Source organism: Miscanthus floridulus, chromosome 9 (genome assembly GCF_019320115.1).
Source record: "Miscanthus floridulus cultivar M001 chromosome 9, ASM1932011v1, whole genome shotgun sequence".
NCBI classification, from domain to species: domain Eukaryota; kingdom Viridiplantae; phylum Streptophyta; class Magnoliopsida; order Poales; family Poaceae; genus Miscanthus; species Miscanthus floridulus.
In genome coordinates this window covers 38,370,625-38,442,713 of record NC_089588.1, presented here as the reverse complement: position 1 = coordinate 38,442,713, position 72,089 = coordinate 38,370,625, and the positions used below count along the sequence as shown (strand labels likewise).

General features: G+C 43.6%; 2 protein-coding genes and 2 long non-coding RNA genes across 4 annotated transcripts in view; 2 read left to right on the top strand and 2 right to left on the bottom strand.

Annotated features, from left to right (window-relative positions):
* Nucleotides 1-30,720: 30,720 nt before the first annotated feature.
* Nucleotides 30,721-44,586, top strand: LOC136479680 (protein SAWADEE HOMEODOMAIN HOMOLOG 2-like). Its single transcript, XM_066477458.1, has 7 exons — nt 30,721-30,744; nt 30,863-31,040; nt 31,883-31,943; nt 39,318-39,369; nt 41,460-41,603; nt 43,791-43,913; nt 44,494-44,586. Exons 1-7 carry the CDS (start codon nt 30,721-30,723, stop codon nt 44,584-44,586), a joined length of 675 nt encoding a protein of 224 aa, XP_066333555.1.
* On the bottom strand, nt 34,376-34,854 carry LOC136483218 (uncharacterized). Its single transcript, XR_010765355.1, has 3 exons — nt 34,735-34,854; nt 34,472-34,645; nt 34,376-34,397 (listed from the first exon to the last, which is right to left on the bottom strand). It is a non-coding gene; the product is annotated as an uncharacterized lncRNA (long non-coding RNA).
* Nucleotides 44,587-54,920: 10,334 nt separating the features above from the next.
* LOC136483237 (uncharacterized) lies at nt 54,921-55,446 on the top strand. Its single transcript, XR_010765369.1, has 3 exons — nt 54,921-54,965; nt 55,062-55,160; nt 55,263-55,446. It is a non-coding gene; the product is annotated as an uncharacterized lncRNA (long non-coding RNA).
* Nucleotides 55,447-63,889: 8,443 nt separating this feature from the next.
* Nucleotides 63,890-72,089, bottom strand: part of LOC136481766 (acetolactate synthase small subunit 1, chloroplastic-like) — a 10,574-nt gene continuing 2,374 nt past the window's right edge. Inside the window, exons 4-12 of the mRNA XM_066479065.1 lie at nt 66,692-66,760; nt 66,532-66,615; nt 66,301-66,453; nt 65,662-65,748; nt 65,308-65,412; nt 65,094-65,216; nt 64,872-65,024; nt 64,403-64,468; nt 63,890-64,253 (exon numbers count right to left, since the gene is read on the bottom strand). Coding sequence (XP_066335162.1) covers nt 64,170-64,253; nt 64,403-64,468; nt 64,872-65,024; nt 65,094-65,216; nt 65,308-65,412; nt 65,662-65,748; nt 66,301-66,453; nt 66,532-66,615; nt 66,692-66,760 — 924 coding nt within the window. The 3' untranslated portion in view covers nt 63,890-64,169. The remainder of the gene's footprint in view (nt 64,254-64,402; nt 64,469-64,871; nt 65,025-65,093; nt 65,217-65,307; nt 65,413-65,661; nt 65,749-66,300; nt 66,454-66,531; nt 66,616-66,691; nt 66,761-72,089) is intronic.

Genomic DNA, 72,089 nt, shown 5'->3' with positions numbered 1-72,089 from the left:
AATGGCACCCAAGATCTTGGCTTGTATTTTCTGAAGAATCAGGACCTAAGATTGGTTGGCTATGCAGATGCTGGATATTTGTCTGATCCGCACAATGCAAGATCTCAAACTGGTTTCGTATTTCTCTATGGTGGTAGCAATGTCAACAAACCCTCAGAGATTATTGCGCTATATAAAGCCACACGTGATTGTGATTGGCTACGATAGATGACTAACCATTTCCATAAGTCATGTGGTCTTAGTACTGTTGATACCCCCACTATTATCGATGAGGATAATGCAGCATGTGTTGCACAAATGCAAACGGGCTATATTAAGAATAATATGACTAATCATATATCTCCTAAATTTTTCTATACTCACAAACTCTAGAAGTAGGGTGAGGTGAATATCTTGAAAGTCTAGTCATGTGACAATGTAGGAGATTTGCTCACTAAGTCTTTACCAGCTAGTACATTCAGAAAATGTATCCATTATATTGGTATAAGATGACTGAGAGACCTGCAGAGTTCAAGTGGAGAACGCCCTTGAATTACCCATAGTACTGGGTCCAGAAGATCCTGAAATTTATAATCCTAAAGATTATAAAATGTCCTGAAGACAATCGTTGTACTCTTTTTCCCATAAATGAGTTTTCCAGAAGTTTCTCATAATGGTTTTTAACGAGGCAACAAGTGCAATACATCTAGCGGCACTATGTACTCTTTCTCCATATTTTTCTCACTGGGTTTCTGTAACACCTTAGGTGTTAAGATTGCATTTAGCCTTGGCATTGCATGAGCACAAGCATCATTGATCATTCATGAGCATGAGTATTTCAAATATAATCTCTATGTTTGCTTATATTGCATGTGTTGTCACTAAAATGCTTTACATATGCTAGGGTTTACATGTAACCAATGAATAAAATGTGTGTGGAACCTTAGGAATACCTTAAACATGTTTAGAATGTCACTAGGAACAACTTTGGTATTCATGACTAAGGCTAGTTTGGTCTCTAAGTCATAGCTATAGAGTAAATCATCATTTTCAAGTTGTATGTTTGACTGGAGTTGAACATCACTTTAGAAACTTTGCATGGCTGTGTACCCTAAAACAAACTTGTAGAACTCAAGTAGTGTAGCAACTTTTATTTTTGAATCATAGGCTAGTTCAACTCCTAACATGCTTGAATTTGGATTACAAGAATCAACATTGTAATGTTTTTGGAACTTAGAAAATTTTCTAAGTCTAACTGCTTTTACAGTGTTTATGTGTCCTACTTTGTGATGATTTAATTCCCTAACCATTGTGAATTAGGAGATGAGTTCTAAAGCAATTTTGTAGCCTTCATGTAGATCTCCAACTTTTATTAATGTATATTTTGCTAACTCACCACGGTTTTAGAGTTTGGAGGGGAGGGGAAATTGCTCTGTTAGTCGGTTGATGACGGGCCTGATTGCCATTTCAGTCAGGCCATTGTGGCCGACCGGGTGCAGGGTCTGGCCACCACGTGGCCACCGTTGGCCGGCGTCGGGCCCCCGCCGTAGCTAGTTGGCATGCGTTTAAGGAGAAACCACGCTGCTCATTTCATTCACTCCATCGCGCTCTCGCCCTCTCTGCTACTCTCTCTAGAGCTCGCAGTGGAGCTGCTCTCGCCAACGCGCCACCGTGCTGCTCCGCCATCGCCTAGCGCCCACACCACCGTACCATTGTTGTCTCCATCTAGTCAGCAGCTACGCCATCTTCCTCTCTACCTCCAAGACATAGTAGCAGGGCTAGGCAAGCCACGGTGAGGGCGAATTTGCTGTTCTTGCCCTCGCCGAAATTTTGGCTTCCATGGCTACCTTCATGGCGAGCTCACCACTGCTCGACTCCCTTGCGCATTCCTCCTTCTTATTTGCGTTAGAGCTTGGTTAGGGTGTGTCCTAGCTTCTGGCATGACGCTACGGCGAATCGTTGCCTCGACGGCGCGGAACACGATGGCCAGCGCCGCCACGCTCTCGTCGTCGCACCACCACGCATGTGGACAGACCTCATCGGTGTGTCCCACCTAACCTAGGTAGCCTTGGTAGGTTCATGTGGTCACCTAACCATGGCCGGCGACGAGCATGCTCTGGTGTGTCCACGCTGCCACCACCAGTACCAGTCGACACGGATGGTTGAGTAGAACACATAGGTAGGGTCGGTTTCATTGGAAAGCTCACCGTCGGCGAGCTAGCGCCGGTCAACCACCATGCCCTGTTTTGGTTCACTAACATGTGGGGTCCACTGACCCGTGGGCCCCAAGTGTCAGCGAGTACAGTTTAGGGTTTTGTTATTTCTTTTCTAGATTTTTGTACTAACCTTGGAAAATCATATCTAGAGCTAAGAGTGTCCATTTTTTGTGAACCAAATTTTGTTGGGTTCCTCATAAAGTGTAGTATTTTATAAAAATATCAAATGTACTGTTTCTGGTATTTTTAAAGGTGAATAAAATGTAGCTAGATAAGTGCTTTTGGAATGTTTGCAATCTTGTAAAATGTGTAACTTGAGCTAGGAATGTGATAAAATTGTGATTCCAATTTTTTTGGTCTTGTGTTGACATGCTCTGGCTAGGAAAAATAATAAACTTGCACTAGACTTGATTGAAGTAGGGTCTTTCTATTTATTGATTAATAAATGGTGTTTTCTGAGAAAAATTATAGGGATAAAAATAAGTAACATATTTACATGCAAATTTTTGTACAGTATTATGGCACTTGGATGAAGCTAAGAAAAATATAAAGTCTGTTGTTTGACACTTTTCTATAGGGTTAACTATTTTCACTAAAATAAACATTGTTAGTTTGTCATTTTTGTAGAGGATGTTTTACATGTTCAAATGGTATGAAATTTTTACAGTAGTCTATTGGGATCACCTGAAAGCTACTAGAATTTTATGGGAATTTATTGTGCACATTTGGTATATGTTTGTTATTTCACCTAATTATCTAATTAAATAAATAAAGGCATCTAAATAAATAAATTGGGCCTGACCATGATGTTTTCTATGGTACTTGTCCTGCATATGAACTGTTGATGTTAGTAGTAAGGCTTAAAAGCAATTGGTTGTATGCAACTAATTAATTATTGCTTTATAATTCAACTAGATGGCTGCATGCATAGTTTTGGTTGAGTTGATAATTTCATAGTGATAATGGTCTTTTCTATAAAACTTGTTAATAATAAAGTTGTAGATAACTTACTGATCTACCTTGTGTTAAATTTTCATAGTCATAGGTAGTAGGGTTTAAGAGTTTTGGCTGTTAGAAGTTTGCTGTCCAAAATGTTTGCTCTCTGGACAGATTTCAATAACTGAATTGTTTGATCTAGATAACTGTTGAATCACATCAAGGGTATTAAAAGAAAGTTGTAGGCAATTTCATAAGATTTCCATAATGTCCACAACCATATTATTTTGATGTATATAACTCCAGTTATGGTCAAAACAAGTAACGGCTGTCTTTTAGTCTAGAAAATAGATTACAGAAGTGTTTGCTTAAGTAATAGAGAAGAGATATGCACCTACTCAGTAGAATAAGATGCACTTGTTATTACTTTAATACCATGCTATTGAAAACACTTATGGGGTTGCATTCATCACGTCATATCATAGTATACGTGTCATCATATGTGCATTCGTAATATCTTATTCCATGCTCATGCATATAGGATCGTCCGAAGAGATAACGCTGTTGGAGTTCAACAAAGAAGAGGAAGGGGATCAGCTAGAGATGCCCAAGCCACAGCTCTAGGAGAAGAGGTGCAGACTCCTGAAGATCTCCCTGAGTGCCCGGATCACTGGCCAACCTCTTTCCTTAAAGGCAAGCCCCGGAGCATTCTAAGTCTCCCATATTTTACAAAATACTATTTGAGTCCTTTATGTTTGATGCATTAGGTTATGAGAGTAGATTGGAAACACTTGATGCATGGAACTACCTTGTCCAGATACATATACCTTTAACCCTGTGTAGGTCTAGGATCGAATATATGCTTAGTCATGCTTAGACCGGTAGAAGTCAAGTGATTTCCTGTCACCTGCGAGATATAGGTGGATACCGAAGCACGGTTGGCTATATTTGCTATCATGGAAAAGAACCATGGGGTAATGTAAATAGAGGCCAGGCGGAGTCTATGTGTAGGTTGACTCATATGATTCCGTCTGTGTCGATTAAGGACCGTACCATTGTTGGCACTTCTGATAAGATTGAACTCATGCCTATCACTTAGCTGGCCAGCTAACTCGTTCCGACTACGAAGCTAAGTAGCTCAACTTAGGCCAAGCCCCGTTTTGTAAAAGTGCGCACTCTGGATGGCAGTAAGGATGTGCGGGGAGCTAGACGTGAGCCCAAGGGCAGGCTAGGCCTGAACGTCTTGGCAGCTGGTTGTCGCTGATTATGCGACGCTAGGAAAACCCACGAAATATGGACTTGAGTTGTACCAAATGTGACCTAAGGTGACCGTTGATCTAGTCTGCCTTGGTTTGAGTTAGGAATAAATTCTCAGCTGGTTGAAATTGATTCGAATCGTCGTCTCTCCCGGACAGTGAGAAACTTGGCTAGCCCCAACATCGTAGTAATTGTATTATGGAATGTGATGGTTCGGATAAACATGGAATTACTACACCGGCTATGGTTACTATTGTACGCTATCAAATGATATACCACATGTTTGGCATAGGTTAGTTGCTAATCTAGAGATGAATAGCTATAATTAACTTGATGACCAAAGTATAATTGTATAACTGAGTTAATCGCTTTTATGCAAAAGTTGTCAAGCTACCTCCACTTATAAAGCCTTGCATAATCTTTGGAGTCAATTTATTTCTAGTTTATGATGGGTAAGTCTAGCTGAGTACCTTCTCATACTCAGGGTTTTATTCCCACTGTTGCAGATGTTACAGTTTATCACGGCTATTGCAAGCACTGCTTCTGTCCTGCTGTGGATGAGGAGTGAGCCCTGGGCAGGCATCCTTAATAATCCTTCTTATATGCTTTTGTGGATTGTGATCATGAGTTGGCACTATATTTGAACTATGTTGGCAAATGCTAGTTTTGAACTTTAATTTGCTTCCGCTACTATTTACCGAACTTGGTTTGTAATAACCTTATTTTGTACTCTGATGAATGAATTGTATCTGTGAACTTTATGTAACATGTGACATGTATGTTGAATCATGTACGATCTTGGTTGCATGTGGATCATTAATCGAGACCCATCATGGTACTCGACGGACTACCAGGTTTATATGGACTCAAGTATGACAGTGCGACCTCTTGCGGGCTATCATTGTACTTGTGCTCTTATAAATTAGTCGGTTCTGCGACAGCTGGCATCAGAGCAAGATTCAACATTAATTGTCACATGTGTATTTACATTCTGCATATATAATTGTGGGGTTGGGCTGAAATGAAATTCTTGTGCAGGTACACTAACAGCGAAACATGTAGCCCGACTAGCTACGCTATATATGAGAGAACGTATGTATGCCACCATGTATGTCGTTAGAAATAATTTTTCCTAGGTTTGTAAGGACGTACGGAACATGCATGCATAATAATAAATCATTATTCCATACTTGCATTGTTCCTCCCCTTATAAATCTCTTACTCGGTTATGTAACTCTTATCCATTATGACTTTGTCTCATGAGAGTTGCACATGTTGTTGGTACACATGGCAGCGCTGATTGGAAGTGAGAGTTTCCTGTTGATGTTTGGAACTCCTGCCCTGCTTTGGAGAGTCTTGCACTATGCGGGGTATTACAAACCGCCCCTCTATTACTAAAATGAATTCTTTGCACAATTCTTGGGTAGTCAGAGAACTATGGAGGAAACCCTATGCCTCATTGCACAGAACATGGCTCACGCCCGTCAGCAACAACAGGGGCCTGAGCCAAATCAGTATAGCTCTTTCAAGGATTTCCTAGACTCCAAGCCTCCTATCTTCAAGGTGGCCGAAGAACCACTCTAGGCGGATGAATGGCTTAATACCATTGAGCAAAAGTTCCATCTATTGAGGGTCATGGAACATCAGAAGGCAGAATATGCATCCCATCAGCTACAGGGACCAGCCGGGATATGGTGGACCATTTCCTGTCCTCTTTACCTGCCAATGCATAGGTTACATGGGAGCAATTCAAGTTAGCCTTTAGGTGACACCACATTCCCCTAGGGCTAATGCGCATGAAGGCAGCTGAGTTCATGCAACTCACACAAGGGACCAAGACCCTTACTAAGTACATGCATGCTTTCAACAATCTGTCCCATTATGCCCCAGGTTTTGTTGATACAGAAGAAAAGAAGATCGAAAGCTTCAAGAGAGGTCTTAGCACTAAGCTGATGAAAACTATGGCCAACTCAAGGTGCACCACATACAATGAGTTCATTAGTGATGCCTCGACTCAGGAGAACCACAACAATCTACATACGGTAGCAAAGGGCCACAAGAGGGCAGCTAAGGCAGGCGCCTTAAGGTCTTCTCAGTCCAAAGCTCCAGTGGTAGCTAGGCCATAGTTTTGACCGCCAGCGCCCAAGTTTAGGCCTCCTCCACCAAAAGCCCAGGCTAACTGTTAACACTGGATTTTGGTCGATTCTGGAGGATGACAGGTGGACCCGCATGCGGGAAGAAGGGTATTCGGCAAACAAAACAAGCGGTCGGCTAAATGCTTGTGCGGTCGGTTACTCCAGAAGGCGGTGACTCCATTCGGGAAAGCAGAAGATGGCAGGCGAGGCCGATCGAAAAGATGAAAGTTGTAATAATAAAGGACTCTGAGAGTTTAGGGTAAGGAATCGTAAGTTTCCAAGTTTGTTTAAAAGTTCCTTTGTAAATCGTAGTCTTCTAGGACTCGTGTTTTGTCTAGGGTATAAATATTGACCCTCGACCATTGTAATAGGGGTTCACAACCAAATCAATACAACCAGCCCCGTGCCAACTTTCGAGTCCTTTTGTCGTGTCGTCGAGTTCTTCGAGAGGAGTCATCGATCCGTCGACCTCCGTAAGTTCCGACAACCTTGTTATCATGTTTAGTATCATGCGGTGGATTTAGACGTGATGCAAGTAGTCTTGTTTGTTTTCAATGGTCGTGCGGCGGATCTTTGCTTAACAATCAAGAAGTCTTTGCTTATGCTTTGTTTATGAGTAGATACCGTGCGGTAGGCGTTTGCTCAATATGCTTAGTGAAAGCAAGATAGTTATCGACTCTATTAGATATGGCAAATCTAAATAGATTCATTAAGTTATCTAGTGTTGCATGTTTTAAACATTTTATATATTTGTAACACACTTCTGCCCAATCTAGATTGATATTGTTCGACTCTCTATTATGGTTTTATTCGTGCTTCAACGATCATTGCTTTTCATATTACCTTTGCAAATAGATAACATGCTCATAATGGCTGAATTATTTTAATCTAGATTGTCACATGTTGCGGGTTCATGCATGTTAATCACGTTTAAGCTTTAACGAAACTAGGTGTCGTGCGGCGGATGCAGGTTTTAGATTAGTTTAATCGTTTTTATTTGCATGTTCCTTCTTCATGGACCCCAATTCGGCTGGATTGCTGAGCTTGGTTATGCATTAACTCATAATTAATTTCACTTGTTCAAACATGTCTTCCCATGCACATGCATTCGGCAATCAGGTCTTTACGTGCATTCATCTTACGATTAGCTGAATGGTTTATAAACTTGTTGGCAGACAGCTCTTTATAGCCGTATGTCATTGTAAGTGGCTTCAGGGCCGTATATGTGGAACTGTCTGGTCTCACCCGACATGTTCCGGTTTGGCATTTAATTGTTTTATCCCTTGTTAGTTTTCAGGTCAAACTGACTGGCACGCTTCCAGATCACGAAGCACCCGGGAACCCGATTGAAGCCACGCTTTTCGGCTTGCTGTGTGTGAGGCACAGTGCGTCACATTTTGTGTCAACACACTTTTTGGCACGCCCGGTGGGACCATCTGTTAGTTTAAGATGGCGTCTGAGATCAACAATGATCATGTTCTGGATGTGAGCATGGCAGAATTGCCAGATAATTACAGGGATTTAGTGCTACAAGCATGTGAGCAATACCAACGGAAGTGTTTAATGTCTTTTTCCAAAAACAAGAGCAATAAAGTGTTTCAAAAGCAGTCAATGCCAAGGGTTCTTCTTCCGCATCAAACTGATTACACTGAAGAGGAGGATGCTCAGAAGATGGCAGCCCTGGTCTATAAAGCTATAGGAGAAACCATGACAAACCATCACACAGCTTTTCTGAATACCTTTCGGGCAATCATGATCAGTACTTTTGGTCCAATGGTTGATAAATACTTTGAAGAAAATGTTGGACCACTCAGTGGACCGACGCTTTTCAATGTTCCAAAGCATCAAGAGAAACCTGTTGGAAAAGAAGCAGCGTCGCCTTCAAATGTAGGTGGATTGACTCACACTGAGAAGCAATCACATCCCACCTATGGCCAGGTGACATTTGGTACCACAGGAGAAGTGCCACCTTCAGCTTATAGAGTTTCTCCAGCATCAAACAGATTGCAGAAGAATATGTATGGAGATGGGTATCAAGAATTTACTGATTACAGCGCTATCAATGCTGTGCCAAATCCAGGGTATAGGAGTGTTTCAGGATTGCCTTCTGGAGTGCAAGTACAAGGAAATCAGGATTCAGGCATTGATGTTTTGATGCACAGGATGGCTGATATGATGCAGAATCAGTTCAGCTTGAAGCCAAAAAATCAATCTTATTCATACAAGTCTCCTTGTCCAGAGTGGTACAACAGAGTGGCGTTACCTCCAAGGGTGAAGCCTCCAACAGATTTAACCTTGTTTTCTGGTCAAGATGATACTAGTACCATAGAGCACGTCAGTCGGTACTTAATGCATCTTGGAGAAGCTGCTTCAGACGAAGCTTGGAGGATTCGATATTTTCCTTTGTCGCTTACAGGACCAGCTTTCACGTGGTTCACGTCTTTACCAGCTCATTCCATTGGTACGTGGGCAGAGCTGGAGCAGAAGTTTCATTCATATTTCTACACGGGTACTAATGAGAAGAAATTGGTTGATCTCATGAGTCTGAGGATGAGAACAAATGAGACACCATTGGAATATCTTCGCAGATTTAGAGAGACCAAGAATATGTGTTATTCTCTGAATTTACTAGATGATCAACTACCTGGAATAGCTATAGCAGGAATGTTGCCGAATATCAGGGAGAAGTTGTTCGGCATGGAGTTTGATGATCTTGGCCAACTTGCACAGCGTTTAGCAGCTATGAGTAATCAGGCCCAAGGATTCAGGAGAGATAATCGCTTTCAGAAGAACAATGCCACTAATGAGGTGTATCAAGGTTTTCTGGAGGAAGCGACTGAGTATATTGATGAAGATGAGATAGCTGCAGCTGAGTTGAATTGGGCAAAGGAACCTACTCAAGTTAGTCAACGCTGGTTGAAACAACAAAAGGGAACCTATGATTTTGATGTTACTAAGGCAGACAAGCTTTTTGCATTGTTGATAAAGGAAGGACGCATCAAGCTGCCAGAAGGACATCCTATGCTACGTCCTGAAGGAGTGAAAGACAAGAAGTATTGTGGCTTCCATAACACTAATTCTCACTCTATCAATGATTGCCGAGTGTTCAGAATACGAATCCAGAAAGCTATCCAAGAGGGACATTTGAAGTTTGATGGCAAGATGAAAATTGATGATCAGCCTTTTCCACAAAATATGATTTCTTTCTCTGTGAATATGGTCTCTGCCAATGATCTCAAAGGTAAAGGCAAGGTGAAGGTGTTGACTTCTGATAGAGCAAAGGAAAGTGGTGATGTTGACCCGGATCGGCAAGTCACCAGTAGAGAGCTGCAGCAACGAGTTCGGTTTCAGAATAGCCGAACCGAGAAAGGTCAAACTTCCAAACCCAGAGTTACATCATGTATTTTGCTAAACAAGTGGCAGAGAGAGCAAGAGAAGGAATACTATAAGAAGCAATGGTTTATGGAAGAATGCCGAAGGTATGAGGAAGAGGTATACCGAAGGGAGCAAGAAGAATACATGACAGAACAGGAGCAGTCTCATTGGGGTTGTTCATTCTTTAGGCATTGTTGGAATGAAGGCTTGAGGTTGCCTGCTAGAAATAATTGTCCAGAGTGTAGTGCTCAGTATTCCGAGTATAGGCAATCTCGAGTTAACCGCCGTCCTGTCTATGAAAGACTTGGAACGAAGGTTCCTGAAGATGATCGGCGCTTAAAAACAGATGATTTTAAGAATCAGCAAAGGAAAAGATTTGCAGGTCAAGGTTGGATTCATGATAGAGTACATGATGAAGAAGCTGATTCCTATAGATACGTATGGCAAAAAGGACAGTGGTGTCCTCCAGGCCTGAGGAAAAGTCAGAAAAGAAGAGTTCAACGGTTGAGGAATAGGGAGTTGAAACAGGAAGTTACCGAAACAAAGCAAATATGGCGTCCTAAGAAGAAGCCTGACGAATGTGGTCCTTCGGCTGATGCTTGCATGGCTTTCTTCCTCCCATCAGAGTTTATAGCTCCCGAAAGCCAATATGTCCAAGAAGAGGTGTACTCTGATTTTGATGAAAGTGAATGTCAGGATTTGATGGCCCAGCTCGTATTAACACAGCAGGCTGTTTTTGACAAACCAATCAAGAATCATCACTTGAGACCACTCTATTTAAAGGGATATGTCAATGGCAAGCCTTTAACTAAGATGTTTGTTGATGGAGGGGCTGCTATCAATATCATGCCTTATACTACCTTCAGAAAGCTTGGGATGACTAATGAAGAATTGTTGAAAACTGACATGGTGCTTAGGGACTTTGCTGGCAACCCTTCCGATACCCGAGGTGCTATCCATGTCGAGCTGACTATTGGGTCTAAAACTCTGATTACTACCTTTTTTGTCATTGATGGCAAGGGGGCATATAGTCTACTCTTGGGCAGAGATTGGATCCATGCTAATTGCTGCATTCCTTCGACCATGCATCAAATTCTCATTCAATGGATTGGAGATGATGTTGAAGTTGTACATGCTGACGATTCGGTAAGTGTTGCTGCCATAGAATCTACCTACTGGGAATATGAAGGCGTCGATTGTTTCTCTGGAAAACTGTGGAAAGAAGGTCCTGTAAATGTTTTCAGCGAGGGCCAACAGCCGATCCAAGCAGTCGGCTCTCATAGTAATTTTTAATGGGAAATCCTGTCGATGGCAACAAAGGAAAGTTGGGACGTGGTTTTATGTCGGCTGATAAGTTGGAAGAAATTGATGTTGGTGATGGTTCTAAGCCAAGGCCGATGTATATTAGTGCAAATTTAGACCCAGAATATAAATCAAAGTTGATAGATCTGTTGAAAGAGTTTAAAGATTGTTTTGCTTGGGATTACACGGAAATGCCTGGATTGGATCGTTCCATTGTTGAGCATCGATTACCCATTAAACCTGGATTTCGTCCTTATAAACAACCTCCACGAAAGATATACAAAGAGGAGGTATTGGCCGATGTGAAGAAGGAGGTTGAAAGATTAATAGAAGCAAACTTCATTTGGCCCTGCAAGTATGCAGATTGGATTTCAAATATAGTACCGGTATACAAGAAAAATGGAAAAATGAGGGTTTGCATAGATTTCAGAAATCTTAATAAGGCCACTCCCATGGATGGTTACCCAATGCCAGTTGCCGATTTACTAGTAGATGCAGTAGCAGGTTATGAAGTCATTAGTTTTATGGATGGTAATGCTGGCTATAATCAAATTTTTATGGCAATGGAAGATATTTCAAAAACAGCCTTCAGATGTCCTGGTCATATTGGTTTGTTTGAATGGATAGTCATGACGTTTGGGTTAAAGAATGCCGGTGCAACTTATCAAAGAGCTATGAATTATATTTTTCACGAGCTAATCGGCAAGATTGTAGAGATCTACATCGATGATGTAGTAGTCAAGTCTAGGAATCATGAAGGACATTTAGCCGATTTAAGAAAGACTCTGGAGTGCACAAGAAAGCATGGCTTGAAGATGAATCCAAACAAATGTGCCTTTGGAGTTTCGGCTGGAGAGTTTTTGGGATTTTTAGTTCATAAAGGAGGAATTGAAGTTGGGAAAAAGAGCATGGAAGCAATAGACAAAGTTGTGCCGCCAACCAATCTCACAGAATTACAGTCATTGTTAGGCAAAATCAACTTTGTAAGAAGATTCATATCCAATCTATCAGAGAGAGTTTTACCCTTTTCTCCTTTATTAAAGCTCAAGAAGGATCAAAAATTTGTATGGGGTGACATACAACAAAAGGCTTTTGATGAGATCAAGCAATATATGAAGGCACCACCTGTGCTGGTACCTCCACAACTTGACAAGCCTTTTAAGTTGTATGTGGCGGCTGATAGCCTAACGATAGGATCGGCCCTTATGCAAGAATTTGAAGGAAAAGAAAGAGTCATAGCTTATCTTAGCCGAAAACTGCTAGACCCGGAAACAAGGTATTCGGCTACAGAAAAACTTTGCTTGTGTGTGTATTACTCATGTACTAAATTTTGGCACTATTTGTTGAATGCCGAATGCGTGGTAGTTTCTAGTTTTGATGTAATCAAACATATGCTATCAATGCCAATTTTGAATGGAAGGATTGGCAAATGGATTTTAGCATTGTCAGAATTTAATTTAAGGTACGAATCGGCAAAGGCGGTAAAGGGTCAAATTATTGCCGATTTTATTACCCAACATCGGGATCTTTCTGTTGAGGCGATAAGCATTGTGCCTTGGGCCTTGTTCTTTGATGGATCATCTTGTAACAAAGGTGGTGGTGCTGGTATTCTTTTGATTTCCCCACAAGGAAAAACTTTTGAGTATGCGGTTCCTATTGAATTTCATGTTACTAATAATCAGGCAGAGTATGAAGCGTTGCTTAGAGGGCTTCAGCTTCTTATAGAAGTAAAGGCTGTTGCTGTTGAAATCTTTGGGGATTCTGAGTTGGTGATTAATCAACTGAATGGTCAGTATGAATGCAAGAACAATGTATTAAGAGAATATTATGAGGAGTGTAGAGAACTTTTGAAGAATTTTCTGGTAGTAACCTTGCATCATGTCCCTAGAGAGTATAATGAAGAAGCAAATAAGTTAGCTCAAGCTGCTTCTGGATATCGAGAGAGTCGGGAAGTTTTTGCTATAGAAGAAGGTGTTTTAAATACTGATCAAGTAGGTGGTGATTGGAGATACGAAATTGCCAATTATCTGAAAGGTCCATCTCAAAAAGTTTCCCGAAAACTCAGATACAAAGCTCTCAAATTTGTGTTCCTTGATGATCAGTTATATTACAAGTCCATCGATGGAGTATTGCTCAAATGTTTAAGTCAAGAAGAGGCCAAGAAAGTGATGTATGAGGTTCACGAAGGATTGTGTGGTGCACACCAGTCAGCTTATCGTATGAAGTGGATAATTAGGAGAACTGGTTATTTTTGGCTGACTATGTTGGAGGATTGTTTTGAATATTACAAAGGGTGTCACAATTGTCAAAAATTCGGCAATATTCAAAAAGTTCCAGCATCTGCTATGAATCCCATAATCAAGCCTTGGCCATTCAGAGGATGGGGTATAGATTTAATTGGTCAGATCAATCCTCCTTCTAGTAAGGGACACAAATTTGTACTCTTGGCCACGGATTATTTCACCAAGTGGGTTGAAGCTATCCCTTTGAAGAAGGTAACATCAGAGAATATGATCAGTTTTGTTAAGGAACATATAATTCACATATTCGGGATTCCTCAAACTATAACGACTGATCAGGGAACTCAGTTTACTTCTTCAGAATTCTATGACTTTGCCAAAGATATGGGGATTAAGTTGTATAATTCTTCTCCGTATTATGCACAAGCTAATGGTCAGGCAGAAGCATCAAATAAGATTATGATTAAAATCATCCAGAAGAAGATTGATGAAAAACCAAGGAGGTGGCACTTGGTTCTTAATGAAGCATTGTGGGCTTACCGAATGGCTTGTCATGGGTCCACTCAAACATCTCCCTATGAACTGGTTTATGGGCATCATGCTGTATTACCATGGGAATTACGGTCAGGTTCAAGGTGAGTTGTGCTACAGAAAGAATTGGTAGAAGAAGATTATAAGAATCTGATGATAGATGAATTGGAAGATTTACATTTGATTCGTCTCAAGGCATTGGAAAATATTGAGAAAAATAAAATATGCGTTGCCAAGTATTATAACAAAAGGGTTAGGCTGAAGCAGTTCGCAGAAGGAGACTTGGTTTGGAAAACTATATTGCCAGTTGGAACAAAGGATAGGGCGTTCGGCAAATGGTCTCCAAATTGGGAAGGTCCTTTCCGAATAGTAGAATGTGTACCTGGCAATGCATACATATTGAGGACTTTATTTGGAGAGGAGTTTACCAGAGCTATCAATGGAATATTTCTTAAGAAATATTACCCCAGTGTTGAGGTTGGTTCATGAATGTAGATCAGAAAAGCCGATAAAGAGAAAATCGCCTTTAGCCTAAAAATCAGATATAAGACTGAGAATAGCCGATATTGTTCATATCGCCTTTAGCACAAAATAGCCGATGCAGCTTGCATCACCTCTAGCACAAGAATGTTTATGCAAGACCGGGTTGTTTTCAGCATTTTTCTGACAGTCACAGGCAGAATTTTACCGAAAAGAATCAAAAAAATAAGTATTCTTCCAAAAAATGAGATTATTTATAGAAGTCCATCCTAATACAAACTACTCCTCAAATAACTTGTTGAGGACGGACTGGGGGTTTGTGGATTCGGCAAGGGCAGCGGCATGATCATCGTAGGCCTCCAGACGCTCATCGATGTCGTCGATCTCGTCTGGGCGTCCTCCAGCGAAGCCAACTGGCTGGAAGGAGTAGTCCTCGTTGGTTCGGGAGGTCATTGCCGCCAGCCCGAGAGAAGCGCCAAGGTGCACACCTTGGATGACGGCCTAATCAATACGGCCGTCCACAGCATCAAGGCGTGCCTCGGATGTCTCCCCCTGGGCATTCACCTTGTCGGCAATCTTGTTCGCCGCCGCCTTCAGGCGGTCATTCTCCGCAGAAAGAGCTGGGCAGAAAAGAAAAGAAAAAAAAAATGGGTCAGCAGGCAAGGGAAGCCAGAATGATAAAACCAAATGAAGATATCAAACCGGTGATAGCGTCGCAGAGTTGCTTCCGCTGGTCTTCCCATTCGGCTTGATCGATGCCGAATTTCTTGGAGACATCGCCTAGCTCCTCCCGGGCTTCGTCCCTCTCCTGGCGAAACTTGAGCGCCTCCTCGTGAGAATATGGATGGTGTGCATCTGCTGGTTCCACCGGGCCCCAAGGATTGGAATGATAGGAGCTTGAAGAGCTGGAAGAGCCGAATGATGGAGTTCCCAGTTGAGCTGCTGTCGCTGGGGGAAGGAGATGATATTGGCTGGAACTGATGACCCTTACCCTGATGGATGAGGAAGAAAAAATCAAAACTAAGAGGTGAACAAGAAAATTGCAAGGGGGCAAAAAGCCGAATCGTACCCACGACGCCGGCAGCGCGATGCTCTGCTTCCTTCAGCCTCCCCGTCGGTAGGACGCTTGCCACGGTCACCACTATTCGCCATTTGCTTTGGTGGAGGTTAGGGTTTTCTTCTTGAATGAATCGAACGAAGGAAGTGGAGGAGACGGATGTGAGAACGCTAAAGCGGAGATAGCGATGAAGGCTAACGGAAGGGTCTATTTATAAGCCAGAGCGAAGAGTCGTGGCAAATTCTACGAAGTCGTGGAGCAAGAATGCCGAACGGTGGAGTAGGGTTTTTCCCTTTCGGCTGGGCCGCTACTGGGCTGGGCCAGGCATGGGTTAAATCGGACGTCGCTCGACTATCTCCCTGATTTGTTGGAGCCAGCATTGTTCGGCTATACCCTCACAACATTTGAATTAGGATTCGTTCGGCTATTGGAAGAATGGAGACAATCGGCTACATTCTAATCAAGTAATCTAAGGGAAAATGGCCGATTGCTTTTTCGAACGAGTAAAAATATGTAAACATAAAGTTGGTTGATCAAGGGAAAGAGGATATCACATTTAAGTTTATTACAAACCCAATGTCTACTTGTTCAGAAGATGATTGATTGCCTCTATGGCTTCAGTCCTGATTCGGCTAACATTATCTAGCACTTTTTGATCTTCATCTTCAGAACTCTGGATGCTGGATAACTTAGTTTTGATTTGCTGGTCTTCTTTGATGGTCGAAGTTATCTTTAGTGAAGCTACTTCTATGTTCTTCGGCAAATTAGCTATATGGGCCCTGAGAGACTGAATTTTGGCATTCAGTTCGGCTAGTTGAGCTTCTAATCTGCTTTTTTCATCCTCCATGGCTTTCAGTTCAGGCTCCAAGGTTGTCAAGGAATTTCTTGTAGTCTGGATATGAGAGTGAAGATCTTTAATTTCCAGCTTCTTCAAAGATCTATCCATCTGTAGAGCAGCCCTCGAAGATATGTTCTTGGTTGCCCTTCTCACCATAGCAAAGTGGTCATCAAGATGGGCTGCAGATTTTAGGGGGGCCTTGAGAGCAGAGGGGATATCTTGATCAATGAGTTCAAGGAGGTCTTTTATCTGGTCTGCATCCTGAACCAGACTAATGGTGTCCTTGTTCAGCAGAATGATCACCTCTTTTAGCCGAGCCTGATTTTCCAGCGATAAGGGTTGATGAGAAGTAATCTCTTCACCTTTCTCAGTGATGTAGTCCTCAATAGAGAAGGAGTAACTGGTGGTCGATTTAGTGATGTTCTTCTAAAGAAAAGAGAAGAAAGGAGGTGTTAGCCGATTGGGTAATTTTGCTAAAATATAGTGTAAGACAAGGCATTACCTGCTGAGCTGATTGATCATCAGGATGGGTTATACCCTGGCTTGCTGGAGAACTTGGCTAAAGGTTCAGAAGGGACAGGTTTGGAGCTTGATCAGGAGAAGTTTCCCTTGCCAGTTCATCTAAGATTTCATCTATCCTCAATAAAGTAAATGAGCATAAGAGATAGATGTTATTAAGAAAAAAAAGAGAAAGGAGAAAAAGAGAATTAGTTGAACGATGTTACCTATAGTCTCATCAGATTTATGAGCCTTTGAACCTTCAGCTTCATGAGTCTCTGAAGCTTCACTGTCATGAATTTCTTCATTTTCGGTAGAAACTTCAGGAGTTGGTGTTGCAGCTGCTGAGGTGCTGTCTAGTCTGGGAATTTCGACTTGTGGCTGCAATGGAAGTAATGAATATAGAGGTGGTCAGGTTTACTGCTAAGTGGGGTTGTTAACCTGATAGAGAATAAAAGGTTCATACCTCAAGAGATAATTTGGCTTTCTTGGTCCTTGGTTTCTTGGGTAAGAGAAAACTTTCAGGTGTTTTCCTTTTGTTTTTTCCTCTCGAAGATGCAGCAGCCGAAGTAGCATGAGTTCTCATGAGTGCCTTTAAAGGTACTGAATCCAAAGTTGCAGGGATTTTCATGAATTCCTTTAATTTTGGAGCATCAAATCCTAGAGCAGGCTTGGGACTAGCCGAATAGTACTGGATTGCTTTGGCCGGGGGAGTAGACTCAAAATCCTGTGCATAACCAGATGTTAAAATAGGAAGTGAATTCAAAAGCAGGAAATGATGAGCCTAATGAAATTACCTCACTATCAGAAGCAAAATCGGGCTACAAGTTTTTGCATAAAGGATGAACTGATATATTGAAGATATGAGCATGCCATTCTTGCCACCAAGAGACAAAGAAGGGATGAGCAACATCTATTAGCCCAAATGGAGATGGTTCATATGTTGGCAATTCCCATCCTAATTCAAAGATTTTCTTGGCTTCCATTCTTTCTGTTATTACTTCCCTTGGCTTTATGATTGTTGAGAAGAGGAATTTTGGGGGCAGCTGGCCACATCCTAATTGTCTGGCCACCATATTTGGATAGTAGAATTCATAGGTGGACTGCACTAACCTCCCATGATGAAATTCGGCTGGCAGAGTGCAAGGTTTGATAAAGGAGTTGAAGATCTCCGTGGATTCTTGACCTGAACAACCAATTTCATAGCTAAACTTGCAGGGCAAAGTCAAATTTTCATTTTCTCTGTAAGGGAACCAGAGCACATTGCTGAATCCTTTGAAAAATAGCTTGAAGAAATGACCGATGTCTATGTCAATGCTGATAGATGATGCTGCTTCCCCATAAGTCTAACAAGCCTTAACCTTTGCTGTACTACCTTCAGCATAGTTAACTGAAGGAAAACTTAGATTGAAGAGGCTCACAGAGGTTATCTGATGCATATATAGTTGGAGCCACATTTGAATTAGCCACCAAGGACCATTCACACAAGAGATTTCTCCACCTTGGCGCATCTGAAGAGTAATCTGATGCATCATATGATAAACAGACCCTAAGAGATATTTGCCTAGGGGGATCTGAGTGCCTGCAGCTAAGTCTTCAGCCATCACCATGTGATTTAGGGTTGGTTCATTGGATTTTCCACAGAAGATGAATCTGCATAGCCACATATTCATGAAGGCTTTCAACTCTTTGTCAGAGACGGTGCTAGATGCATTCATGTAGTTCTGGATGTGTTTGAGCCATCCACATCCAGAGCTGACGGCTCTTTGATTACTTGTGCTCTTGTACTTATAGGGGTATACTGGTAGTGACACGTTCAAGCCAGTCATCATGAACACGTCGGCTAGAGTGATGGTCATCATACCATGACCAAAGATGAAGGCATTAATGGTGTTAGACCAAAAATGGGAAGCTGCTATCAAAAGGGAATCGTTTCTAGGTGTTTCTAATAAGGGTAATTCCAAACAATGACTGATGTCTTGACTTTCCCAGTGGCTGCTGCTTTTCTCTAGCATTCTCCTATACCAATTCCGCCATCCGGCGATTGGGGGAAATGGCCAATTCTTGAACGTGTTTGGCCATCGGTTTGGCGAGGTGATCCCAGATTTGAAAGGGATTCTTTGGGTTTCCTTCTCGATAATTTCAGAAGGGTCAGGATTTCCCATTGGGCCGAGGAAATAGGAATCGAGGTTGGCAGCATAGGGGATCAAAATCTGGTTCTTGTATTCCTTTAGAAGGTGATTGAAATCAAAAGAGGAATAAGCCAAAAGAGGAACGGGAGGATCAAATGAAAATTGCCGAATATAAGTAAAGTTTACCTCTGGGATTTCATCCTGGGTCGCCATTGAAGATTCGAAGTAGGTCCGAGGTTGCGCTGAAAGCTTGAATTTTTGGGCAGTGGCTGCGGTGTTGAACGGTGCTGACCTAGGAAGAAGAAGGAGCTTGTGGTCAATTTCAGAATAAAACAACTTTTATCCCGAAATTGAGGGGGCATGTGTTAACACTGGATTTTGGTCGATTCTAGAGGATGACAGGTGGACCCGCATGCGGGAAGAAGGGTATTCGGCAAACAAAACAAGCGGTCGGCTAAATGCTTGTGCGGTCGGTTACTCCAGAAGGCGGTGACTCCATTCGGGAAAGCAGAAGATGGCAGGCGAGGCCGATCGAAAAGATGAAAGTTGTAATAATAAAGGACTCTGAGAGTTTAGGGTAAGGAATCGTAAGTTTCCAAGTTTGTTTAAAAGTTCCTTTGTAAATCGTAGTCTTCTAGGACTCGTGTTTTGTCTAGGGTATAAATATTGACCCTCGACCATTGTAATAGGGGTTCACAACCAAATCAATACAACCGGCCCCGTGCCAACTTTCGAGTCCTTTTGTCGTGTCGTCGAGTTCTTCGAGAGGAGTCATCGATCCGTCGACCTCCGTAAGTTCCGACAACCTTGTTATCATGTTTAGTATCATGCGGTGGATTTAGACGTGATGCAAGTAGTCTTGTTTGTTTTCAATGGTCGTGCGGCGGATCTTTGCTTAACAATCAAGAAGTCTTTGCTTATGCTTTGTTTATGAGTAGATACCGTGCGGCAGGCGTTTGCTCAATATGCTTAGTGAAAGCAAGATAGTTATCGGCTCTATTAGATATGGCAAATCTAAATAGATTCATTAAGTTATCCAGTGTTGCATGTTTTAAACATTTTATATATTTGTAACACACTTCTGCCCAATCTAGATTGATATTGTTCGGCTCTCTATTATGGTTTTATTCGTGCTTCAACGATCATTGCTTTTCATATTACCTTTGCAAATAGATAACATGCTCATAATGGCTGAATTATTTTAATCTAGATTGTCACATGTTGCGGGTTCATGCATGTTAATCACGTTTAAGCTTTAACGAAACTAGGTGTCGTGCGGCGGATGCAGGTTTTAGATTAGTTTAATCGTTTTTATTTGCATGTTCCTTCTTCATGGACCCCAATTCGGCTGGATTGCTGAGCTTGGTTATGCATTAACTCATAATTAATTTCACTTGTTCAAACATGTCTTCCCATGCACATGCATTCGGCAATCAGGTCTTTACGTGCATTCATCTTACGATTAGCTGAATGGTTTATAAACTTGTTGGCAGACAGCTCTTTATAGCCGTATGTCGTTGTAAGTGGCTTCAGGGCCGTATATGTGGAACTGTCTGGTCTCACCCGACATGTTCCGGTTTGGCATTTAATTGTTTTATCCCTTGTTAGTTTTCAGGTCAAACTGACTGGCACGCTTCCGGATCACGAAGCACCCGGGAACTCGATTGAAGCCACGCTTTTCAGCTTGCTGTGTGTGAGGCACAGTGCGTCACATTTTGTGTCAACACTAACTGACCTCAGAAGGTGTTTCGTAAGGTGTTCACCATTGCCTTACCCAAGGGGAATGGAGGGCAAGGAAGCTCAGCAGGGCCTAGGAGCAATCAACCATGCTTCAAATGTAATCAAGTGGGTCATTGGGCCAAGGAATGCCCCATCCTAAGAAGAACAACAATCAAAACCAGAGCAATCAGAGATAGGCAAATCCTAAAGCATGTCCAGGATACGTGCATTACACCGCTGTTGAAGAGGTTCCTACGGGAGAGGTTGTCATCGCTGGTATGTTTCTTGGTAACAAACATCCCATCATTGTTTTATTTGATTCTAGAGCTTCTCATTCATTTATGAGCCAAGCATTTGCATCTAGGAATGATCAGAAAGTAATTGAGGTAAGCAAGGGTGGTTATAGTATAAGTTCAGCTAGGGCTACTATCTCTACAAATAAGATAGTCAGAGATGTGCTCATCTCTATACATGAGAGGGAGTACATGATGGATCTGATAGTATTGCCCGGATTATCTATAGATGTGATCTTAGGCATGAAATGGATGAGTGATCATGGAGTTCTCATTGACACTAGTACTCGTAGAATTATGTTGAGAGAACCAAAGGGAAGTAATGCTTTTCTAGTACCACTTTCCTGAAGTTTTGAACTCCAAAACTTGTCTTATGCTATCCAAACCACTACCCTTTGTGATATTCTAGTGGTTTGTGAGTTTCTGATGTATTCCCAAATGAGTTACCAGGTTTACCACCTGATAGGGATGTTGAATTTAAGATTGAGTTAGTGCCAGGTACGGCACCTATCTCAAGAAGATCCTATAGGATGCCACAAAATGAGTTAGCTAAACTTAAAATTCAGTTACAAGAACTGTTAGACAAAGGTCTCATTCAACCTAGTTCATCTCCACGGGGGTGTCTAGCTTTGTTTGTAAAGAAGAAGGACAAGTCTTTGAGAATGTGTGTGGATTATAGGCCACTTAATGCTGTGACCATCAAAAACAAGTATCCTTTGCCTCGTATCGATATCTTGTTTGATCAGTTGGCAAAAGCAAAGGTATTCTCCAAGATTGACTTGAGGTCAGGCTATCATCAGATAAAGATCAGGCTAGAGAATATACCTAAAATAGCTTTCTCCACTAGGTACGGCTTGTATGAGTATTTGGTCATGTCTTTTGGACTAGCAAATGCTCCTGCCTACTTCATGTACTTCATGAATTCGGTATTCATGCCCGAGCTCGACAAGTTCATGGTTGTGTTTATCAATGATATCTTAATTTATTCGGAGAATGAAGCAGATCATGCAGAGCATCTGAGAATTGTTCTGTCCAAATTAAGGGAACATAAGTTATATGCCAAGTTTAGCAAGTGTGAATTCTGGTTGAGCAAAGTACCTTTCTTGGGTCACATCTTATTTAGAGATGGAATATCTATAGACCCGTCTAAAGTACAAGAGGTCATGGATTGGAAGGCCCCAACTTCGGTTCATGAAGTTCGAAGTTTTCTAGGGTTAGCAGGTTACTATCGTCGTTTCATTCTGGATTTCTCCAAGATAGCTAAGCCCATGACCAGACTACTTCAGAAAGATGAAAAGTTTAGTTGGACACCAGAGTGTGAAGCAGCTTTTCACACCCTAAGGACCCTGTTAACTACAGCTCCTGTTTTAGCACAACCCGACATTGAAAAGCCTTTCGATGTGTTCTATGATGCATCAGGTATAGGTTTGGGGTGTCTGCTCATGCAAGAAGGAAGAGTTATTGCCTATGCTTCTCAGTAGTTGAGGAAGCATGAAGTCAGTTACCCTATGCATGATTTAGAGCTTGCAGTAGTTGTTCATGAATTGAAGGTATGAAGACATTACTTGTTGGGCAACGTATGTCACATATATACTGACCACAAAAGTCTCAAATATATCTTCACTCAACCTGAGTTGAACATGAGACAGTGAAGATGGTTAGAGGTGATCAAGGACTATAATTTGGAAGTGCACTACCATCCGGGAAAAGCCAATGTTGTGGTAGATGCACTTAGTAGGAAATTTCATTGCAACACTGTGGAAGCATTGTTGGAAGATGGATTTAATTTGTTACATCCTGTTGTGTTGCACAACATCACTATCAGTTGTTCACTTGAGAGCAAAATCATAGACTGCAAAAGACAGATGTAGGTATATTGCACATAAAGAGAAAGATGAAAGAACAAGAAACCAAGCATTTCAGATTAGATGAAAAAGGTGTGCTATGGTTTGAGGACCGACTTGTGGTACTGAAAGACCGTGAGCTTAGAAATTAGATTTTTTATGAAGCTCATTCGTCCAAGTTGTCTATCCACCCTAGTAGTAGTAAAATGTATCAAGATTTGAAAGGCCATTTTTGGTGGACCAAGATGAAGAAAAAGATCACCGCCTATGTAGCTAGGTGTGATAATTATAGTGGAGTAAAGGTTGTTCATTTGAAATGTGTTGGATTACTTCAGCCCTTGCCTATTCCAGGCTAGAAATGAGAAGAAATAAGTATGGATGTTATTATAGGCCTTTAGATGACACAGCAAGGTCATGATTCCATATGGGTCATTGTAGATCGTCTCACCAAGTCAGCACATTTTATACCAGTGAACACAAGGTATCACATGGGGAAGTACACTGAGTTGTACATTTCTCAGATCGTGAGACTACACGGAGTACCCAGGACCATAATCTCAGATTAGGGACCATAGTTTATAGCTCATTTCTAGGAACACTTGCACCATGCTATGGGGACTAAACTATTCAGAAGTTCAGCATACCATCCACAAACTTCTAGATAGACCGAGCGAGTGAACCAGATCTTGGACAACTTGTTGAGAGCTTATGTTATATCTTCCAAGGGTTCATGGGAGAAATGGCTACCTTTAGCCAAGTTCTACTACAACAACAGTTATCAAGCAAGCATCAAGATGGCTCCTTTTGAAGCCTTGTATGGTCAGAAATATAGAACTCCTTTAAATTGGATTGAGCCCAGCGAAAGAAGATACTTTGGCATTGACTTTGTCACTGAAGCTGAAGAGCAGGTGCGCATTATCCAATAGCATATGAAAGCAGCTCAGTTAAGACAAAAGAGTTATGCTGATAAAAGAAGAAGACCACTAACTTTTGAAGTGGGAGACTATGTGAACTTAAAAGTGTCACCTATGAAAGGAGTACAGAGATTTGGAGTGAAAAGAAAGCTTGCGCCTAGATATGTAGGGCCATACAAGATTACTAAACGAAAAGGAAACGCCACTTACAAGTTACAACTTCCTCCAGAGATGAGTGCTATATTCGATGTCTTCCATGTTTATCAGTTGAAGAGATGTCTTCGCATAGCTGAGGAAGCCATTGCACCCACCAACATTGAGCTCCAATTGGATTTGACGTATGAAGAGAAACCAATCCGAGTGTTAGAAGAGATGGAAAGAGTAACACAGAGCAAGGTCATTAAGTTCTACAAGGTGGTGTGGAATAACCACAATGAATGAGATGCCACGTCGGAACGGGAGGATTACTTACGTGAGGTTTATCCCGCCTTTTTCAAAGAATGGTAGGTCTTGCAAATCTCGGGATGAGATTTCTATAAGGGGGAGGGGCTGTAACACCCTAGGTGTTAAGCTTGCATTTAGCCTTGGCATTGCATGAGCATAAGCATCATTGATCATTCATGAGCATGAGTATTTCAAATATAATCTCTATGTTTGCTTATATTGCATGTGTTGTCACTAAAATGATTTACATATGCTAGGGTTTACATGTAACCAATGTATAAAATGTGTGTGGAACCTTAGGAATACCTTAAACATGTTTAGAATGTCACTAGGAACAACTTTAGTATTCATGACTAAGGCTAGTTTGGCCTCTAAGTCATAGCTATAGAGTAAATCATCATTTTCAAGTTGTATGTTTGACTGGAGTTGAAAATCACTTTAGAGACTTTGTATGGCTATCCACCCTAAAACAAAGTTGTAGAACTCAAGTAGTGTAACAACTTTTATTTTTGGGTCATAGGCTAGTTCCGCTTCTAACATTCTTGAATTTGGATCACAAGAATAAACATTGTACTATTTTTGGAACTTGGAAATTTTTCTAAGTCTAACTGCTTTTACAGTGTTGATGTGTCCTACTTTGTGATGATTTAATTCCCTAACCATTACAAATTAGAAGATGAGTTCCAAAGCAATTTTGTAGCCTTCATGTAGATCTCCAACTTTTATTAATGTATATTTTGCTAAATCGCCACGGTTTAGAGTTTGGAGGGGGAGAAATTGCTCTATCAGTCAGTTGATGATGGGCCTGATGGCCATTTCAGTCAGGCCATCGTGGCCGACCAGGTGCAGGGCCTAGCCGCCATGTGGCCACCGTTGGCTAGCGTCGGGCCCCTGCCACAGCTGGTTCGCATGCGTTTAAGCCTTTAAGGAGAAACCGTGCTGCTCATTTCATTCACTCCATCACACTCTCGCCCTCTCTGCTGCTCTCTCTTGCGCTCGCAGCGGAGCTGCTCTCGCCGACACGCCACCGCGCTGCTCTGCCGTCGCCTAGTGCCCGCGCCATTGCACCATTGCTGTCTCCATCTAGTCAGCAGTTGTGCCATCTTCCTCTCTACCTCCTCGATGCAGTAGCAAGGCCAGTCAAGCCACGGTGAGGGCGAATTCACCGTTCTTGCCCTCGCCAGAATCTTGGCTTCCATGGCCACCTTCATGGCGAGCTTGCCGCTTCTCGGCTCCCTTGCGCATTCCTTCTTCTTTTTCGTGCTAGAGCTTGGTTAGGGTGTGTCCTAGCTTCTAGCATGATGCTACAATGAATCGTTGCCTTGCCAGCGCGGAACACGACGGCCAACGCCGCCGTGCTCTCGCCGCCACACCACCGCGCATGCGGCCAGACCCCGTCGGCGTGTCCCACATAACCTAGGTAGCCTTGGTAAGTTCGTGTGCTCACCGCGGAGCCTGTGCGCTTCTTGTCGGGCCTTGCCGTGGCCCGTAGCGACCGGCATACCTCCATGTAGCGCCGTCGTGCCACCATGGCCGGCGACGAGCATGCTCCGGTGCGTTCGCGCTGCCACCACCGGTACCAGTCGACGCGGATGGTTCAGTAGAACATGTAGGTGGGGTCGGTTTCGCTGGAAAGCTCGCCATCGGCAAGCTAGCGTCGGTCAACCACCGTGGCCAGCTTCGGTTCACTGACATGTGGGGTCCGATGACCCGTGGGTCCCATGCATCAACGAGTACAATTTAGGGTTTTGTTATTTCTTTTCCAGATTTTTGTACTAACTTTGGAAAATCATATCTACAGCTAAGAGTGTCCATTTTTGGTGAACCAAATTTTTTTAGATTCCTCATAAAGTGTAGTATTTTATAAAAATATGAAATGTATTGTTTCTGGTATTTTTAAAGGTGAATAAAATGTAGCTAGATAAGTGCTTTTTGAATGTTTGCAATCTTGTAAAATGTGTAACTTGAGCTAGGAATGTGATAAAATTGTGATTCCAATTTTGCTGGTCTTGTGTTGACATGGTCTAACTAGAAAAAATAATAAACTTGCAGTAGACTTGATTGAAGTAGGGTATTTCTATTTATCTATTAATAAATGGTGTTTTCTAAGGAAAATTATAGGGATAAAAATAAGTAACATATTGCCATGCAAATTTTTGTACAGTATTATGGTACTAGGATAAAGCTAAGAAAAATATAAAGTCTATTGTTTGACACTTTTCTATAGGGTTAACTATTTTCACTAAAATAAACCTTGCTAGTTTGTCATTTTTGTAGAGGATGTTATACAAGTTCAAATGGTATAAATTTTTTACAGTAGTCTATTGGGATCACCTGAAAGCTACTGGAATTTTATGGGAATTTATTGAGCACATTTGGTATATGTTTGTTATTTCACCTAATTATCAAATTAAATTAATAAAGGCATTTAAATAAATAAATTGGGCTTGACCATGATGTTTTCTATGGTACTTGTGATGCATATGAACTGTTGATGTTAGTAGTAAGGCTTAAAAGCAATTAGTTGTATGCAACTAATTAATTATTGCTTTATAATTCAACTAGATGGTTGCATGCATAGTTTTGGTTGAATTGATAATTTCATGGTGATAATGGTCTTTTATGTAAAACTTGTTAATAACTAGTTGTAGATAACTTACTAATCTATCTTGTGTTAAATTTTCATAGTCATAGGTCTTACAGTTTAAGAGTTTTGGCTGTTAGAAGTTTGTTGTCCAAAATGTTTGCTCTCTGGACAGATTTCAATAACTGAATCGTTTGATCTAGATAACTGTTGAATCACATCAAGGGTATTAAAAGAAAGTTGTAGGCAATTTCATAAGCTTTCCAGAATATCCACAACTATATTATTTTAATGTATATAACTCCAGTTAGGGTCAAAACAAGTAACTGCTATCTTGTAGTCTAGAAAATAGATTACAGAAGTGTTTGCTAAAGTAATAGAGAAGAGATATGCACCTACTTAGTAGAATAAGATGCACTTGTTATTACTTTAATACCATGCTATTGAAACTAATTATGGGGTTGCATTCATCATGTCATATCATAGTATACGTGTCATCGTATGTGCATTCGTAATATCTTATTCCATGCTCATGTATATAGGATCGTCCGAAGAGATAACGTTGTTGGAGTTCAACGAAGAAGAGGAAGGGGATTAGCTAGAGATGCCCCAAGCCACAGCTCTAGGAGAAGAGGTGTAGACTCCCGAAGATCTCCCTGAGTGCCCAGATCATCGGCCAACCTCTTTCCTCAAAGGCAAACCCTGGAGCATTCTAAGTCTCCCATGTTTTACAAAATACTATTTGAGTCCTTTATGTTTGATGCATTAGGTTATAAGAGTTGATTGGAAACACTTGATGCATGGAACTACCTTGTCCAGATACATATACCTTTAACCCTGTGTAGGTCCAGGATCGAATATATGCTTAGACCGGTAGAAGTCGGGTGATTTCCTGTCACCTGCAAGATATAGGTGGATACCGAAGCACAGTTGGCTATATTCGCTATCGTGGAAAAGAACGATGGGGTAATGTAAATGGAGGCCGGGCAGAGTCTATGTGTAGGTTGACTCATATGATTCTGTCTGTGCCGATTAAGGACCGTACCGTTGATGGCACTTCTGACAAGATTGAACTCATGCCTATCACTTAGCTTCCCGGATAACTCGTTCCGACCATGAAGCCAAATAGCTCAACTCAGGCCAGGCCCCGTTTTCTAAAAGTGCGCACTCTTGATGGTAGTAAGGATGTGCGAGGAGCTAGACGTGAGCCCAAGGGCAGGCCAGGCCTGAACATCCTGGCAGCTGGTTGTCCCTGATTGTGCGGCGCTGGGCAAACCCACGGAATGTGGACTTGAGTTGTACCAAAGGTGACATAAGGTGACCGTTGATCTAGTCTACCTAGGTTTGTGTTAGGAATAAATTCCCAGCTGGTTGAAATCAATTTGAATCGCCGTCTCTCCTAGACAGTGAGAAACTTGGCTAGCCCCAACATCGTAGTAATTGTATTATGGAATGTGATAGTTCGGATAAACATGGAATTACTACACCGGCTATGGTTACTAGTGTATGCTATTAAATGATATACCACATGTTTGGCACAGGTTAGTTGCTAATCTAGAGATGAATAGCTATAATTAACTTGATGACCAAAGTATAATTGTATAACTAAGTTAATCGCTTTTATGCAAAAGTTGTCAAGCTACCTCCACTTATAAAGCCTTGCATAATCCTTGGAGTCAATTTATTTCTAGTTTATGACGGGTAAGTCTAGCTGAGTACCTTCTCGTACTTAGGGTTTTATTCTCACTATTGCAGATGGTACAATTTATCATGGCTATTGCAAGCACTGCTTCTGTCCCGCCGTGGATGAGGAGTGAACCCTGGGCAGGCATCCTTAATAATCCTTCTTATATGCTTTTGTGGATTGTGATCATGAGTTGGCACTGTATTTGAACTATGTTGGCAAATGCTAGTTTCGAACTTTAATTTGCTTCAGCTACTATTTACCGAACTTGGTTTGTAATAACCTTATTATGTACTCTGATGAATGAACTGTATCTGTGAACTTTAAGTAACATGTGACATGTATGTTAAATCATATATGATCTTGGTTGTATGTGGATCGTTAATCGAGACCCGTTATGGTACTCGACAGACTACCGGGTTTATATGGGCTCAAGTATGATAGTGCAACCGCTTGCGGGCTGCCATTGTACTTGTGCTCTTATAAATTGGTCGGTTCTGTGATAGTTTTTAGGAGTTTTAATGAGGCATTAGTTGATCATGGTATTCGCCCAAGGGGGAGTGTTGCGAAACCATAACCGTAACATAATTGTGGGTTCATACCAAATATACCTTTGAAGGGTTAAGGCTATATAAAGGAACCTGTACCCATCTATAATGAATAAGAGATATGAGTTCCATAATATTTGCTCTCCTGTGTGTTCATCTAGTGTGCTATTGGGAAGGGATACGGGAGATCATCTACAACTTCCTCATGTCTCATCTGCTGCGGGGAGGGAAGGGAACCGAATCAGGGATCCACGACACCGCCGTTACTTAACAGTTAGGAACGACACCCCAGCTGTTGTGCCGGATGATGAATAGGAGGCCTCGGCACTAGGTGTAGCGGCGGGAAGACCAAAGCGGGCCAAGGCCAAGACTGCTAAAATGTATGGGCCAGAATGGGAGAATGAGTGAGACCAATAACGTAGCATGTGTGAGCTCCTCTTATATGCTGTGACCTCTGCCTGATGAGGGCATGACTATTGTATCGATCAACACTAAAACCTGAACCTAAGACTCGTCTGCCTCCTACCTCTATTGTTCTTCCTTGCCCTTGCTCTGTTCTTCCTTTTCCCTGCCCCTACTGTTAACAAATTAGTACCAGAGTCTATCCTTCCTTGGCCGAACCATCCCCATCCATCTGCCTTGTTCTGAGGTTGCAATCCCCGCCTCGATCCCCATCCTGGAACCCCACAAAATCATCCATGACCACTTCACCAGGTTCCGGAAGCAACTCGGGGCCATGGATCCCAATACCAAGCTCCTTCTCGATGAGCTCAAATCTATGAAGACCTCCCTCGAGTCATCTCTCGGCGACCAAATCGGAGAGGTGGCGGTGTTGCTGGGCAAGCGGATCGGGGCCGTGGAGCACTCCATCATGGACCGGTTCAATCGTTAGAGGATGCCACTAAGGTGTTCAATGAATAGAAGCCCAAGGTGGACGCGTCGGTGGCAGAGCTGCGCGTGGAGTTGGGCATGATCCACAAGTCCAACGCTGTGGTGGAGCAGATGCGTGAAGAGATGACTACACTCCGCAAAACCATGAGTCGTGTGGTGCTCGACTTGGATCTGTCAGCATCCACTGGGATCCTCAAGTCCTAAGCCATGGTGGCCGCGGCGACATCATCTGTCGGGCACCCGACCATCGGCCCGTTTGTTGGGCACGGCGCTGCACATCACTATCGGGGATTCGGGCCCATGGCTCAACCCTCGGTCAAGGGTAAGCTCATCGAGACCCTTCCCTAGCCCACCCATCAGTATGTTCTTCATAAGTCACTCGGCACTGGATTTGGGGGATTGGGAGTTTCATGGAGCTGGTGGCGCGCATTGGGGGCCACAGTACTCTAGTAGTAAATTGATGGGGAGGATCCAAAGCTGTGGCTCAGTCGTTGTGATGATTATTTCAACATGTATTTTGTTGAGCCAAGTCAGTGGATTCGTGTGGCCACGATGCGGATGACTGGAGCCGCGTCTCGCTGGCTGCAGTCCTCAGATCATAATGTGAAGAAGGTCAGTTGGGAGGAGTTCTGTAAGTTGGTCCTTGATCGTTTCGGTCGGGATCAATATGAGTTCTTGATTAGACAGTTATTTCACATCCATCTATCAGGGGTTGTTCAAGAATATGTTGACCGATTCACTGGCTTAATTGATCAGCTCATAGCTTATGACAAAACCACAGATCCCTTGTTTTATGCAATGCGTTTTGTCGATGGGTTGCACGATGACTGCCGTCAAGTCAAAGCAGGTACATGACTAGCTCTGTGCATCGATGTTCCAGATATTTCAAATTCCTCCTCCCATGAACCTTTTTCATTCGGGATCTGGGGCTCGATCGATCTGGGCTGGGGGGAACTCATGCGCAGGTGCTCAACTGGTTTCATAACAATCGTAACAAGAATTGCCCCAAGATAGCCAGGGAAGCACATGCTCCGGTGAGCACAAGGGAGTTGTATTGGGCCAACCATCAGCAAGCTCGAGGCTCCTCCCTCAGCAAGTTGAGGCCAACAGTCACTACGCACGCAGGATCTTCGTCTTCCTCAGGTGATAGATATGATGTTACCTATGATCACTGATAATGCTTCTTTGCGTGGATCTCCTAGTCGCTGGTTTTTAGGAAGGTAATAATAATGGAACACCACAGTGAGCGAGTGATCAAATCTATGAACTGAGTTATGATTTGTGAGCATATAAGTATTATGCTCCTTATCTTGATCTGTATGTAACTGATAGCCATGGAATTGATAGTGAGGTCCTAAATGCCGTATTATTCATCTGACGTAGAAGGTTTGTTTCCCATTTCATGCTAAAAAGCTAATAATAACTGTAACTCTGCGTGCAGCCTTTTAGTACCATCAATCATACTTCGTCGTCGTTGTTCCCTTACATGCCAAATGAATGTGTTGCATCCTTTTAGGATCTATGAACTTGTTTGTTGCCCATGTTTACATGCCTCCTCATAACTTCCAGGCATTTCTTTTCTATTATTAATTAGGATATATATTGCTACGTTCTGTTTTTATTCTTGCTACACATCGATATGCATCACAAAAACATGACAATTATCTCCAGGGCAGTATTATTCTTTAGGATATTGCTATACAGTGGCGGATCTATGATTGGGACAAAGGAGGGGCTGAACAAAGAAGATTTAGGACTAAAGCTAAAAATTAAAGGTGAATTCACACTAAGCTACAGTAATTAATGAAGGATTAAGGCAGCTTAGGGGGGCTGTAGCCCCGGCAGCCCCCCCTGTAGATCCGCCGCTGTTGCTATATGTTATGATTTTATTCTTGCAACTGATATGCATCACAAATCCATGACAATTGTGTATCATATATGTATCTTCCTTCTGCTCATTGTTGTTAGCATTATTTAAAAATCAGGGAATAATTATATCAATGATCACACCAAGTATGAAGCTAAGTCAGCTAGAGATGGCACTTGGTATGGAGACTCTTGCACCTGGCCTTCTTATATTTTGCTTTTTGATTTATTGCCAAATATTACAAGGTTTTCAATTTTCGAAAAAGTGACGGGGGATGTGGTTGTATATATACACGTCTTCCTTACTGCACATCTAATTTCTGGATGGACTACTCATACATAAAATTTTTAAGCCCTTATATCTTACCATGTATATTCTCTTATGCACTTATTAATAAAAGTAACAAAGTGTTAATCGGTATAGTGCTTTTTTTATAATGTATTTATGTGCCAAGCAAGACAAATTATCCCTATTAGCTTATCCTTGTATCTGCGGGTCCCTGTTTCGATATATGAGTCAAATAAAATAATCTAGCTGACATTCCAAATGATAGTGTGTCTAGGTCTAACAGATTTTTCCAACGGTTTGGAGGAAGTTATATCATAAGCAAAAGATGTTACATGCATGTAAGAGAAGGGATTGGATAACCCTATGAAGCTGCTTGAAACATGATCATTCACTACTGGAGGCGCATTCTTTGCCGAGGGCCTCTGGCCCTCGGCAAAGACTCATCGGGGAATTTTTAGACGGCGAAGGGGTCTTTGCCGAGGGCCCTTTATCGGGCACTCGGCAAAGCCTTTGCCGAGGGCCAGGACGGCCCTTGGCAAAGAAAAGAAGCCGTCAGGCGCCGGCGCCGTTGGCGGTTTCTTTGCCAAAGGCCGACCCTCGGCAAAGAAATGATTTTTTTTTGAATTTTTTTGCCAAGGGCCGGCCCTCGGCAAATAAATTTTTTTATTTTTTATTTTTTAAATCTTTGCCGAGGGCCTCCTCCCTGGCCCTCGGCAAAGAAATTTTCAGGATTTTTCCAAAAAAAATCTTTGCCGAGGGCTATTGCCAGAGCCCTCGGCAAAGGTTTTTTTTTTAAAAAAAATTCTTTGCCGAGGGCCGGCCCTCGGCAAAGAAATGGTTTTTTTTGAATTTTTTTTTTTTAAACCTTTGCCGAGGGCCTGCTCCCTGGCTCTCGGCAAAGAAATTTTCAGGATTTTCCCAAAAAAAATCTTTGCCGAGGGCTATTGCTAGGGCCCTCGGCAAAGGACCCTTCTTTGCCGAGGGCCTTGGTCATTGCCCTCGGCAAAGAGGCAGAAATTTAAATTTTTTTTTTGTTTTTTGCATTCCATCGACACAAGCATTTCATATATATACATATATATATATATCACACAAAACCCATTTTCTCACAATATATCACAACCATAATTGTGAACCACAAATCACAATATATTACAACAACAAGTCACATGTTCATCATCATTCACATGTTTATTACGACAAGTTAATGAAATCCAAGCACAAGTCACAACCATAAATCACAAATCACGCTAAAGTCCAACCACATCACCTAGCATGAGTCCTCATCAAGCTAGCCTATGAGACGATGGTGAAGGAAAAGCAGGATCACCCGGTGACGCACTAGCGGGTTGATTGGAACCCGCGGACGGAAGCTGCACAAAGGAGCAGAGATTGCATGTGTGAGTAATCCGGGAAAATAGTTTTGGAACTTAGAGATTGCATCTAGTATTCTAGGAATACAAAAAGATTAGACTCAATTGAAAATTTTGGCAGCACCTCCCCTGCACGGGGAGGTTTCCAAAACCTGCAAGAAACGACGGCACGAACGCCGACATCCACAACGGCACGAACGCCGACATCCACAACGGCACGAAGGCCGACATCCACAATGGCACGAAGGCCGACATACATGCAAAGCACAAGCGAAAAGTGAACTTTTATACTTACAGGAGTAGCTACAGGAGTATGATGTGGAGGAGCTGAAAACTGCATAGGTACACCCGATGCTTGCCCAAGACTTTGCATGATCACCATCATCTCCGCCATCTGCTTCTGCGCGGCCTCGAACGCGACCTTCTGGGCCTGCAGCTGTGCGGTCAGCTCCGCGTTCTGCTCTTGACTTTGCCTTTTTGTTTCTTGCAGCACAGCCTGCAATATTTCACTCCAATGTATCAGTAATGCAAATCTAATTTAGGTGTGTAAATATCTACGTACAACGAGTAAAACAGGAATTACCTGGAGTGCTTGGACCTGCTGCAGTGCTGGAGAAGGCCGTGGACGTATGGGCTGGCTGGAGCTTGTGCTCCATGCTTGGATAGCGTCGAGGGAGGGAACAGTGGTGGAGTCAATGGCGCCGTCTGCAATCCACAGCCGCCCGTGCTTCTTGCCTCCTCCGAGCCTCATGATTGCCTCTGCATCATGGGCTCAGTGCGCACATTGTAATCTTCCCCATAGATCTCCCTTACCATTGACGTGTACTCTTGGACTTTAGTGTACACGTTCGGGTCGGAGTACGCCTAGGGCGGGGCAGCCGGGTCGAAGGAGACAGAGGACGACGCCCTGCCCGTGTGGGACATAGCCCACGCAGAGAACTCCAAGACCTCCTCACCCGGGTGCGCAGCCTCCTGCGAGAAAGACGGGAAGATGGTGAGAAATCAAGCAGAATTGAGCATCAAAATAAATGAAAGAAATCACTTACGTATGCTTGTTTGTATCCGGGGAGGCTACGGCTGCCTTGATGGTGAGTTGGACCTTGCCTCATCAGACGCTGTTCCCGCTGCCTCTCGTGCGTGTCAACAAAGTCCTGTGATAACCACTTGTCCACGATCATGGCCCAGCACTCGGGATACGATCGGCACCACCAGGGAATCACCTACAAGTCATCGAGTATTTGACATATAAGAAGATGAAATTGAACCTACTTAATATCAAAACGAATCATTATGAATGTTATTCGCCTACCTCAAGGTACTGGTCCCGGGTCAGCGTAATCCGTCTTGCTTGAGGCTTGGGGAGGGACTGCCTAAGTACCGACCTGTAGTAGTCTATGTGGGCCTGGACGCGCCCATGGTGGTGCATCTCGGTGACGTACTTCCTACAAGCTGCGGCAACCGCCCGATCCACCTGGGCCTCAAGTCCTTCTTGGGCCTTGAAATATTTCTGTATACAAAACCGATGTATCAATTCATTATTTCAATAAAAGATTTAACCAATGAATGCGATGTATTAAGCAATGTTGTGCGAGAGAGACTTACCCAAAACTCCGCCAATACTCGCTCCTGCTTGTTGCGGTAAGTGTCATCCGTGACCAGCGCGTACCTGTCCCAGTTGTAGGCTGGCTCCCGCACCACTAGCTCTTCGGACAGTTGCACAATGCCAGGGTACCATTTCCTGCACAAAACACCAAGGATGCTCGCGGGGGTGCGTGCTGGAGTACCCGACAAAACCAACCAGGCCCTGCACAAGTGATTAAGAAAATTTATCAGTTTCTCTTAAGACTTCCAACATATCTTATGAAGTAGTTGTGATAACATCCATAGTTACTTACCTCTTTGCCATAGGCCGAATCACTGGGCGATTGTGAGGAAGCGGAACCGGAGGGAGGCTCGCGGGACCTCGCTCGTAGAGAGTCTGGGTAGCGATACCCTCTCCCTCGCCCTCGAGCGCCTCGCCTCCCTCGCCCTCGAGCGCCTCGTCTCCCTCGCCCATCTGCTGACCCCTCTCGTCCTCCGACGAGGACGTGGCCGTGGCCGTCACGTGCTCCTCCAGCACCTCGTCACGTGTCGAGGGAGGAGACCGCTGCCTCCTGTGGCGGCTGTCCCTGGTCCTCCTCTCGTCACCTCCTGCGGACGCCTCCCCGCTCCCGCACCCCGCGAAACAAGGGTGTCTTGTTCATGCGAGGTAGGATCCCTTGATTGATGCCAGAATTCACGAACAAATTCCCTGTCCGAACGAGAATCAATAGGGTTGGATGCAGAATAGTGACGGCATATTGAAATAAGTTCGTTGAGAACTTACTTGATGAATGGCTGCACCTCGGTAAGGTTATTCAACACATATAGTATGATACTGCGCCACTCTTCATTTCCTAATAGCTTTGGGGTTGATCCACTTGCGCTGCCGAGTTGGCCTTGGAAAAGGCTCAGGGTCGATTCATTTTTGCCAGTATTGTAACGAGGGGGTGGATTATAATTGCTAGGAAGGTTCGGCTTGTAGTATAGCATTGTGAAGTTTGCCACCTCCTCCCGAAGGCATGCCTCTGCAATGGAAGCCTCAATTCTGGCTTTATTTGTATATTTTTTGCGAAGAGTCTTTAGACATCTCTCGATTGGATAGCACCAACGGGCCTGCACGGGCCCCCCCAAACGTGCCTCGGACGGGAGGTGCACAATCAGATGTTGCATCGGCAAGAAGAAGCCGGGTGGAAAGATCTTCTCCAGCTTACAGAGCAACACAGGTGCCGCTTTTTCCAAGTCCTGAGCGACGGTCCAAGATATCTCCTTGGCACAAAGCTGGCAGAAGAAAAAGCTCAACTCTGTCAGCACTTGCCAGACATGCTCAGGGACATAGCCTCGGACCATCGCCGAAAGAAGCCGCTCAATCCATATATGGTAGTCATGACTCTTCATCCCGTTGACTCGCAGAGTGCCTAAGTTCACTCCCCTGCTAAGATTCGTTGCATATCTATCTGGAAACATTAACATCTGGATCCATTTTAGTACCTCCCTCCTTTGATCGATTTGCAAGACGAAATTGACCTTAGGCCTTTTCCAGTTCTTGTTTCGGCCACTAGGAGGCTGCATCGCTTGATTCGGTCTATCGCACAACGTCGCTAGGTCCACTCTAGCCTTAACGTTGTCCTTAGACTTGTCAGTGTCCATGAGAGTTCCCCAAAGTGCCTCGGCGATATTCTTTTCAGTGTGCATTACATCAATGTTATGTGGCAGAAGAAGGTCATCGAAATAGGAGAGCCTCGTCAAGCCGGATTTATGAGTCCACATATGTTCCTCACCATATCCCACAAAACCACCTTCTTCATTGGGCACGAGAGCATCTATCTGAACACGAACCTCGGCACCAGTCCTCAAGTGCGGTTTAGGGTCTGTCACTTTGACACCTTTCGTAAAGCTCTTGATGTCTTCTCTAAATTCATGGTCTAGAGGGAGGAACTGACGATGCTGATCGAACGACGAATACTTGCCACCCTTCTTCAACCAAATGAACCTCACGGCTTCCTTGCATACTGGGCATGGGAACTTCCCGTGAACACACCAGACGGCGAATAACACATACGCCAGGAAGTCATGCAGGGAGTAGTGATACCAAACGTGCATTTTGAAGCTTGTCTTTGTAGCTCGATCGTATGTCCATACCCCCTTCTCCCAAGCGTGGATCAATTCATCAATCACAGGCTCCATGAACACACCCATATTACTCCCCGGGTGTCCAGGAATTATCAACGACAAGAATACGTTATGCCGTTGAAAGGAGATGCCGGGAGGGAGATTGAGGGGGATAACAAAAACAGGCCAGCATGTGTATGGGGCAGCCATCATTCCATAAGGATTGAACCCATCTGTTGCCAGCGCGACATGTACATTACGGACCTCAGCTGCTTTGTCACAATGTTTGTCATTGAAATACGTTCATGCTTCAGCATCAGATGGATGTACCATCTTCCCAGGATTGTACCGTTTGCCATCTTTGTGCCATGTCATCTGTTTCGTGGATTCCTCAGTCATGAATAGCCGTTGGATCCTCGGTAGGAAAGGAAGGTGCCATAGCACTCTCGCGGGGATCAGAAGCTGCTTCTTCTGACCATCACCAGAGTCTACCTCCAGGTACCTGGAGGATTTACACTTCGGACAGTAATTTGCATCCTTGTGTTCTTTCCTAAATAGGACGCACCCCTTCGGACAAACATGTATCTTGTCATACGGCATCTTAAGCATACGAAGGAGTTTCTCTACCTCGTACAAGTTCGTCGGCAAAGTGTGCTTCTCCGGTAGCATGGTGCCAAACACGGCCAACATCTTATCTAAGCCTTCTCGACTCAGGTTTAACTCAGCCTTCAACCCCATTACGCGTCCAATCGCATCCAGCTGAGAAATCATTGTACGCTCGTGAAGGGGTTTCTGTGCCGAGTCCAACATTTTGTAGAAGTCCTTTGCGGATTCCTCCATCTCCTCCTTCTCACGTCGTTCAGCGAAGTGAGCTTGGTGGGCGTCATCTAGCATGTCTGCTACCCCGGCATCATCATCAAAAGCCTCGAGGCGTGGTCTCACCACCTCCGTTCTTATACGATCTGCTTCACCATGGTAGATCCACTGCTGGTAGCCAGGCGTATAACCATTGAACACAAGATGTCTACCCATGGTCTTCTCGTCTACTTTTCTCCTGTTGTCACATTTGCTGCAGGGACACCAAACTAGAGAATGTCCTCCTGCTCCTGGGCCAAATGCATGTTTTAAGAAACCATCTGTCCCCTTCACCCATTCATAGTCGTAGTCACTCCCGCTTCTCCAGCCCGTGATCACATGTGGAGATGTCTGGGTTTCAGGCATCCGACGTCGCAACTCGCTCGAAACCTTCTCAATTTTTTACCACAACCTACACATGCGATAACATGATATCTCGCCAAGTTTCGTGATTTTCGGACTTCGTATGGATTTTATATAATTTTAAAACACTTTTCCGGCAAGTCGGTCGTCATGTTACGCGAAGAAGATGCACGAAATTTGATGCGAGTTCGTGGATAGGGACTCAACATGTACCAATTAACATGAATAACATTTTTCGAAACACTACATTGCAATATTCCATGCACCTGCAGTTCAAATTTGACATATTCGAAAAAAATCAAAGAAACGAAATAAATTGAGGAAATATACAAAAAAAAGTCAAAATTGGCCCAAATTTTAAAATTGAGTTCAAAACAATGTATTGTGGAACCACAAAAAAACTGGGCTAAAAAAACCAAAAAAAAATCTTTGCCGAGGGCCTAGCCTGGCCCTCGGCAAAGGGCTTCTTTGCCGAGGGCCTCGCCTCGGGCCCTCGGCAAAGACGATTTATAAAAAAAAATTTGGCCGAAAAACTGGTTCAAAAAAAATCTTTGCCGAGGGCCTGGTCTAGGGCCCTCGGCAAAGAATTTTTAATAAAAAAAATTTGCCGAAAAACTGGTTTCACAGAAAAAAAAACCTTTGCCAAGGGCCTAACGGGTAGCCCTCGGCAAAGCTTGACGGGAATGGCCGCCGTGACCCAACGGGCCTAATTCGCGGCCCTCGGCAAAGATTTGATTTGCCGTGGGCCTGTCTTTGCCGAGGGCCGTTCTTTGCTGAGGGCTTCTGTGTCTGGCCCTCGGCAAAGAGTGTCTTTGCCGAGTGTCCGAGATTTGGCCCTCGGCAAAACCTCAGGCCCTCGGCAAAGCACGCGTTTTGTATAAAGTGCTTTCTACCCTTTGTCATTGAAACCAGCCGTTTGTATATATATAAAGTTTTCTATGCAGCATTTTTTATTCTTCATATGTGCATCGTTATATATTGCAGGTTCAATGTCCAAGACTTCGTGGCTCAAAGGTTTTGCGAATCAGGTGATTTGGTAAGGAAATCAAATTTTGATGATGTTCATAAAAAGTAAGGCAGCCGTTAGTTATTTGTCCAATAATAAGCATCTGTTAGTCATAGCAACGTACATATGATTCCATTCTCATTTGTATGTACAGGGTGTCTGTGATATAGGTTGTTTTGGTACTCGTGTTACACTCAGATAGGGCCCATATGTACTTAATATATTAATTTTTTTTAGGAAACAGGAGATATTAAGGTATAATGACATTATCAGGCTCAACCCTCTATGTTGAGCTTATGGCTAAGATTAAGGCTGGCCATACGGTGTGCAGCTGTCTCATCATCATAAAATCTACTCTGCACTACAACCTTCCATTACGTGCTAGAGAAGCATCATATCACTGGCCGACCTCTCCGCGTACCACTCAGCACTACCATATAGGTTGCCTTATTCTGATGCATGTCTCCGCATAACTCTCCGTGTCGTCTCCCTGGGTGGTGGGAGGGGCGACAGCCGCCTCCCGAAGAGAGCCTGCCCTAGCTGCCCAGCTCTGGCCGCTGTCGTGCAGCCTTCTCCCCCTTCTTCCTCCCACTCCTCTCCTAAACTCATCCTCCCTGTTGTCTTCCCCATCGAGTGGTCCTCGCTCCAGTCAGATCTGTGCTTCTAGGGGCTAGATCCATGTATGTGGGACCCGGATCTTTGGAGGATGCAGGTGCTCGGCACGGCTTACCAGCTCCAGGCAAGCTCCGGCTATTAGCTATCGTGTTACCTTGGCGGTGGTGGCGGCGGTGCTGCTGGCCATGGCATGGGTGGTGCTGGCTGTGCGGGTGACCACAGCGGCGGTGACGGCCGCACTGGTGGTGGCAGCAGAGGCCGCGCTACTAGTGGTGGTGGTGGAGGCAGCAGCTGTCATGGTCACGAACCATGCTGGGGCTCATACATCGTGCTTCGGTAGATTCTTGGCGAAAGTCTTGCCCGTTTTGTGGCCGGTGCCGACGACGATGGCACGTGCTCGTGTATCATGCTTCTCGGAGACGTCGTTGAAGATCCATCTTCCTTTGTTGCATGTGGTGTCTAGGTGAAAACCCAAGTCCGATTCCTCGGACAAGTCACGGTGGCATCTTTGTGTGTCATTTCCTTCCAGGAGGCGTTGCTTTGGGCACCACCATTCCCTGTATGCACAAGCTGTCAGGGTCATCCTAGTTGAGGTCGTTGCCGCCATCCCTGCTACGTTGTCGGTCCTCAAGAGAGATTTGTATTGTACCTATGTATGCTTTATATCCTTCTTCGCAGTGGTCTATCCTGCTATTCTTGTTTGGGTCGTCCTTCCTTGCGGAAGCTTTGCCACTGTCATTTGGCTTTCGTGGTGGATACTTGCTGCTACCATTGTCGGCGGATGCTTGGCTGCTGCAAGTCTCTTCTATGATGGATGCTTTGCTGCCGTTATCGTGTTGGCTTCTCTCTTGCAGATGCTTTGCTGCCGAGGTTGCTTTGGACCCTTCTCTGGCGGATTATGCTTTGCCGCCGTTGTTGTGGATGCTCGTCTCGGCTTATCTGGGGTGGACGTTTTGTGCCACCATGCTCTTGCCTTCTATGTAGGCAACCATTGTGTCGATGTCTTTTGTTCTTACAGGCCCAGTTTGTTTGTTTGTTTGGGCATTGAGGCTGGCGGTCCCCTCCCCTTGCCTTTTCTTCATGTTATGGTTTGTTTCTAGCCAGTTGTCTACCAATGTCTTGGTGGTTTGTAGCCTATGCTACAAGGGCTCTCTCGTACTTGCGTCCAACCGTGATGATTGAACAATACCATGATCCTTGGTTGGACCCTCTAGAACCATTTGTATTATGTAGATCTAAAATAATTCAAATCAGTACGTTATATACTGGAGATAACTCTGACACTATCTTACTTTGTATACATAAACTTACGCATATATATTTATTGGCCTACATGCTTTCAATTGTAACATCATACGCAATTTATATATGTTTAAAAATGCTTGTATAGTTTCCTGGACATGCCATAATTATTTTTCTTATAAGTTCCCTGTTTGTGTAGTTTCTACTGTCATTTTATGTTGTTCTGACTACGTGTGCCATTTTTTGCTTGCCTTATGAATCAGAAACTATTGGTTCATTTTTCTGGATTTGGAGCAGAGGAAGCTGAATGGATCAATGCTCGTACATGTTTGCGGCAACGCTCAGTGCCATACAAGGCCACAGAATGTGCAAATGTTCATTGTTGGGACCCTGTTCTTTGTTATAAGGTATTGTAATATTAAACTCCCTTTTGCTGCTACCTTAATTAGTATACAACATCTACATTCAAACAAGAACTTTTGGGATGAACGGTAGTTAGGTGGCTCTATCTATCCCTAGAACTGTGCATTCAATAGTATATACTTGGTATGCCTATATCAAAAAGGGTTTTCATAGTTAGTGGATTCTTTTATACACTATAATGTTTTAGATTATACTAGCTCCCACCATTAAAAAAAGTTAGTAGGTTAAAGTTTACTTTATGCTAACTCACACTTATCTAATTAACTTTTATCTGAGATTGTAGAAAATAAATTAAAATATACAACACTAGATAATAGATGCAAAGGATCACCTTATAGTACCTGGCAAGTCCACACTTGACTGCCATCGCTTGTGTCCCATTAGCGCGGAAGAACAGCAAGCTATCATCTGCAAACAGCAGTTGGGACACAACCGGCGTCCTTCTGCACACTTGTAAGCCATGTATACGTTCTCCTGATATCTACTGCTGCAACACTTTGGACAGACCTCAGCAATAAACAGGAATAAATAAGGCAACAAAGGATCACCTTATTAGCGTAGCCGTCGTGTAGGTTGGAAGGTGTCCAGCATGACACCATTGAAGCGCACCGCAGAGCATATAGTGGTAACACACGCATGACCAGCTGTACCCATTTCCTATGAAAGCCCAAATTCACAAGAACATTTTCCAAATAGCTCCAGTTCACACTGATCATACGCCTTGGCCATATCTCGCATGTACACACAAAAGTTACTCCTGTCTGAATTATCATCCAATATCGCATGAATACACTGAAAGCAATCAACGCATTGTCAGTAATTAGACAGTTGGGAATAAATACACTTTGGTTCTCAGAAATTGAATTATCAAGTAAAGGCCACAAATGATTTACCAAGCATTTAGAAACAGCCTTATAAACGACAATGCAAATTAAAGGCTTATCAGATCAGCCTATAATCCCTTATCTTCTCCGAGAACTTTACTTTCGGTATGAGCTCTATAGCGGTATCATTCACACTCTTCTGCATGTGCCCATCAACAAAAAAGGCATGTACTACCTTACATCTTCCCGGAGTGTGTTCCATTTTCTCTGGAAGAAGCGGATGGGGAAGCCATCCAGGCTCGGGGCCTTTCACGGACCAATCTGAAATAGCACGTCAGTGACTTCCTCCTTTTTGCATAAGGCTTACATAGAGACATATTCATCTCCTCGCTAATACAGCAGTCAAACAACGATGTTAACACTTGGGGTTCAACATTAGGGTCCTTCGTGTAAAGGTCATTAAAATAAGAATTTACAAGCCCTTCCATCAATAGTGTATACTTGGTATGCCCATATCAAAAATGGTTTTCAAGGTTAGTGGATTCTTTTATACACTATAATGTCTTAGACTATACTCCCACCATTTAAAAAAGTTAATAGGTTCAACTTTTGTACTTTATGCTAAATCAAACTTATCTAATTAACTTTTATTTAAGATCATAGAAAATATATTAAAAAATACAACACTAGATAATAGATGCACTATTAAGACATATTTCATGGTGATTTTTATGAAACTAGTTTAGCGCTGTAGTTGTAGTTGCTCGCATTTTTCTATAGAGTTGTTAAAAAATAACAATAGATTAAAGGTTGATTAATGAAGATATAGCATGGGGTGGGGGTGCCATATTGGAGGAATAGAAGAGTGAAGAAATGAGATACAGTGGGAAAATGATAAGCTAGAGCGAGACTAGGTATGAGTTGAGTAAATATTTCTTAATACTTGTGATTGTGGGTTGGGTTTCATTCTTCATACACAGTACATGTACTAGAATTGAGTTCCGTAAAAGGATAAGAATTTGTTTCATGGACTTCCTTTAATTTTAATGTCAGCAAGCTCTAATAGTTTCTAAAATGAACATACAAACTTATGAACTAGAGTACTGAATATACACATAAGTCACACCTATATCGAAAAAGGAACTTTTAGAAAATTACAGTCCAGCATAACGGGCTTGAATAAGGGACTTTTCTTTTCGATTGCTTATGTTTGTGTAACATTGTGAAAGAATCAACAACATAGAAGTAATTTATTTGTCTTCACATTTTCTTGTTCCGTAATTCTATCTCTTACCATAGCAGTGTTGTCTCTCATGAATATATATACTTCTGTTCTAAACTGTTTAGGTAAGTGAACAGAGTGCACTCTATTTTGACGCTGAAGTGCATGCTATTGAAAGGAAAACGCATCATTCAGGAGAAGAATGTGATTGTAAAATCCTTGTTCTTTATGTGCATGATAATTCTGAGGTACTTTACTTCTAATATTGTCCATTCACTAACTACAATTCGGTTATTGTACTAATTTCTTTGATTTATCTTGTTTTCTTATGCCCATGATTATTCTTGTAACTCTTCATTATATAATAATGTCTATGCATTGAAAATTTATAATTGTAGTAGATGCACCTGCTGACATGCTTTTTATCAGTTATTTCAATGGACAGACTCTGCATATTGTTGCTCCTTTTTATTTTCTTTAAAATTTAGATGCCCTATAACTATTGACCCATTGAGGAACAACCATATGCTTGAGTCAACTGCACTATATGTCCAAGTTACCAGCTGTTTCATTTGGCAATTTGAATTTAGATTCTTCAACTTGAAAAAATATATTTTGCTCATTAATCTCAACATGTTTAAGGAGCACATCCGAATTAGGTTAACTACATTGAATTTTAATGCTTTAAGTGAACTACAATTTAATATATTGTATTGTTAATTCCATAAAGTATGCACTTTTTACATTTAGTGAATCGTAAGCTAGACTGCAACCTTAAGCTTTTGTATTGTTCTTTGCTTGATACTAGATTTTCATTTAATTTTGTAGGATATTGTTTCACTGAGGAAGTTGTGTCGTCGATATGTAGGAGACGACTACAAACCTCAAACTTCATATGAGCGACTAAAAGGGAAGGAATAGCTTAGTAGCTCAAGAAAAAAATTTAGCATCAATTTGATGGACATGTTTAATATCATACCTTTTTAGAACAATGTATGTTTTGTTTATTACAATGTATCTTGGTGGCTCATGAGTATTGCTACAGAATGGAAACTATTATTAATTGTGTAAAGACGTAAGACTTCAGGACAAGGAAATACTTGTGTTTGTGAAGTTGATCAGAGTCACACTACCAGAGAAATGGCCTTTCGTAGGGGTACAAATTGTATCACTACTATGGAAACAATTTTTATGGGTTGTCAAAAATAGTTCTGAGAGGTGGTTTCAAAACCTCTACTACGCCATCGATTGTAAAGGTCTGGTATTTATCAGTATTAGTGTCATAAATGCTACATGGTAGTCCTTCATCAGTCAACTCCTCGTGTAGTGAATAAGGCCGTTTTGCTTGGCAAGTGACGATGTGTACAAGGGTTATACTCAAACAATGCAATAAAAAATTAGATGTTTGTACTTTTTTGCAAGTGAAAATCCCACATATGCCATAAGAGTGAGGACATCAATAATGCACTGGACATCATAAATGAGAAACACCAACCACAGTTTTTACTTTGTAGTTTCAATAAGATAAAACGATGCACCACAAATGAGTTCACAAGGCAAATAAATAGTTAACAATATAAAGCATGGTAACACAACCACCACCACCAACCAATATGCAGCCATGAATGTGATGATCAAATCAAATGTGGTGAGCATAATGTCCCATTACACGGCCTGAACTCGAAGTAAAACTATTTTTTCCTTAGTCGTGTAATTTGTTTAGGATGTGTAATACTTTGTTTGATTGTTTACATAAGCTGGCCATGTAATGGACTGTATAGGGCCTAAACTGGAAAGGCGTCGAGTAATCATTACACGACATGTACATGAGCTACACGACCATTTACAGCGACACCGGTCTTTATAGAGGCAAGCTTACGGTCGCCCCCATAAATGTGTAGGAATGGTTGGCATAAGTCAACCAACCATGGAAATAATTTTGCAGGTGTGGTTAGCTTAACACAACTAACTCTGCAAATGAATTCCTAGAGGACGGCTTGATTAAATGAACCTCTCTTGGAAACACTTCTAAATTTTCTAAGCTTCTAACCATGTTTGGATTTTTCATTCTCTCGCAATTTTTTACATATATATTTACCACCAAATTTTACATTATTGTGATCACTATTTTGCCATTTTAAAGTCACTATGCACAATGGGTCGTAAATATTATACATGCATGAAAAATAGAAGTATTAGATGTTTAATTTTTAGTCATTTTTACAACATGCTTTAATCCAGAAACAAGATAATACTTGCATGACACAAACGATCGTGAGCAATCCATTCATTGCATATGCAAACCTGCTACCGAACAAGGTAATCGCAGATCCTATCCATAGATCCACAACACATACAACTAAATGTGCTAGAGATAAGTTTAGAATGTACCCTTGAGTGGAATCCAAGTTGTAACGCCCTAGAGTCCAAGCAGCTTAGATCTACTCTCCACGCTGAGTGAACCACACCTACCACCAACCCACTTACGCTTTCGTCCTCGCTTCGCGTAAAAGGGTTAACCCGGCGATGGTGGGATGAACTCTAGAAGCCTTATATGTTGGTCTAACCCACCCTAAACAACCAAGGTGGGACTAAATCCTCCATAATATCTCATTAACATGCACATGTAAGGATGAAATATCTGGCAGTTTAAAATTAGATTGCTTAGGAAGAAAGTTAAGGGGTGGGCTATTAATATTAATGCTAAAATTAAGAGGAAAAAGATAGAGCTTCTTAAGGAGTTTGATAATTTAGATGTAAAATATGAGGCTAGTATTTTACTGCCAGGAGAGAAGAAGAAGATGGATGATATAATGAGAGATTTAGAAAGTATTTGGAGTTTAGAAGACATTAAAGCAAGACAAAGATCAAGACACAAAAATGTTAGGGAAGGTGATAGGAACACAGCCTACTTTCAGGCTGTTGCTAACCAAAGAGATAGGAAGAAGAGGATATCTATCCTGAAGGGCCCTGATGGTTCTTTGGAGGACACCAAAGACATGCTTAGCCATGCAGTAGATTTTTACAAAAACCTTTTTGGGGAAGAGGGGAGTATGGGGATTCACCTAGGTGAGAACTTTTGGGAAGAGGAGGACAAAATTTCTAATGATGAGAATAAGGTATTGGAGGCTCCTTTCTCTGAAGAAGAAATCAGAGCTGTTGTCTTTGAATCCTATGCAGAAGGGGCACCTGGCCCTGATGGCTTTTCTTTCCTCTTCTACCAAACTTTTTGGGATATTATCAAGTATGATTTTATGAGACTAGTGAGAGATTTTGAGTCTGAGAATGTGAACCTAGATAGGCTCAATTATGCCATGATCACCTTGATACCTAAAGAACCTGATGCTACACACCTAAAGAAATTTAGACCTATCAGTCTTATTAATTATAGTTTCAAAATTTTTGCAAAAGCTTTAAATAATAGGTTGATCAAGGTGGTTGATAGATTGATATGTCCAAATCAGACAGCCTTTATAAAAGGCAAATTTATCTTAGAAAGTGTGGTGGCAGTGCATGAAATTATTCATGAAATTCATAGGAATAAAGAGAGTGGGATTATTCTCAAATTAGATTATGAAAAAGCTTATGATAGGGTTAGCTGGACTTTCATTGATGACATGCTAACATCCAGAGGCTTTGGAGCCAAATGGAGAGGTTGGATGAAGAAAGTGATTCAAGGGGGTTCCATTTGTATTAGGATCAATGATGAAAATAGTTGCTATTTTAAACATGGAAAGAGACTTAGGCAAGGGGACCCTTTATCCCTTCTCATGTTTAATTTGGTTGCTGATATTTTTACCAGGATGTTGCTTAAAGCTGCTAGACATGGTTTAATCTATGATCTTTTACCTAGTGCTGTGGATGGTGGAATTATCAGTCTGCAGTATGCAGATGATACTCTCCTCTTTTTCGAGGATAATCTTGATAAAGCTAATAATTTGAAGTGGTTGCTTATTTGTTATGAGAAAATGACTAGTATGAAAATTAACTATGATAAAAGTGATCTATTAACAATTGGTGTGGAAGAAAAGAGGGTGAATGAGTTGGCAAAAGTCTTCTGTTGTAAGACAGGGGATTTTCCTATTAAATATTTGGGGGTCCCTTTACATTTCACAAAAGTCAGGAGAGAGGATCTTCAACTTGTGATTGATAAAATCATTAAAAGAATTTTAGGTTGGAAGGAGAGACTTTTATCATATGCTGGTAGGCTGACCTTGCTTAAAGCTTGCTTAGGAAGCATTCCAATCTACTTAATGTCAATCATAAAGTTTCCAAAATAGGCTGTAAACATGATCAACTCTCATATGGCTTGTTTTCTCTGGAATAATAATGAAGACAAGCATAAATACCATCTTGCTCATTGGCAATTAGTTGCCCAAAAGGAGTTGTGTGGTTTAGGTATTCCTGACTTAAAGAATCTAAACCTGGCCTTCCTTAGTTCATGGATTTTCAGATATGGTTTAAGTAAAATTGCTATTTGGACTAAAATCTCAGATTTTAAGTATAAAACTAATCAACCTAATATTTACTGCCCTTTGGGAAACCAGTTGTCCCCCTTTTGGAAAGGTGTGACCTAGGCTTTGCTAGCAGCACATATGGGGATTATGTGGAAGGTTGGTGATGGGAAGAAAATTAGATTTTGGGAAGATCATTGGTTCGGGAACTCTAGCCTCACTACTAGAGAACAGACTTTAGAATGATGTCCCAATTTAGCATTAGCCTCGGCATTTTTTGCCCCCGGGACTAAAGGACCCTTTAGTCCCGGTTGGTAATACCAACCGGGACTAAAGGTCCCTGCCCAACGGTCGTCCGCGGGGCAGGGATCTTTAGTCCCGGCTGGTATTACCAACCGGGACTAAAGGTTTACCTTTAGTCCCGGTTGGTAATACCAGCCGGGACTAAAGATTTTAGTCCCGGTTTGGGTGATTCCCCGGGAATAAAGATTAATCTTTAGTCCCGGTTTGGACCCCTAACCGGGACTAATTATCTCGGCCTATAATTCTGCTCAATTCTTCCTCCCCGAGCCCGAGCCATTCCATTATTCAAACTCACTGCCTCTGTTCTTCAGCTTGCTGTTGTTCTTGCACTCTCCCCCTCCATTGGTGTTGCTCTTCGATTTTGGAGGTAACAAACTTAATCCTCTTATGTTTTATCAGTAGCTTATCTCATTTTGCGATGTAGATGCATGTGTAACTTTATATGTTGGACTTTATTATGATTTTATATGTCATTTTTAGCTCAAAATCACATGATGATTTGCATATATGTTTGGATAAACAAAAGTTAAATTAGTTCATCAAAATCACACCTCGCTCGTCCTCGCTGGAGCACGCGCCATCCTCGTCCCCGGTGGCTTACGTGATCTTAGAATTAATTTTTCCATGAAATGAAAAACTTAGAAAATTGTTAGAAAATTGTAGAAAATCCGTACTAGTTGAACTTGCGGACCGTGTTCATCTCGGCGACCATATTCTCTGCCGAGCGGTAACGGACGTCAAGGAGGAGCTTTGATTCTATGAGGGAGAGCGGCAACGGTCGTGGAAGACCGTGTTCCCTTTCTCGTAGAATCGGAGCTCTTCCTTGGCCAAGTACGGTGCCGTTCGGTGGAGAAATGCTCGCCGAGATGATCACGTAAGCAAGGTCAACTAGTACGGATGGTTATTTATTGGAACATGTTTTTGAGCTATAATTTGATGGATATTTGATAACTTCAGACCTACAAATGTCATCTACAAATGTTACTATCCTCGGCAACCTAAACGCCCACGAGCTCGCCGATATCGAGCAGGTCACTTAGAATTATTTTTTCCATGAAATGAAATACTTAGAAATCATGCCTTTTATTTTTTAGAATTAAATTTTCCATGAAATGAAAAACTTAGAAAATGGTTAGAAAAATGTAGAAAATCCGTACTAGTTGAACTTGCGGATCGTGTTCAGGTCGGCGAGCATGTTCTCTGCCGAGCGGTAACGGACGTCAAGGAGGAGCTTTGATTCTATGAGGGAGAGCGGCAACGGTCGTGGAAGACCGTGTTCCCTTTCTCGTAGAATCGGAGCTCTTCCTTGGCCAAGTACGGTGCCGTCCGGTGGAGAAATGCTCGCCGAGTTGATCACGTAAGCAAGATCAACTAGTACGGATGGTTATTTATTAAAACATGTGAAATCCGTACTAGTTTTGTTTAAATATATCATTTGAGAAAATATGAAATTTACACTAGTTTGCAAAAATAAGTATAGAAAGTAGATGACAACTGTTACCGGATCCTCGGCCTCTCGTTCGGTTGCGAAACGACTGAGGCCAGAACTCCCTCTCATTATCTGCGGCAAGTGTAAGCAGAAGATTATGATGGAGTACCGAGTCAAGAGACAGGGACCCAACAAGGGTCGTGTTTTCTACAAGTGCCCGGATCGCGATGTGAGTTTCTTATGCATTTTATAATTATGGCTAATTGACCTGCTTTTCTTGAATATTTTTGACTAAATATTTTTTGACTTTAATTTCAGTGGGAGGGCAATGGATGCGATGGTTGGTACTGGGAGGAAGATTATGCTACATACGTGCAGAATTTGGGTGCGCTTGAGGTAGCGGCTGCTGCTGATGAGGCAGTGAGCCAGCAGGAGAAGCTTATTGATATTCAACAGAAGAATGATTTGTCTGTTTTAGTTGCGTACGATCACAAAATAATTATGTTACTGAAGTGCATTGTAGTTTTAGTTTGTTTAGTGATAGTTGGGATTGCTTACGTTGTAGCCAGGCTTAGTTAATTAATCAACCGTGTGTGTGTCATTTATGTTGTGTAATAAAATACTTAATTATGTTCAAGGTTTTCATAATTTGTCGTGTAATACAGATTATGTCACGCCATTGGATGTACAATGCCGATCGCCGCTCCCAAGACTTTATAGAGGGCTTGCACTATTTCTTAGGTGTGGCTGAGGCAAATAAGCGGGATGGTTTCATATGCTGTCCATGTGCCCTATGTAAGAATTTAAAGGAATATTCAAGCTCAATGAGTCTTCATTCACATTTGCTTAAGTCAGGTTTCATGTCAAACTATATATGTTGGACTAAGCATGGAGAAAGCGGGGTCATGATGGAAGAAGGTGAAGGAGAAGATTTAGACATTGATGACATTATTGCTCAGTATGGTGCCTTTGATGATACTACAATGGGGGGAGATGAAGAAGAGGTAGCGGTAGAAGATGATCTCGGTGATGCTCTTGGCGATGCCATTCGTGATGCACAACAAGAATGGGAAAGTGAAAAAGAGAAAGTTAAGTTGGAGCGCATGCTTGAGGATCATAGGAAGTTGCTATACCCGACGGTCGAAGAGGGGCAAAAAAAGCTAGGTACAACACTGGAATTGCTACAGTGGAAGGCAAAGAATGGTGTATCCGATAAGGCATTTGGGAATTTATTAAACCTCATAAAGAAGATGCTTCCGAAGCCAAATGAATTGCCCACCACTACGTACGAAGCAAAAAAGGTTGTCTGCCCTTTGGGATTAAAAATCCAGAAGATACATGCATGTCCTAATGACTGTATCCTCTACCATGGCAATGAATACGAGAATTTGGATGAATGCCCGGTATGTAAAGCATCGCGGTATAAGATCAGGCGCGATGATCCTGGTGACGTCGAGGGTGAACAACGTCCTAGAAAGAAAATCCCTGCCAAGGTTATGTGGTATGCTCCTATAATACCACGCTTAAAACGTTTGTTCAGAAATAAAGACCACGCAAAGTTGTTGCGGTGGTATAAAGAAGACCGTAAGGTAGACAATATGCTGAGACACCCAGCTGATGGGTCCCAGTGGAGAGCGATAGACAGAGAATTTTCAGAGTTTGCAAATGAGGCTAGAAACTTAAGGTTCGCCTTAAGTACAGATGGTATGAATCCTTTTTGACAGCAGAGCACTAGTCATAGCACTTGGCCAGTTACTCTATGAATATACTGGCGAGGTATATTCGATTATCTATCATCTCTTATAGATGCATGCGTACGTATATTTGTTGTTAATCGTTGTGTTTCTACTCATGTAGCCGGTCTCTGGATCTACATCAACCACCGACAAAAGTAGGAAAGTCCGAGGGCCAAAAAAGCCATTAGAGGGCCGTTTCATAATATCAGAATTCGACACCGACACCGGCAAACCATTGGGACCACATGCTTAGACATATGTCAATCAATGTGGGTTCATTGTAAGGGATAGGATCCCAGTTAGTGCTCGTGAATGGAAGCAGAAGATATCCGCTCCTAATGTTAGTTTTGTATCTGATCGTGATAAGAACCTAGCTTGGAGAGATATCACTCAGCATTTCACATTACAAGCAGATGATGCTTTGAAGGAGCTAGTGAGGGATTGGACAATGAAGAAGATGGCAACATTGTTCCAGAGTTGGAAGAAGACATTGTATAAAAAGTTTATCTTGAAGAATGCTACGCCGAATTTCAATGCTAAGGCGTTTGTCAAGTTGGAGTCCCATTGGGATGCCTTCGTAGAATACAAGACATCTCAAGACAGTGAGGAACGTGTGATGAGGAATCGGCAGAATGCCCGACAGAAGCAATACCATCATCGCATGGGATTAGGTGGTTATAGGAGTGCTATTCCCAAGTGGCAGAACCTAGAAGCAGAGATTACTGCCAAGGGAATCATACCTGAAACAATAGAAAAGAACTGGCCTCAATGCGTGAAGAATTGGTTCTACGCTCATGGGGGAAGCCTAGACCCAGACACTGGCAAGCTAATTTTCGGCCAAAAAATTGAGAGAGCAACACAGAGACTAGCTCATGCTAGGGAAGAAGCTGATAGTGGTGTTTTCAAGCCCAACAGAGAGAAGGATGAATTGACATATGCCCTAGAGAATCCCGAACACGGTGGTCGAACAAGAGGCTATGGGGCGGTTCCGTGGCTACACGCATTCCCAGCAGACAAGGATACCTACAGAAGCCGCCAGAGAAAGAAGGATGAGGAGGCAGAATGAATTCGTGCATTGGAGCAATTTGTTGATGAGTCACGACAAGCATTGCTTGAATCACGTGAACGAGAAAAATCTCTTGAGGCAAGAATGCAGGAGGAGATCAAGAGGCAAGTGCAGCTAGTAATGAGTCAAATGCAATCGCAATCAACGCCGGGAGTCACCATTAGCCCCGTTGGTCAGATGAAAAGCAGTTGTGCTTCTACAGAGCTGCCAGTTATTCAAGACGACGCTGGGTTGCGCTTCCCTGTTGATGACATTACCGAGCCTCTAACAAAATGTGAGCTGCACATTCCAGATGGTAATGCATCAATCATGGTGGCTGTCGGGTTGTATCTCCAATAGACCGAACGAAGACACCAAGAATCCATGGGTCAGTTATTCAACCTGGATATGCTAGCGTCTCGGTCGATAGAGTGCTCAAAGGTTACAGCAATGTTCCTCTTGACATTGAAGGCGGTGATGGGGAGAAGACACTAGGATAAACAGAGAAGACATTTATTCAATGGCGCAAACGCTTCATCATCATTCCTGGGGCGCCACCGCTTCCCCTACCTCACCCTAGGTACGAATGAAAGTGAATGAAATATTATTTTCCATTAATTTTCTATTGGCTTCAAAAATAATTGACACACAAATTGTTTTTATAGCAGGGTCTCTCCCCAGCCTAGCCTAATCATTCATTCCCCATCTCATCACAGCGTCGCGGGGGGCGAGACGACTTCATCCCCACGGCGATCGCCAACTCCTACACCGGCCCCATCGCCTCCACAACGATCTCCAACTCCTACACCGGCCCCACCGCCTCCACAACGATCTCCAACGTCTCCACGCCAGTCTCCACCAACACCGGCCTCATCGCCTCCACGCCGATCTCCAACACCGCCCCCACCCCCTCCACAGCGACGCACTACAAAGACATCTAAGGTCCCGGCGGCAAAGAAGACCCCGAGAAAAAGAGTTATTTCTCAAGAAATACTTCCTGAAAAGACTGATGAGCAAATAGCAGCTGAAGAAGACAAAAAAGTAAAAGATTTTTTTATAGATATCAAAAACAAGAGTCAAGCAAAGCTTAAGGAGAAGCCGTACTTTTACATACCACGAGATGTGCTGAGGCAGAAGGTCGATGCTCACAAGAAAAAGATGATTGAACTTCGTAAGCCTTCGCCACTATCAGACTATGACCGCTCCCTCGTGAAGTCACATGATGCAGATAAGAAAAGGAAAAGAGCATCAGGGAAGGATGTCCCACAGCTCGGACAACAGAAGCAACCAATGCAAAATCTTGTTGTTGCTAATGAATATGGTTCCAACATAGAAGTCTATCGACCAGACAACTCTAGAGAAGTGTCGGTTCAAGCCCTTAATGCTTTTTTTAAAGATACTGGTTTAACCTTGGATCAATTGACGGGCAAAGCTCCAATCCAGAACCTGGAAGTTGATACCTGGAAGACTTATAAATATGGCAAAAGTCTGTACAACCCTGCGGCTCTGAATGAATTGGGTACGCAAATGTACTTGCTCAACAAGTGGTACATGCAGGCGTGTGGCAGGGGTGAGCAGTGGATCTTTGTCAGATTTAGAGACCATCATTACTTCCGTGGCGATGACATCTTACATATTAGTTTCGAAGAATTGCATCAACTATTCCACTTGGACGCTCTGGACAAATCAATCATGAGCTTCTTTTGTTTGTAAGTGATTCTTACTTTTATTTAATAAACTCACTTCCATGCGTACGTGTATATAATTATCCTCACATGTAACTTATATTTATATATAGATTCCAGATGTCAGAGCTCCAAAGAATACAAGACACCAGTGTTGGCTTCATTGATCCTTATATCGTATTCAAAACCGATATTATTGTCAAGGACCACTGGGTATCTGAAGCACAGACGAATATCATGAAGTTCTTCGTGAAGCAGCACGACAAGACAACAATACTTTTCCCATACAACTTTGAGTAAGTGTTAATAATAATGTAGTCTACACATTTTATGTAATATCAATACAACTTATATGCATGTACGTGTGTGTATAAACCAATGCAGGTTTCACTGGATACTCATTGTCATTGAGTTAAACTCAAGTCAGTTAGTAATCTTGGACTCATTGAGAAAAGAGCGAGCACAATACCAAGATATGATAGACATTATCCAGGGGTAATTTCGATCTCTCGCGCACAACTATTATTGAATAGACTTTGCCATAATTTATTAACGATCGTACATTATTGGTCGCACAGGGTTTGGAAAGAGTTTATTCGGCAGCACCGTAAGGATTGCAAGGCACCACTTAATGTAGTTGAAATACCAGTAAGTAGTACTATATATACTTCCCCACATGTTTAATTACTATATCGTACTTCAATTTACGTGTGAGATGCTGAGAATAATCTTCTTCTCGTATAGTGGTGTTTGCGGCAGGAACCAGGTAATAACTTGTGTGGATACTACGTTTGTGAATTTATCACTGCATACATAAGAAGAACTCCTGAAGATGTCCTCAGAGTATGTATATATCATTTTTTATTTATTTTTAAATGAATATATATATTTATATATATATATATATATATGTATTAATACTTTTTCTTTTATTTCAAATGCAAGACTGAATGGTTGAAACGAAGGGTCATGCAAAAAGACCATCTGAAAGCAATTCAAGAGTCAATAGCAGGATATCTTCTAGAAAAAGTGCTAAATCCCAACGGCGAGTTCTACTTTGATCTAAGGAACTAATGATGTAAATTAAATGTTTATTGATATCGTTATTCCCGGGACAACAAGATTATGAAAGTGTTGTATATATACATATATCTATAATATATATAGTTTCATACTTTATTCGAATAATGCTTGAGATGAGAATTAGATGTATTTATATGCGTGCGTGTATTTATATTAGCAGCATAGAATACGTACATAAAAACATATTATATATTAAACAAATATGTGTAACTGAACTGAAAACAAATTAAACAAAAAAAAAGAAAAAGAAAAGGAACCTTTAGTCCCGGTTGGTAACCCCAACCGGGACTAAAGGGTGAACCTTTAGTCCCGGTTGGGGTTACCAACCGGGACTAAAGGGTGCGCCAGGTTTGCTCGGCTGGAGGGCCTTTAGTCCCGGTTGGTAACACCAACCGGGACTAAAGGTCCCTCTTTAGTCCCGGCTTTATGACCCAGGACTGAAGGTTCCACCTTTAGTCCCGGGATCGTTGTCCCAGCGCGGTAACCGAGACTAAAGGCCGTTACCGCCCGGGACAACAAGTCCATTCTGTAGTAGTGCCTGGCCATCCAGTTTTGGCCTCTTTATGTGATTTGTGAGCAATAGGGTAAGACCATCCATCTGGTATGGAATGGTGAAGACTTAATATTGTCCTTCAGGAGGTCTCTCTCTGATCAGCTTATGAACTTGTGGTATGATTTGGTTAGTATTGTAGAAGATGTGCCGTTAAATGGTGAAGATGATCAGATTATTTGGAGTTTTAGGTCCAATGGAAAGTTCTCGGTTCAGTCTCTATATGCTGTTATTAGTCACCATGGAGTTAAACCGGTGTTTGTGCATGTAGTTTGGAAACTGAAAATCCCACCTAGAGTTCAAATCTTCTTATGGTTACTCTCTAAGAACAAATTGCTCACAAGGGATAACCTTGCTAAAAGGAGAGAGGTATTTGATAACACTTGCTTATTTTGCTCTGAACCAGAGTCTATTCACCACATGTTCTTCGATTGCTGTGTGGCAAAAGCTCTTTGGGCCTTCCTTGTTGAAACTACTAATATAAGTGGTGAATAGTCTTATGAGTTTGTAGCTACTTTCTGGTTAACCAACAAGAAACATTTGTTGACAAATGTTATCTTTGTTGCGGCTTTGTGGTGCTTATGGAAATCTCGAAATAAATTGTGCTTTCAGGGGGCGACCTGGTCGGGATTGAAGGAGTTGGTGTTGTGGATAACCAAAATGCTAAGAAGTTGGAAGCCATTGCTCGTGGAGGCGGATGGGGAGAAGATGGATCAGATAATAGAGAGGATGGAGTTAGAAGCTGCACGCCCACCAAGAATCTGTTGGAGTCCGCTAAGGCAACCAATATCGGGATGTCAGCCTTCGGTTTCGGTCTCCATAGCTGTGACTCCGCTTAGACCTGAACCTGTGACGTTGATGGACGCTGAAAACGATTCTGCTTTTGACCGTATAGGTCCTTGAGGCGGGCGCGCCATTACTCTGTGCTGTAATAACTATGACGTTTTATGTTCAATAAAGCAGGGGAAACATTTTTTCTAAAAAAAAAGAAAACGGAAGCGGTCGGTTCAGGATATTTCTACATTTTAGCAATTAAAGAGTACAAAAAATGGTTGAAAATGGTTGTGAAACCAATTGAAAATGAAAATTTTTTATGTTTGGCAAAATTCTAAAACGGTATCATAATATAGAAAACGAAAGCGTCGGTTAGGAATATTTCCATACCGTTTTCATCCTTATGCACATGGGTGACTATGGACCAAATTCTAAACTGGGCCAGATGTCACATAGACCCCTCCCCCCCCCCTCATAAAGAATCCAACGTCCTCGTCGGACCAACACACCCACAACTAGACAAACGGTGACCAGAAACGTTCCCTCTTAGAACCCAACACACCCCACAACTAGGCAAACGGTGACCAGGAACATTCCCTCTTAGCACACGCGATCGTACGTCCAGTGCCGGCACATGTGCTATGCACCCTGCAAGGCCTACACACGCAATGAGCCCCACGTCCGTGCCCTTGACCCACACGCACCCATGGTGGCAAAGGTTGGATTTGATACCATTTGTAACACCCCAAGAGTCCTGCAAGGCCTACACAGGCAATGAGGCTACAGGAAGCACCGAACGTATTTGGTCCTATTTAGACAGCTTTATATTCTACCATATTCACACACAAAAAAAGCTTTATATTCTACCATGAGCTATAAGAATTTTATGCATGCTTAGATTCTTCTGACTAGTAATCTGATCTAATATTTAGTTTTTTTTTCCTAGCATCATCAGTCAACAATAATGCACCTATATATTGTGCGATGCTGTTATATGTATGCAACTTAATCAACCTCTATTATGGTCCTTATGTGGAAACTTCATGTCGACTACATGTTATTTGTTTATATCCTTTGTTTCAAAATATGGTTTATGATTTATTTTATTTTATAATAACACATTATGTGCTGTACTCCAGAATTTTTTTCATATGTACCATGAGATTGTCATACATTTCCTACAACAACCTGCCTTTTTAGCACTTATTTATGATCCATATTTTTGCATTACTTTCAGGTTTTCTCAGCTTTTGAAAAGGCTGCAGGCTTTCAGGTCAGTTAAAGTTGCATGTTTCATATATCTGGCAGCCTTGAGATGTTGATCCAGTACACGGATGCAGCCAATGCTTCAGCTGCCATCGAAGCTTAGATGGAAGGAGCATCCCAATGTCACGTTCTGTTTTTGAATTACTTTCATGTTTTCTCGGCTTTTCAAAAGGCTGTGGGCTCTTAGGTCGGTTCAAGTTGCATGTTTCATATGATCTGGTACTTTTGAGATGAGAGGAAAGAGCCTCATTTTATTCTACTGGCAGGCATTGATCCAGTACACTCATGCAGCCACTGCCTCAGCTGCCAGAGAAGCTTACATGGAAGCAGCATCCCAATGTGACGTTCAGTGTTCTTTCATGGAGTTATCCTTTCTCATGCTTCTTATAAACTGAATTTCCCTATGTTGGAGGTTTATCCTAAATTGCCTGATACTGATCCTATTCGTTTGTGCAGCTCTGTGCAATTGGATTTTGTTTGCGGGATAAGGTGAGTGAGATACTAATTTGCCTGATACTGATTTGGATTTATGGTAAATTTTGGGTTCATTTTCAGCCAGTCCTCTCATTATCTGCTACTGTGCAAGCTTTTCTCACATGCTTCTTCGCCATTTGCTTTATTCTTGCTAAGGAGGTTAGCCTCATACCTTGTTGCCTTTTATGTTTCTCTATGCAAGTTGTGCTCAACAGTGAAATGATAGAGTGTTGTGCCATTCCTGGTTATACACCATATGAATCAGTGGCCAGCAAAGATTTACAGATTGCTAGATGAAAGTGCTTTTTAGTGTTACCTGAATGTCAGCTAATGAAGATTTATTCCACTGCTTTCCTGTCCTCGGCATTTTGCTGCTACGAATAAATGTGATTTGCTAACTTATTCTAGATATGTGTAACGAAAAAAAACAGCCTCTGCGTGCACAACACCAGGTTCCATCGCCATTTAAGTCTACTAATTTTTTACTTTTGATGTCAAGCTACAATTGCCTTTCATGCTTAGATTTATTTATTTCTCCCCATTGTTTTGCATCTGTTTAGATGTGATCCAATCCTCTTATTAGGCCTGTGAATCTCATATGTGGTAAGCTGTAATTTCAACAACATAGCTCTGGTGTTCATTTTATTTCAGGTTCGTTTTTTTTTTAGTTTTCACTGTCCCTTCCTTCCTGTTATCCCCTTGCTCTGCCAGTTCTTTAAGAGATCTTGCGATTCCACCTTTCTTGGCTCACTGTTGATTTTATAGTATAAAGAAACCTTCCTGTGCTTCTATTCTATACAGCTTATATTACCCTATTCGTTCGAAGCATGGTTCATTTTTTAGTATAAAGAAACGTTCTGTTATATTCAAATCTATTATTTCCAAATTGCAACAGAGAAATGTTATGTATACTGAAATTCCTAAAGCAGAGGTACAGGACAAAGCCCGCTCTTAAACGCTGAGAAAGTCTATACTAACTAGGTTCAAAGTTAAAAGTGCTAAATCCTCTTACATGCCTGTTCCTGGACGGCACATAATTGAATTCACCTGCTACACAAGAATAGTGTTGACAAAGAATCCACAAGATACATTCCCAGCATATATGTACACGGTTGTCCCTTTTGATGAGATACGAAGTAAGATAAAGGAAAAGGAAGACCAAGACTTTATCGGTAAAATTCCCAGTTAATTTTCGCTGATCATGCTATCTTCTAATGCCATGTTCACTTGCACCACATGGATATATTGTGAGAGTTCTCTGTTCTTATGGATTTTTAGACACAAGGTCTCCAAGGGAGAAGGAAATAAATGGTGTTCACTGCCACTTCACAGAAAGAAGCAAGTGAGAGAAAGATATAAGCAAGGGCAGATTTCTTGAGTTTGCCCGTGTTCATGGAAATGTATATGGCACAGGTATTGAAGGGGTCGAATCTGTTATTGATGAGGGAAAGGTAAGACTACTACAATTTTTAATACAAATTTCTGAAAGACGAGCTACTTCATCTTTCCATTGCTTTTTCGTTTGAGAGGTGTATTCTCGACATTAATGTCCTAGGAACTCCATCCGTGAGGGCTTCTTCTCTTCAAGCAATATTCATCTTTGTATGCCCTCTGCCACTCTATCATTCAATGAACTAGAGAAGCGCCTTCGGCCACGGTATATTTGTGGTTCATGAAATATAAGTCTTTGGATAACCTCATGTGATGGGTTATCACATGCTTGATTTATTCTCTGCTCAATTGGTCATACAGGGGTAGTACTGAAACACAGAAGCACATCCAGAAACGACTCAGAAATGCTCGGGCTGAAATTCATCAGTCCAATGAATCAGATCTCTTCGATCATCTTTCGGTCAATGATGACCTTGAGACATGCTATGAGAATTTGAAGGTAATTCACCTAGAACATTGGCTACCTTGCCTGGATTTTTGTTTTCGATGCAAGACTCCAATTGTGACATTAATCTTTTCTAAATAATTGCTATTGTAACCTGCAGATGTTGCTATCTCTGGATGATACCAAGAAGATTCAGATGATTTTTCTAACCCTGATGAAGTACTTTTGCTTCCACTGTGCACTGATGCTTCAGTGTGTATTTTTTATGGCCAATCCCATTATCCTTCAGTTACCAAGGAGGGCAAAGAAACTGCAAGTTACTGTCATGTCGAAAACCGGATGTAATATATACCTATGCACCAACGTATATGTGTAATATACACGTTTTCAATGTATATTTAACTCTTATTACTCTTGTGTCTATACTAGATAAATGCACGTGCGTTGCACGGTTACAAACTTGATCATTTAAACAAAATAAAAAAAGCTAATAAACATTTTTGCATTGGGAACCCTAAACTATTTTTAAATCCATTTAGGTCTTCTTTGTTCTTTATCTTTAATTATTTATCAATTGGAACCATATTCCCTTTCTGTGCACTCCCCACATCATTCTCCTCTTTTTCCACTCTTGACAATCATATATATAGAAAAAATATATAAGAGATATTAATGTGGCAAAACAAAGATTGCTAAAATATGAAATTAAACATTGGATGATTATACTAATGTTGAATGAAGACTAGCTATATGTCAGTGTAGGACGTGGCAATAATTTCATTCCTCAGTTTTTTCTAGTTCTTGATCATCAACAGCCTGGGCTTCTAGTTCATGAGCAGCAGATGTCGTCTGTGCTTGTTTTTGAGCTACACGAAGTGACGAAGACTCGCAGTCGCGCTAGCTGGTGGAGCGATCACTCGATCAGGATTGTGCTGATCATGCGGTCTGGGGCCTGGACTTCCATCAGACTAACATATGGCCCAATAGGCCCAGTCAGGCCAGTTCGCTCGTCGCATCGTCCGCAAACCGCAACGACTCATCGTCATCGTTTTCCTACTCGCAAAAACAGACATCGGCCATGGCAGAGCCCTCCGTGTCTCGCCCAGGTGCAAGGACAGGGGGTGGTCACCGGAGGGTAGGTCTGGTGGCCGCCAGAGCTCACCATATTGGTGAATCCGCCCCTGGTTCGATCGACCCCGACGACGACGTCCGCGGTCCGCCTCCACATTTTCATGAACGCCCGCGTCAGAACCAGAGCCGCCGGCCGGTGCCCGCTACAAATGCAACGCGTTTGCTTTTGCGGCGGCGTCCGCGCGTCGGCCGTGGAGCTCTGCCGGAGGCCCTTCTGCTACTGGTGGAAGCCCAGGGGCGGGCGTCGCACGAGGGGTACGCCGTACGCGGCAGGCTCAAAGTCGTATCAAACTCGGAGTTCGAGCGCGCGCACGAAGAAAGTGTTGGACGAAAGCAGTCTATATTTTTTAGGTGTAATAACAGATATCCAACACGTTTTGCCCGTCTTCAAAGACTTCCCTGCGCCCACGGACGCGCGCGAGGGTGCGCGCCTCGTACTAGTATCTTGAAACATTGAGACTCATCAGATATGTTGCATTCCAATAAAAAAAAATTGCACCAACGATACAGGTCCATTACGTATGGATGGGCATGGGCATGGGCATGTTTTGTTAGATTAGATCAAATTGCAAGTTATAATTTCTAGTTTTGCTGTTGTATAATAAAATGTAAGATATATAATTCTTCTCTTGCCTCGATCGAGTGAGATAATGTTTGATCATATCCGTCTCCATGCGTTCCACTCTCCTAAATATTGGCATTTCTTCTTCTTCTTTGAAACAAAGGCATGCCGCGCTCAATTAAGACGAAAGAACAATAAAATGTACAAAAAGGTTAGCCAACCGAGTTACCAAAATGACACATGAGGGGCTAATCACCCAACAACATGGTTGAGCACAAACACGACACATTATCATGAATCATCGTTGCCGAGCATGGAAGCCAAGCTGCCAGCAGCACCGACTTTCCATGGCAGGCCACCCACTAGTCAACCCCCCCCCCCCCCCCCCCCGACGAGTCTAAAGGTAACGGCCGCCACATGTCATCATTGCCAAGCTCAAACACCTAAGAGTAGCTACGACTTCCAGTTGCGAACCCACGTCTCGCATCGAAGCCACGGCGATAATCTAGATGTGACGCCTTCAAGAAGAGAGCGACGCCGATGGCGCCACCGTCGCACGTCCAAAGTGGACCGGGTTTTTACCCTTGGATGACATGCTAGAGGAGAAACACGACACCACCAATGGGGAAACAGCGCCCAACGGCGTCACCGTCGCTAAGGCTATCGCTCGGTGGCGGAGCTACAGGGTATGCACCGGCATACCCTGCGCAACCTGTATGTATAGTATATGTATGCGTATATTTGTAAGCAAACTCAATCGAACGACGAGGTTGCGGCTGCTTTGCGACCTCGACGGCCTTTTCAGGCCCACGTGGTGACGCAGGCACGAGGCCACATCACATGACGGCCTTTTAGGCCCACGTGCACGCAGCCACGTGACAGGAGGTCAGGAGGGTTCTCACGTCTTGCCTTCCAGTTCTAGCCGCCTTGGCTTTTAGCCGTTCGTGATCTAGATCGTGGTGCCGTGGTGGTCTCCCTTGATCGATGGGAAAGATGCCTACCGGTTGCCGCCCAGCCATCGTAGCCTCGTTCGTTCTGGCAATGATTGAAAGCCATCATGGCCTCGTCCAGGTATTGAAGATTAAGACTTCAGAATGACTCTGCAATGGAGTCTTTGCCTGCAGTCTCGAATCGATGAATCTGCACAGGCGTTCAGGCCAAGCTGCAAGTACGCAACATCGAGATCAACATATCCTCATTCCGCCTAGGCTACGCTTCCGCGACTAACTCCTGGCCCAATAGCCGACTACCGAGATGAGGTTCAATCTCTACTATTTTCTCTTTTTTTAATCCTATCAATTTTCATTGCTAATATCATTGAGTTATCTCTATATTTGTAACAATATATTGTTTTAGCTGTTTATATTCTAATTTATGGATGGTTTCAATTAAATCTTCAAATTGAAGACTTATCGTGTACTTTTAGTTTGCGTATATTGAATTATATGTTACAAATTCATAATTCTTATCGAATTATCAAATGGTTTTACAAAATTATATATGAAAAAAATTTGGCTGGCATACCCTAGAGCAAAATCCTAGAGTCGCCACTGCTATTGCCGCAAGAACCCTCTAGCATGAAACAAAAGCTAGACATAGTGTAACAAATGCTAGAAAAGCCAAAACGTTATTGACATGGATGGGACGTCCCCAAGGCCCAGGGAGTCGCGGCTGTTCAAGGGCAGCGGTCGTGCACTCGTGCGAGGAAGTGGACCGGATATCGTCGAGTGGGGGAGTGGTATTAAGATTAAATGGGCCAGTATCCATTCACGGTGTGCTCGACTGCAGACCGGACCAGCCCAACCCAAGCAAGGGAACCTATTCATGGTGCGAATTGATTACGGGCTTACCGCCCAAAATCCCAAACCAAACAGCACATTAGTTGGGCAATATGGTTTCTCTGAATATATCTTGCCTTTCCTTCAACTAGGATACGTATACAACCTGTGTAATGAAAATATTGGACCCCGGATATGGTTTCTCCCCATGTGCTGCGTGATACTTGCATAAGCAAGAAGCTTAACAGCATTAGCACGTAGCAACCCAGACAATATATTGTCCACAGTTCTCACCCTAGGATTTTTGAATGATTCCTCCACTTCCATGCTAAATAAGTCAAAAAATGGCCGTGCGATCTGAATCGTGGAGTGTTATGTCGATCTGCAAAATGGAGAATTACAGAGGGAGGGAAAACCCACGGAGGTATTTGGAGTCAACTCCAGACTCACGGAGCAGAGCCACCCGTCCTGTCCGTGCAACCTGCACATGCATCAAGCATCTCATCACTTTAGCATTGGATCCAGTCCACCAGACATAGAAAGCTCGGACAATTTTGCTCATGGGTCATGCATGTAATGGGCTAATGGTAGACATGAATGTGAATTAGAAGCTCAATGGTCAATACAAACCTCACAGATACCATATTGCTCCAGCATCTTCTGCAATCTAACCATTCTGTCAATATCTCCGGTGAGCTGCATATGCCAACAAGGTTATTGCTCACTAGTCATGGCGCCAAGGAAACATTATTGATTAAGGAAATTGGTACAAGTATGAATGCGTATTAATCAAAAACAAAGGGGAAAATCATTGGTCAAGCCAAAAAATATATATAAAAATTTTGAATCAGTCTTCTACAACTACAATGGACAGTTGATAAAAATTTCAGTAGCTGACCTTATTTTACCTTTTAACATAAATATACTATGTCACTTCATGGTAGGATCATAACTACATGATGAAGTCAATGATAAACCATATGGTGTTTCTACTGTCCCAAGGATTTTATACAAGTAGATTAAATTGTCATAATTTTGGAAGGATATTAGAGTGCTACATGAGGTAAGTGCCAGTAAACATTCTTTCAATAATAGTTACCAGTAGTGTAATCGTGTGGTCTGATATGTCAACTTTTTGTGCCTCAAAAATCTGAGCAATATCTAAGACATCCCTTCGAGCTGTAGCATTTGCAGCAACCTTTATGATCATTAACTCTCTTCCAACAAATGGTAAGTGAGTAAAATCCTGGACCTGAGAAACCAAAATGACTTTCAGCATGACTTCTATAACAATCATGCAAACTGCAATGTTAATTTTTACCTCATGAACATCAATGAGCTTGTACAGTTGATGTACTAGCTTGGCAATGGATTCATCAGTTCCGGGAACAACAGTAGTGATGTGAGAAGTTCCTTCTTTTGCAGCTGGACCAACAGCAAGACTCTGGGAAAGTGATGGTTACTGTTTAGCAAGGACTGGATTATGCAATTACCAAAATAAAGGGAGCATAAAATACTAAATTGATTTGTACAACCTGAATATTGTAGCCCCTTCTGGAGAAAACACCTGTTACAACATTGAGAACTCCAGGGACATCATTCACAAGAATTGATAGAGTATGTGAACAAAACCCTGTTGGCTGAAGCAATAAGAAATTGCTAGTTTAGTTTATAAATAGTTAAATTTAGTTGCAGTAATTGTATTTTCGATTCTTCACTGTGAACCATAATTTAGTTATATATCTAGTCTCAAATTTGGATTCAGGGTACTCATGCGGTCATGTCTTTTAACTTTTAACAAGACAATAGTGAAATGAGTACAACTATAGATGTAGATCATCTCTAGCTAGCACCAAACAGTTCAAAGTTAATAGAACACAAGACCGTACATCACCATCAGTCATAACACCCCAATGAGCATCCAGAATTTGACTTGATGAGAAGCTTTCATAAGATTCCACTGGATAAACATCACCCTGGGTAGAAGCAGAGAAGCACATATAAAAAACTCATTCAAAATTCAAACTAACAGTGTGAGGATGATAAAAAGTATTCCAGAAAACATGACAACAATAAGAAAAAGAATGTGCGAGTATTTTCTTACTCTAGTAACTAATGATACTGCCAAAATACTTAAAGAGTCCAAAAAACAAATTAAGTAATGCATTCGTGCTATTTGACTGCAATGTCAGATATGTGCAAATAGGAAAATATATAAATGACAACATGTGCATGTGCACACATACAAGGTTCACATTGGAGGGACTAATGTTACTAAACTATCAATAGCAATAAGAAATTTCCTCAGAAAGACAAATGGAGTCGTACTTACTACTTAGTACCCAATTCAACAGAAAGAACACCAACTAAAACCAATTCAACGAGATGAACCAATTGTCCACATGAAGCTAATCAATAGGAAGCATAAAACTAGGCAAATATCAGTTGAAAAACATCGTAACCGTGACGAGAAGCTAAAGCACACATCATACATAAGTCATTGTCAGATCACAATTGTGGTTTCTTACCCCTGAAGATTCATCTGGATTCTGATCGACTGCCCTCACACCAGTGTTTTGCCCGAAATTTGAAGGTATTGCCATTTCGAGATCAGGATAAGAAGCTGCAGAGAACCTCCAAAACGGAGCAGTTTCTCCCATTCTTTCACGGCGCAAAGCTATCTAAAAGACAAATGTTCATTAGGTCTAGTAAAGAACAAGATCACGATATACTTTCACTATTTTCTGAACAAGAATGACCTTGCCAGTTCTAGCAATTTCTCTGATCCCATATTTGCTCAGAGTCTTCTGTATTGCAACCATCTTTCCAGGATCTCCAGTTACCTTTAACATAACCACAAAGAACCATAAGAAGGACAACATGAGTAATCTCTGAGTCAAGACACACCAAAGATATTACCTCAATAGTTAGTGTATGGTCTGAAAGATCAACCACTTCTGCTTTGAAAATGCGAACCAAACCCATTATCTGCATTCACAACTAGAGATGTCAGCCAAACAACAAAGTTTAGTAGTGACAGGTCCACAGACCTGATCTGTAATGTCCCTGTTGTCAATTTTCATATTTCTCTATACAAAAAAATGATCAACATTTAATGTTCAGTTTTAGAGTTACATGGCAAGTGCAGATACTGATAGATAAGCCTAGTGCTAAAGCACTTGTATCTTACTTTTCCTACACTTTTTACTTTCCTTGGCTTCTAAGCCTAGTGTTACGAATATGCTCAGCATCCACTTTAGTAGTTAGAATATGCTGTAACAAGTGGGAGGCCCCTTTACCTATAAAGGGCAAGCGAGTGTCATTGTAAAAACAAGCCATTGCATTTCCATTCAATCCAAGCGGCCAAGGGCCAAGCTGCCCTCTGTTAGTTCCAGATCTAAATCGGAGATCCAATCGGACCAACAATCTGGTTGGAGCAGACAGGGTTCTTGAGTGAGCGAGCGCCATGTCCACCGCCAGTCACATCGCGAGAGTGCGCGCCGCCGCGGGTGACAGAGCCGACGATCGGGCGACGCGCCTTGCTGCCGCAGAGGCAGCGGCTGCGGCGGTGGCCGAGACGGCCTGGCAACAGCACTGCGCGCCGGGATGGAGCGGGAGCCAAAGCCAGCCAGAGGATCACGTTGCCCGGTCGGGCGCCGCCGCCAGTCGCCGTCACTAGAGCGGCGGCGTGGTCGGCGTGGCCGCTCCCCGGTGGTGCAGACGGTCTACTGCGACTCCGGAGCAGGAACGTCGTGGCTGATGCTCACCAAGTCTAACTACCACAAGTGGAGCTTGCTGATGAAGGTCAAGTTGCAGGCCCAACGGTTGTGGGAAGCGGTTCACGTCGGCGGCGTCAACTACGACGACGATCGCCGGGCGCTGGAGGCGTTGTGCGCCACCGTCCCCACCGAGCTCGGCGCCTCCCTCGCTAACAAGGCTACGGCAAAGCTGACGTGGGAATCAATCGCCGCGGCACGCTTCGGCGAAGATCGTGTGCGCCGAGCGACGTTACAGCGCCTCCGAGGGGAGTGGGAAGGCCCCGCCTTTCAGCCTGGTGAGCAAGTCGAGGACTTTGCCCTTCGTCTTACCAATCTGATGGAGCAGATGGCGCGCAACGGCGACACCGACTTCAAGGGGGAGCGCGCAGTGGAGAAATTCCTCCGCTGCATGCCGAAGAGGTACGCGCAGATCGTCAATTTGATCGAGACGCTCCTCGACTTCGAGCAGTTCACCATCGAGGACGTCACCGGAAGGCTCAAGGTGGTGCAAGACCGCGAGCAGGCGCTGGACTCCGAGCAGGGTGCCGCCAGAGGCAAGCTACTGTACACGATGAAGCAGTGGCGCGCCTTCGACAAGAAGGAGGAAGGATCCGGCTCGTCCGACTCCAAGGAGCGCCGCCGATGTCCACGCGGCGACAAGAAGGAGAAGGGACCCCGGGGCCAGGTCTGCGGGGCGGATGGCGGCGCCGCTGGCGAGTGCAAGGCCACCCGGGATGACACCTGCAACAACTGTGGTAGGACTGGCCACTAGGCCAAGGACTGCCGCCCTCCTCCACGACGCAGTGGGCAGGCTCACGTTGCGCAAGCAAAGGAGCAGGATGCTACCCTGTTCCTGGCGCATGGATGCGTCGAGCTGCAGCAAGACACAGGGGAGGGGGTGAAAGGTCCAAGCTTTCCCCTTTCCAGGTCAGCTGGCTCCGCCGAGCTCCACCTCGACGAACCACACGCCCATGCCTTCCACGGCAAAGGTGCCGCCGATGACAAGATCGACGGCTGGTACCTCGACACCGGTGCGACGCACCACATGACTGGTCGGCGCAAGTTCTTCTCCGACCTGGACTCCCGCGTGAAGGGCTCCGTCAAGTTCGGTGATGCCTCCGCCGTCGAGATTAAGGGCGTCGGCTCGGTCATCTTCAAGGCCAAGACGGGGGAGCGTCGTCTTCTCACCGGGGTGTACTACATCCCAGCCTTGAAGAACTCCATCATCAGCGTCGGGCAGCTGGACGAGAACGGCTCGCGGGTGGAGATTGAGGACGGTGTGATGCGCATCTGGGATAGAGGCCGCCGTCTTCTCGCCAAGGTGAACCACGGAAGCAACCGCCTTTATGTGCACCATGTATAGGTGGCGCACCCCCTCTGTCTTGCTGCGCGCCAAGCTGATGAAGCGTGGCGCTGGCACGAGTGCTTCGGGCACCTTCACTTCGAAGCCCTGAAGCAGCTCAGCAAGGAGATGGTCCGCGGCATGCCCTGCGTCGACCACGTCGAGCAGCTCTGCAACACCTATGTGGTGACCAAGCTGAAGCCTCCTACCGCGCCACCGAGCAGCTCGAGCTGGTCCACGGCGACCTCTGCGCACCAGTGTCACCGGCCACTCCTAGAGGTTGGCGCTACTTCCTACTGCTTGTCGACAACGCCACCCTCTATATGTGGGCCGTGCTGCTCGATTCTAAGGCGGCAGCTGCGGACGCCATCAAGCGCCACCAGGCAGCCACGGAGAAGGAGTGAGGCCGCAAGCTCCGTGTGCTCCGCACGGACAACGGCGGTGAATTCACGGCAGCTGAGTTCGCGGCGTACTGCGCCGACGAGGGGATTATGCCACTACTCCGCGCCCTACTCACCGCAGCCGAACGGCGTGGTCGAGTGCCGCAATCAGACGGTGGTGGCAGTAGCGCGCGCGCTCCTCAAGCAGAACAGCATGCCAGCGGTCTACTGGGGAGAGGCCGTTATGACCGTCGTACACCTGCTCAACCGCTCTCCGACCAGTGCGCTCGACGGCAAGACGTCGTATGAGGCCTGGCACGGTCGCAAGCCGGCGGTCAGCTACCTGCGCGTCTTCAGCTGCCTTGCCTTCGTCAAGAGCTGAACCTGCCGACGATCGCAGCTCGCCGGGGGTCTTCATCGTCTACGCAGAGGGGGCCAAGGCCTACCGCTTGCTCGACCCGGCGACACGGCGCGTGCGCGTGGCGCGCGACGTTGTGTTTGATGAAGGACGCGGCTGGGCATGGGACAAGGCGATGGATGACGGGTCGGCGACCACGTTTCGCAACTTCACCGTCGAGTACGCGTGGGCTGGAGGTGTTGAGGAAGCACAAGGTGCATCTTCATCGACGTATTGGTCTTCATCACTAGCACCGACCTCTTCACCAACTCCGCCTCGTTCGCCGTCACCAAATCCGGGGGAACTCGGCATCCCATCGGCGGTGGTCGGTAGTCCATAGGCAGCAGCTCCGACCTCTCCTGCACCGCAGCCGACCTCTCCGACCTCTACAGCATTGCAGCTGATTTCTCCAGCGTACCAGCCGACCTCCTCGGCGTCTTCTACCTCGCCCGCTGCGACACCAGCGCACGTAGGGCAGACGGAGGTCGAGTACGCCACGCCGCTAGAGGACGATGAAGACCGCCTAGACGCCTACTACGACACGACAATGAGCCTCTATGATACCGCATGGTGGCAAGCATCTTCGGCGACCAGTTTTCACCGGACCAGCCCGAGAGGCTCTTCGCCCAGCTTCATCTGACGCACGCCGGTGAGCCGACCACTTTTGCTGAGGCGCAGGGTGATCCGGCGTGGCGGGCGGCAATGGAGCAAGAGCTCAAGTCCATCGAGCAAAACTGCCTGACGGCCACCGCCCTATCACCCTAAAGTGGGTGTTCAAGCTCAAGAAGGATGAGCTGGGCACGGTGATCAAGCACAAGACGCGGCTGGTAGCACGCGGCTTCATCCAGCAGGATGGGATCAACTACGACGACGCCTTAGCCCCCGTGGCGCGTATGGAGTCAGTCCGTGTCCTCCTCGAGCTGGCGGCTCAAGAGGGGTGGCAAGTCCACCACATGGACGTGAAGTCCGCCTTCCTCAACGGCGACCTCAAGGAGGATGTCTACGTGCGCCAGCCACCTGGCTACGCCGTCGCCGGAGAAGAGGGGAAGGTGTACTGCCTACGCAAGGCACTCTATGGCCTACGCCAGGCACCGCGCGCCTAGAACGCGAAGCTCGACGCCACACTCAAGAAGCTGGGCTTCAAACAGAGCGCGCATGAGGCGGCGGTGTACCGACGGGGCAGTGGATGCAACGTTCTACTAGTCAGCGTCAACGTCGACGACCTCATCATCACCGGCGCTGAAGGGCAGAAGGTGGAGGTGTTCAAGGTGTAGATGAAGAAGGCGTTCGACATGAGTGCCCTCGGCCTCCTCTGCTTCTACCTCGGCGTCGAAGTGCGCCAGGACGCCAGCGGGATCGCCCGCCGCCAAGCCCACTACACCAAGCGCATCCTTGAGCTCGGCGGCATGACAGGCTGCAATCTGGCCCACACCCCGATGGAGAAGTTCAAACTGAGTCGAGAGAGCACGGCGGAGGAGGTCGATCCAACCCATTACCGGCGGCTGATCGAGAGCTTGCGCTACTTGGTCCATACCCGGCCGGACATCACGTTCGCCGTCGGGTACATAAGCCGGTTCATGGAGCGGCCAACGATGGAGCATCTGCAGGCCGTCAAGCAAATCCTACGCTACGTGGCGGGCACCCTCGACTACGGTCTTCACTACGGAAGGGCCCCCAACACGGCGCAGTTCGTCGGCTACTGCGACAGCGACCTCGCCGGCGATGTGGATACCAGCAAGAGCACAACCGGGACTATATTCTTCCTCGGTGATTGCTTGGTCAGCTGGCAATCCCTCAAGCAGAAGGTGGTGGCCCTCTGAAGCTATGAAGCGGAGTACATCGTCACCACCACTGCCGCAACACAGGCGCTGTGGCTGTCAAGGATGCTGGCAGAGCTCCTTGACAGGAAGGTGGATGTGGTTGAGCTGAAGATGGACAGCAAGTCTGCTATAGCTCTGGCCAAGAACCCTGTCTTCCATGAAAGAAGCAAGCACATCTGCATCAAGTACCACTTCATCAGAGATTGCTTGGAGGGCGGAAGCATCAAGGCCAGCCACATTGCCACTACTGATCAGCTAGCTGACATTCTCACCAAGTCGATGGGGAAGTCAGTTCCAGGAGATGAGAGAGAGGATTGGGCTACAGCAGATCACCTCCAGTGCTTGGCACAAGGCTTAGAGGGAGACTGATAGATAAGCCTAGTGCTAAAGCACTTGTATCTTACTTTTCCTACACCTTTTACTTTCCTTGGCTTCCAAGCCTAATGTTAGCAATATGCTCAGCATCCACTTTAGCGGTTAGAATATGTTGTAGCAAGTGGAAATCCCCTTTGCCTATAAAGGGCAAGGGAGTGTCATTGTAAAAACAAGTCATTGCATTTCCATTCAATCCTAGCGGCCAAGGGCCAAGCTGCCCTCTGATAGTTCCAGATCTGAGTCTG

What these genes read in the sequence shown, in the direction of transcription:
- LOC136479680 (XM_066477458.1), top strand. Translation starts at nt 30,721, where the DNA reads ATGACTGCCGTCAAGTCAAAGCAG. An exon ending in AGGATCTTCGTCTTCCTCAG is followed by an intron (nt 31,041 to 31,882) that starts GTGATAGATATG and finishes TTTAAAAATCAG; the next exon opens with GGAATAATTATATCAATGAT. An exon ending in ATGTGCATGATAATTCTGAG is followed by an intron (nt 43,914 to 44,493) that starts GTACTTTACTTC and finishes TTAATTTTGTAG; the next exon opens with GATATTGTTTCACTGAGGAA.